The following is a 71,217-nucleotide window of genomic DNA, read 5'->3' on the forward strand; positions in this document are numbered from 1 at the left end:
TCCTCCAGGGCCTTTGCTTCAGCTCCTGCCTTGATTCCCTTGGAGAATGGACTGTGCCTTGGAACTGTAAGTGGAAATAACCCTCCTCCCTCCCTAAGTTGCTTTTTGCTTTTTATCACAGCAAGCGGAAACCTAACTAAGACATTTAAATACAATACTGGGGGCTGAGTAAATGCCCCCTAAAAGACAAAGATTAAAACTCCAGCACATGCAACATAGTTTAAACTCTGTGGGGACTAAGCAGAGGGTTCTGTGGAAAGCAGACCGGTAGATGCTGACCCTGGGCTGGGGTCGCCCTAGGCAGGGAGGACAGGCGTTGTCACCTACCTCCCATTCGCTTGCTTCCCTTTGCATTGTCAGAGGTCATGATGGGCCACGACAGCTGGCTGTGACTCCAGGCCAGTTGCTCAACAGACAGCAGCAGGACACTGCTCACTATCAGATCTGCCGGGGAACTGCAGTCATCCCCGGCCTCAGGCTGCGCTTGGCCCAGCTGCCCTGACTGCACTTCCCTGTGCCTTCCGGGTGAGCCCGACAGAAACCCAAGCTTCCCACTCTCTTTTATCCTGAGCACCAGTTCTGAAGCTACAATGGGCTTTTTTTGCCCAGTTAGAAGATTATCCACAGTCCAAAGGCGCTCAGTGAGGAGGTGTAACACGTCAAGCCTGCTGTGGCCCTTGGAGCTGACTTCAGAAATCCTTTGGGTTCAGGATCTCCTGTGAGATCAGCAGAGGCACAGGGAAAGAGTTCTGCATTTTCCCTCTCCATCCAGCCTCCACTCAAGAGTATGTGTGTACACACACACACACACACACACACACACAAGAGGAAGCACTTCCCTTAAGACTGACCTCACCACCCAGCCTCAGAACATGCCTGATACCTTGCCTGACACTATGAGTGACGGCCTGCTCCTCCTCAGATGTTCTAGTCCCTGGGTTGGGTGCACAGCTACCTGCCACCCTGACCTAGGCAGTATCACAGGAAAGTACGGCTTCTATGTGGCCAGCCTGAAAACAGCCTCTGTACTCTGTATCCTTGACGTGAAAGACCCTGCGGATTGTTTAGTGGCTCTTAATGGAAACCTGACTTTTAAAACCTAACACTTGGACCCCAGAATGAAAGTCCTGCAAAAAAGGCTTTGAGGCAGGAGGCTGGTGATGGGCCGATTGGGAACTACTTCCTGGTGACTCAGGACCACAGCAAAGGGTCAGATCCTTGCCTTAAGCACCCTTAAGGCTGCTTGGACCAGTCACAAAATGGAAATGTCCTTCTAACCAGAAAGACCTGGGTTTTCTCCAGGCCACACTAGGGACAGGGGGAGGACTTAGAGGCATGTGAGAAGGATGATTTGACATGAAGGGACTCAAGTGGGAGAGCTGGGGAGCACCTTGCTTCCTGTAGTTCTGTCTTAGCAGGTGGCAGCTCGGAGAGCCCCAGGCCGCAAACAGGCATGTCACACCATCCAGAAATAGAAGTGACTCCCTACCTAGGCTGGGTCACTCCTTCCAGCCTCGGGGCTTTGGTACAGGAGGAATGAATGTGAGTCCAGGAGGCTTTCAACAAGAAAGTAAAAGTCTCCTAAGCGAAAATGCTTACCTGAATGAGGTACAACCTTACAAGAGACACAGTGGCTTCTGGGTAGAACACCACAGCCATATATTTAAAAAAAAAAAAAAATCTAAGTTCCTTGGGGCTGGGGAAACAACTTAGTCTAAAAATTATTTGCCAGGCAAGTGTAAGGAGCAGAGTTAAACCTGGCAACAAAGGCTGAGTGAGCATGGTGGCACACGTTTGTAACCCCAGAACTAGGAAGGCACAGGCAGGCAGAGCTTTCGGGCTCGTTTCCTGTCATCTTAGCCTACTTAATGAGTTTTGCCTCAAAAAACGAGTTGAATGGTGACCTGAGGAACAATATCCAAGCTGACCTCTGGCCTCTCCATATGTACATCCACAGACATGCATATGGACCTTCTCTTTCTCTCCCTCTCTCTTTTGCTCACTTGCCTGTGTGTGCATGCACACACACACACACACACACACACACACACACACACTTCCATTTGGTTCAGATGCACAGCAAGAAGACAAAAATCATTTGCTCCAGCACCCACCCCAAACCCTACTCCACGAATTTAAACAGCATTGCTTTCACTCAATTTATTCATGGTTTGATTATATCCTCCAAACTCCACATAATGAACTTTCACAGACAATGAGACAAGTGAGAGACAGAGCCTCTAAGGGTGAGCAGGACATGGATGTGCCCCTTGTGCATGGATTGAGACTCTTAAAAAAGAGGTTTTGTGCCAGCATGCCCTGCCACTCCCCGTGCTGGGATGGGGTGCCCTGCCCTGTGAGGACACGGCACTCTGAGACCATCTGGAGCGGGATGGAGCCCGCACTGGACAATTGGGCCTGCTGAAGCCTTGATCTCAGCTTCCAGCCTCCAGCACGGTGGGTGGTAACTGTCTGTTCTTTATTGATTGCCCATCTCTATTTTATCATAGTGGCACAAACAGACTAAGGCAAAATAGATGCTTAATCTTAGCCCAGATGGTAGACTGCCTGACTGGCGACCACAAAGCCCTGGGTCCCATCTCTGTCACTGCACAGACCACACATGGTGGCACATGCCAGTGATCCCAGCACACAGGAGGCACGGACAGAAGGATCCAAAGTTCAAAGTCCTCCTCAGCAACAAAGCAAGTCAGCTTTGCTCCTCAAAAATCAGAGAAAACACTGAATAACTCAGGAGAGTTTTAATTAATTAAAAAAAAACTCTAATATAAAATTATGTTAAAGAACATTTAACATCTTCATAAAATGCATATAATTTCTTAAAATAGTTCTTGCTGATAAACATAACCCCCTAATCAAGTGTTCACCATAAACCTCCTTGTCAGTCAAGACAGATGGAGAGAGGCCTGAGGGGAACCAAAGACAGGCACAGGACACCACAAGGAGCTGGGGGAAAGTGCTTGACTTATGACACCCTGGCCTTCCGGAGCCTGGCTGTGTGTCTCCTCCCTCCCACCCTGGGCCTGGCTAGGAGGGGACCTAGCATCACACTGGGAGGAGCTGGAGAGAGCTGTGTCCCAGTTAAAGATGTTTCCCCAGTGATCTCAGTACAGACACTGCCAAGATTTCCACACAGATCTAGCAGATAAAATGGGGCTGATACATCTAAAACAAATACACTCAGGAGGCAGAGGCAGGTGCACCTCTGTGAGTTCAAGGCCAGCCTGGTCTACAAAGTAAGTCCAGGATAGCCAGGGCTACACAGAGAAACCCTGTCTCAAACAAACAAGCAAACAACCTCTCCGTGGGGTCTGCAAAGATGGCTCAGTGGCTCTACTCTTGCCTAGGATCCAAGCTTGGAGAGGTTGCTTGGTGTGGAGGCTGAGCTTGGCTGTCAGCGTGAGCCTGGGAAGAGGGAGGTCTCAGTTGAGGGGATGCCTCCATCAGAATGGCCTGTGGACATGTCTCTAGGGCAGTTATTAGTATTAGAATTGATAACTGGGGGGGGGGGGGAGGCCCAGCCCACCTCTGGACAGATAGTCCTAGGATGTACGAGGAAGGTGAGCAAGCCAGAGGAAGCAAGCCAGTGAGCAGCATCCCTTCACGGCTTCTTTTTCCCTTCCTGCTGCCCTGGCCTCCCTCAATGAAAAGTGGTGGTCTGTAAGCCAAAGAAGCCATCTCCTTCTCCAGGTTACTACAGTTGGTGTTTGTCGCCTCAGCAGAAAGCCAACACGGACACCGAGGGACTTTAAAATAGTTGGAACTCCCTTGAGTGCTTCCTAACAACGCAGCGCAGGTTTTCCTGGAAATCTAGTTTAGTCTTACATGGACATTGCGGTGCACGTCCCTCAGTGTCTTTCTGGTTTGTCCAGCACCATGCTTTTAAAGTTCATCTGTTTCAATACAGATCACAATGCTAATGGGATCCGTCTGGGTACGACCCAGGAGCGCCTGCAGGCTTCTGTGTTTGAAAGAGCCACAGCTTTGGAAAGAAAAGTAGGTGATTGCTTTCCAGGGTGATGAGTAGTTTTTATTAGGTTTTTAGTTCTGTCTCTCTTCTTCTCCCTCTCTCCCTCTCTCCCTGCCCGTGTGTGTGTGTGTGTGTGTGTGTGTGTGTGTGTGTGTGTGTGTGTGAAGGGCTGTTTTATAAAAATGTTCCACAAGCGTCTGGCAAGGATGAGCATTTTCCAGAATTATTAGATTATCAAGTACATGTTTCAAGTATATGCACTTGAGCAAACTTCACCTTTTGTGTTTGTGGGGGGGGAGTGCTTAGCTGTACTCTGAGTGTCTTTCTTGATTTTCTGTAACTGTGGCATCAATGGGAGGGGCCCTTCCACAATGAATGATGGGTGAACTGCGTTTCCATGAATTCTCACTGTTAGCTGAGGCACTCTGAGCATCTCGCCTGGTTGGTGTGTGTCACACCCTCAGGCCTTGTGTGGCATTAGTCACTCTAGTCTTCAGCGCCAGACACGTGGTTCTGGTCATTTTTAATTGCGTTGTGCCTCTGCATGGCCATTCTGTCCCCTGGCTCCTAGAACAAATGGGAGTCAGTTGGTTTTTAAGCCCATATCCATCAATTCTACCATGAGGGTCATTTATTTACTTATATTTTTAAAATTTTGTGTCACACACATGCTGTGTGCATGAGAGTGTGCGGATGCCCAAAAACAACAGAAGGGCCCCTGCTCCTCTGGCACCAGGGTTGCACATGGCTGTGAACCTCCTGAGAGGGGTGCTGGGATCAGAACTCGGGTCCTCCGGAGAAGCAGTGCGTGCTCTTCTGCACGGAGCCGTCTCTCCAGCCAGGATTTGTTTACAGATCCTTTCCCACCCGTGGTTTTTCTTCTTTCTCAGGCTTACACTTTCCTGCTTCTTCCGCCTCGTAGCTGTGTTTGGATGTCCGGCATCCAGTGCCGGCTATTCTTGAACAGCCGTGATCACGTGTGTCCTGTGTTTGGCCTCACAGCTGCAACTGCTTTGGTTCTGTTGGATTTTACTTTGGTCACACACACACTTGTTCTGCCGGTGTTACCCTCCACCGCTCAGACCAAACCCATGATGCTTCCAAACCTCCACTCTGACAGGGCAGAAGCCTAGTCACTGTGGGCGTGAGCACACTCATGGCTGCTCTCTCCAGCCCTGGGGTGGGGAGCATTTCCTCCCAAGCTCACGGGGCCACTGTCCAGCTGAAGACCTGGGTCTCTCTGTGCTGCGCACGCCAGCATCCTCCCAGGACTCACAGTCCATCAGGACCTGCTGCCCAGGCTTCAGAGACTCCACTTTAGGATGTGTTTGTGTTTCCACAACTAATGTCTCTTCTTGCCTTTCGATTTTGAAAGACAAATTTTCCCAGTACTAAGAGCTGGGCGTGCAGGATTTCTGTTTATGTCTTCCAGTTCCAGATGCAAGGTCAGCCACGCTGCGTTCATTCCTCTGTGTGTACTGCGCTCCTTCGCTGCCTCTTCCCCTTGGGGTTGAAGCTGCTGCACACAGGCCGCACTTCTGATCCAGGCAGCCACTGCTCCCTGTACTCTTCAGCTCCCTGCTTCTCCAGCTCCCATTCCTACTGAGCATTCTTGGGCATGAACTCTCAAATATTTCCCATGCCCTACTTCCTTTCCTTCTGGAATTCCAATTCCACAAATGCTAACTTTGGTATTTTCCCATAGCTCTTGCATACTCTGGGCTGGCTGGCTGGCTGGGTCTAAGGCCCCATCTCTTCCATGCCCTGTTCGTATTTGCACTGATCCTTCCCTGTCTCCTCAGATGAGCCTTCTACGGCATACCCCCTCCCTGCCACCTATTGTGGCAGCTTCAACAAGTCAGGGTTTATTTCATCTTCCACCTAACAGCCCTTCACAGCGGGAAGCCAAAGCAGGACCTCAAGACAGGCCCCTGAAGCAGACATCACAGAGGGAGGCTGCTTATGGGCTTGCTCCCTGCCTTGGGGGTCGCTAGCCTTTTTATGCAGCCCAAGCGCCCCTGCCTAGGGCATGGTGCCACCCACAGGGGGCCTTGGCCCTCCTGCATGGATTGGCAATCAAGATAGTCCTTCCAGCCAGCCCAGCTGAGGCAATCCCCCAGCTGAGGTTCCCTCTTCCCAGGCCTGTCAAGTCGACGACCACTATTAGCCACCACAGCTGGCTTTCTCCTTTTCCATTTTTATTCTGTCCAGGACCCCAGAGCAGAGGACGATTCCATCTGTACTCGCACAGGTCTTCATCTCTCAGCTAATCCTTCCTAGAATAAACCACACAGACCCACTCAAAGGTTTGGTTTTTGTTGCTACGTTTTAAGAGAGGGTTTCTCTGTGTAGCCCTGGCTGTCCTGGAACTCACTATGTAGACCAGGCTGGCCTCAACTCTCAGATATCTACTGCCACCACACCTGACTAGGTATGATTTTAAGTTTTATTTTATATTTAATTGTGTGTATGTGTGTGTGTGTGTGTGTGTGCGCGCACACACACACATAAGATGTGTCCTTGTAGAGGCCAGAAGTATTCCTTGGCACTGGAGTTATAGGGAGTTGTGAGCCACCCAACATGGGTTCTGGGAATCAAACTCAGGTCCTCTGGTAGGGCAGTATATACTGATAATGGCTAATCTTTAGTTGTTTTTTTTTTTTTTTTATCAGTTTGTAAACTTGGGATTTGTAATCACTGAACCAAGCTTCTTACTAGTGCACAATGTTGGTCTCCCTCGGTCAAGTGCACGGCTAAGTCAATGACGCTCGCTTTGGCACACCTTTGCTTATGACCTCTTTACCCTGGCAGTGATATTCAGCAGGAAAAGTGGAGTATGGATGGAAATCACCATCTGCTAAGTGATGCGGAGCTGCAGTGGCCTCATCGTTGTTTTGGGACATTTAAAGTGTCTCGTTCTTAGTAAACTGAATTCCTCCAGCATCCACACAGGCCCAGGGCAGGAGGGAAGCCACACTCTATGGTGGACATCATGATTCTGGCCAGCTGCTTCTGTGAGTGTCCACATTCCCGGCAAAGTGACAATCCCAGAGAGCCCAGAATGTTTTCAGCAACTGGTTGCTTGATGGGTCCAGGATGTCTGTGGAAGGAATATGGATGCTCCCATTCCGCATTATGCTGTCCAGGGGTCAAGCTCCCCCCAGCATTGAGATTCTGAGTTTTTCTGCTTTGGTAAGCATCCCAGACGTGTGGAGGACTGGGAACGAAGTCTCTGCAGCCCGTCCCACAAGGGCACAGTGGGTAATTCTGCTGATGGCAGGAGAGGAGAGGAGGGGAGGGGAGGAGAGGGGAGGGAAGGGGAGGGGAGGAAAGGAGAGGAGAGGAGAAAAAAGCTGTCCAGCTGGCTCAGTGTGAAACACTTGTCAGTGAGCCTGATGGCCTCTACGGTAGGAGAAAGTCAGCCTGTGCAAGTTGTCCCACAGACTGTAAATCTAATATTTAAGAATTTAAAGAAAATAGTGGAGCAATGCAGCAGCTACTCAATAGATTTTCACAAGTAGGAGATGGCAAGTTCTGTGTCCAGAGAGGTGGGGGTTGGGTGGTGCTCAAGCTGGGGCCTGTCTCCTCAGTGCCCCAGGAATGTGGGAGGCGATGGCACCCAGAGCTGCACGGTGGCAAGCCGCCTCCCCTCTCAGGAGCTCCTCAGAATCAGTCCCAGCTGTGGATACGGCTGCTGGGTCAGGCGATCAGCCCGCCGCAGAGTTCACAGCAGTGAGCAGGAGAGCCTTGGCTCCCATGTAGACCAGCCAGGCTTGACGCAGAGACTCAGAGCCTCCCTGCTCTGGCTGTCACTCCCAATGGGTAGGGTCTCCTGGCAACAGAGGGCAGGGTGATCTTTCTCTCTGTACTTCCCAGCCTGAACAGGGCCTCCTGCTGGGCCCTTCAGCTCAGTGTCTGGCTCTCCTGTTCTCCACTATGTCTCTCTAGGCCTTTCGACACCCTAGGCCTGGGGCCGCTCCCCGGGCCCCCTCCCTGGATAGCTCAGTTTCTAAGAATAGATTCTCTCTCAGGATGGCACCCAGTCACTGCCCTTCAAGTCGCAAAGAGTAATAAATGGGATTCCTGTCCACCACTAACCACCTGCTGGAAGAAGCACTGTCACCGAAACCAGCGCCTGGATTTGAGGTGTGTGAGGGCTACGGACTTTTCCCACAGGTAAGACTGCCCACTCCTCCCACAGGCCCACCAACATTGGATCTGAGTTTGAAAGAAAGGTGATGGTTACCAGAGGGGAGGGGAGAAGGACACTCTTGGAAGCATGGCAAACTGAAAACACACGGGCTGGAGGGCGGCACACATGGTAAATCACTTCATCTCGCTGAACCTCTGTGTCCCTCGGAGGGTGACTCGGGTGAGTGGGATAAACACTCGTTGCGTGGCACGAATGAGCTGTGTGAGCAGCAGGGCTCGCTGACCACATAAAGGAGGACAATACATTCCTTCCTTTGCGCTCATTTCTACACCCTACCATCGCACTGCACAGCTGACCTGTGACCCAGAAAAGGCAGAAGCTGCAGAGGACAAGGCTGGGCTCCGAGTAGGGCTCCCGTGCCACTTGGCTCACTGAGGCGCTGTGGAAGGTCAGGCGGTACAAGTAAGAAGGCTTCTGTGGGGATGCTGCAGGCGGAGGCTCCAGTCTTCTAAGAAGAGACTTCACAGGATGTTGAGTACTCTAGGTAGAGCGCCGGGGTGCGGGGAGCTGGGGCTGCAGTCCTGGTCTGTAACGAGTTGGGTTCCTGCAGTGTAGCCTGCCACTATGTTCTCAGCCAGGGCATAAGTCTCTCTGAAGATGATCCGCCCCAGTCCCACCCCTTGAGCTACACATTCAGCACCCAGAAACCAGCTTCTTGTATCTCTACTTGGTCATTCTAACACCAGAAAATGCAAGGCATCTTTTCAGAGGAATTTAAGGCAATGGGACCCTTAGGCAAGCAGATGGTGACAAGGCGTTTGCCCTCAACAGGGATGCTAGACACATGATACCACGGGCTGCTGCTCACGGCCAGCCTGGGAGGATTCACACTAGAGGGCAGCCCTGCAGTCTGGCTGCAGAGGAGAGGGGAACACTGGGCAGCTTCTCCCCTTAGCCATGGGGCCCTAATTAGTCTCCACCAACCCCATGAGTGCACTTACACCAGGTCCACGGGACGACGCCATTCCTAGAAGGGCCTTCCGGGGCTAGCTCAGAAGACAAGGTTGAAATCAGGACAGCTCCTCAGTGGGTGGCGACAGTGAGCCAAGGCTGCTACCCTTGGCTCCCCAGCCTCTCTGCTTCCTGGCTTCCAGCCAGCACTCCACGGCACCCCGGGACTGCTCCCTGGGCGGCCACCAAGCCCCAGCACACACAGCAGAACCACAGATGTAGGCCCCCACATCCCGAGCTCAGGCATTCCCAGAGAATGTGAACATGACCGGCAGGCCCGCGCATTCCTGTGAAGCGCTTCCAAGGCTCCAGCTTTCTGACGAGGCTTTCCATAAATAACGGGCGCCCTTGCCCGTGTTCCTGGAATATGCAGACACTCAAGGGCCTGCTGACTGACTGACTGACTGAAGCAGTCGCCACCTCTCTTTGCAGTCTCTAAGGGCAAAGGGCCTGGAGACAGCATGACCATTCCAAAAATAACGTGTCCCAAAAGGCCAGGAGCATGACTCCCCGAGTCACTCCCTTGAGTACTTGACTTAATGTGTCCCTACCAAAAGCGCTTCTGACACCACAGAAGTGTATTTTCTTTATTTGTTTGGTTGGTCGGTCGGTTGTTTGGTTGGTTTTTCAATACAGGGTCTCACAATATAGCTTTGGCTCTGCTGGAATTCACTTTGGAGACCAGACTGGCCTCAAGTCACAGAGAGAACTGGCTGCCTCTGCTTCCCAAGTGTACATTTTTAAAGTTCTGCTTTTTTATTTTTAACAGACACATTCCTTCCCTCCCCTCCTCCCCCAACTCTGCCTCAGGGGACCAACAGCATTGCACACAGACATTCTCATACAAAAATAGTGTGGAGGGGCTGGCTCAGCGGTTAAGAGCACTGTCTGCTCTTCTAGAGGTCCTGAGTTCAATTTCTGGCAACCAAGTGGTGGCTCACAACCATCTCTAATGAGATTTTGTGCCCTCTTCTGGAATGCAGGTGTACATGCAGATAGAGCACTCATATACATAAAATAAATAAATAAATCTTGTCTATAGTGTGGCCCATTCCAGGTCAGGCATGCAGTGGGCTGCTCTGTTCTTTTCTCAGTTCCCTTATTATCCAAGTAAGTTTCAATATAAAAAAGTAGAGAGAATTAAAAGGAGAAAAGTATACTTGGTGTACTTATTTTCATTTTTCTTTAACAATGTCTTTTTTTTTTTTTTTTTGAGAGGATCTCATGTCACATGTAGCCCAGGCTGGCAGAACCCTTGCTAGGTAGTTGAGCATGACCTTGAATTCCTGGTTTTTCTGTCTCCACCTCCCAATTGCTGGGATTACAGCTGAGTGCCGGCCTCACCAGCTTACTTACACTCTTTCACGCCAGGCCAGATAACACGCCAGGTAACACGCCAGATCATGCAATGTACACGCCAGGCCATGTTTCCTTCCCTTCCTCTCTCCACAAGCCTGGGTGCCGGAACAGCAAGCACGCTTTTATCTTTACATCTTGTGACACCAATACAGCATGTCTGTCTATAGAGAACCGGGAGCCAAGAAGTTCCGGCTCTGTGGGCAGATGGTCTTTGCTGCTGTGTGTGAACAAAGGCACAGACAACACATAAGTGAGAGGATGGCACGGTGTGTTCTAATAAAGCTTTATTAACAAGAAGAGGCAACAGGTTGAAATGGTCTTCAGGCAGTGCTTTGACAACCATTTTGTAAATTAAACGAATGATGTCACAATGTTGCCATCACTCTACAAAAGCTAGTCTACTGAAAGCGGTGTTCTGGGGACTTCCATAGCCACATGTGCCACTCTCCCTATTTCAACTGCCCTGGGGACAGAATGGTAAAAGAATGTTCCCAGCTTATTGCTCTCCTCTGTTCTTGAGGGAACCTGGATTGTTTTCACCAGGAACCATGGCAATGCACTTTCATTCCAAGATGGATTTCTGATGTTGGTGGGTTTTTTTTTTTTTTTTTTTTTTTTTTTTTTTTTTTTTTGAGGCAAATGGGTTTCTCTGTGTAGCCTTGGCTGCCTGAACTCGCTTTGTAGATGAGGCTAGCTTCAAACTCTGCCTGCCAGAGATCTGCCTGCCTCTACCTCCCGGAGTGCTGAGATTAAAGGCGTGTGAAATCATGCCTGGCTGCCCCAGCTGTTTTCCATCCTATTACTTTTGATGCTTTTACTCTTTTCATTTGTAGCTTGAAGTAGCCCTGCTCACCTTCCCCTCCTGACCCAGGAGATATTAGTGGTGACTTGAACCCTTTCTATGATGGTTCATCTCCATTGTCAACTTACCATGATTTAGAGTATTCTGTGAGGCAAACTTCTGGATGTGTCTGCATGTGTTTCTAGAGAGGTTTAGAGTGTGAGGGTGTGGCAGGCACCATCCCGCAGGCATCCTTGGTTGAGGCAGGAAGGGGCTGGCTTTCCTCTCTGGTTCTGTGTGGTGCCACTCTCCATGCCCTTGCCGCCATGTGCCCTCACCACCATGGGACTAACCTTAGAGGAATGTTAGTTCAGAACATGGCTGCTCTGGCAAGCGATCACATCCGAAGACCTTCTAGATGTGTGCAATCCAGCTTTAATCCGGGAGACAGAGGCACGCAGTTCTGAGTTCAAGGTCACCCTGGTATAGAGCAAGTTTTAGGTAAAGAAAAGCTTAGGTCAAGGCATGGTGTTACACACTTTTATCCCAAACAATTAAGGTAAAGTTAGTTTGTAGAAGGAAGCCCCCATGTTTGAAAGTGATGTCTAATTGAGTGGCAGAAATAGAGATGAATCAGAGAAAGAGTTGACAGAATAGAATATGCCTAACTCTCACGAGAAGAGAGAGGAAAGGGAAGCTACTTAAGGGGCAATGAGAGAGAGGGGGGAAAGGAGGAGAGGGAGAGAGAGGGAAAGGGAGAGAGAGCAAGCAGTTTTTTGTTTTTTGTTTTTTGTTTTTTTTTTTTTACTGGGACAGTAATAGACTGCAGACAGAGAACTCAGGTGAAGACAGAACAAGCCAGAGAATGAGAAGGAGCCAGAAGATAAGAAAAGATTGCTGGAGTTAGCTGGAGGCCAAGCAGAGCAATTCAGAGGCCGAGAAAAGCTCCAAGTGGACCCAGACATAAGGGGCCAAAACCAAACTACTCCACAAGCAAACCATTTGTGACAGATGTCAACTTGACAGGCTTGCACTAGAGTCACCTAGGAGGCAAACCTTTGGGCTTGTCCGTTCCCAGACTGGGCGGGTGTGGGAAGACGCGCCGTAATATGGAGGGCACCACACCATCGGCTTGGGGGCCCTTGGCTAGCACCCCATTCTTTGCTCTCTGCTTCCAGTTGCCATGCAGGACTAGATCCTAAGTGCGAGGCAGAATGAAACAGCCTCCTCTAAACTGCTTCTTGTCACGTATTCTGCCACAGAAACGAGGAACACAAGACAATGTTGCTGTAGTCTCATCCAGGCTGTGGTAAAGCAGCCTTCCCCAAACACGGCATGGCTTCACCTTCGCTCTCCTTATCTTCCTTGGGAGTAGTGGCTTAGAAGATAGACATATGGTCCTGCCTTTGCCTCTAAGATACACCTTGGGGGAAACTGAGGCCTGTGTGTGAGTTTGCATGTGTGTGAGTTTGCATGTGTGTGAGTTTGCATGTGTGTGTGTGTGTGTGTGTGTGTGTGTTTGCGCGCGTGCGCGTGCGCACTGGGGAGAGCCTGATCATTCCTCTCCCCTCAAAACACAGCCCTTTGGAGAAGCCTGCTTTAGACCAGCCTGGCCTTGACCACTCAAAATGTCTCTGCCTCAGGGCCACAGTTCCCTTAACAGTAGTTATACAAATATAACCCAGTGTGTTATGGGATGATACTGAACTGGATATACACATGGCTCCCAAGTTCTGCTGTCTGTTGATGTAGAAATCATCTTTCTCACTAACATCTAACTCCCTCCAAACCCCGGCTTTCTCAGTTGAGCGAATTTCCTAAATCTGGGGCTAGGGGTGCAGAATGGAAGGTCCGCCAGCAGAGGGCGCCTGAGGCACAGCGGCTCCCCGGGTCGGTCCTCCCGTGACAGCAGGTGTCCTAGAATACACAATGAAAGGCAACCCAGTGTGTCTACTCTGCCTGTCTCTGGACAGGCCTGCCTCCAAGTGTCCCTTCACCCTCTCCACAGCCAAGCATCACCAATCCACATGGGCACACACAGCAGGAACACACTTGTGTGCACAGCCACATGCTACTGTAATCCTGTCTTCCGCCTCAGTGTGGGGTCTGTGCACAGAACCGGCCCAGCTTCTCTCCAGGCTCTGACGCCATCAGTGGTCACTCTTAGCGGGGTCCAGCAGGCAGCCTGGCCTCTCTGCATCGCTCTCTGTATCTTGAGGCTACGAGGATTATCGGGGGACACAGGCTCTGGCCTCCGCAGACACAGCTGCGCCGATTAGAGTCTGTGTGTCCTGCAGAGCTCTTCAGGTTGCCAGGTGAATCAGGGCTGCTGACAGCCCTACTGTCTGAGGCGTGTTGTGTGATTCTGGCCCCAACTCACAGCCACCCTCTGCCCACACATAACGGGCTCCCAGACCTTAGCATAACTGATGCCATGTTAGAGAGACCGCTCTGGCTTTAAAGCCCATAGGCTCCCAACATCTGCCAAAATTGGAACAAAGACCTGATCCACCAAAGACCTAGTCCATGATCACAGGCGACGCCCTAAATGTACTAACCTTGCTTTTGGGCTTCTGTAGTCTGCTTCTTGCTAGTGAGTGTGACAAGTAGGATGTGGGTTTTGTGCATAAGAGACGAAGGGCTGTAACGCTCAAGGCTGCTTGGTTTGGGCACATTCTCTGTGCAGCCACAGCCAGCAACAGACTTTCTTTCTGGCTTTCAGAGTGTCCGTGTGGCCGTCTCTTGTGGGTGGGCCTACCTCCAAGAGCATGCCCAGAATCCAGCTGCGCCTGCTGGAAGCCTTGCACCCTAAAAGGCCTTGCTGATGTTTCAGGAACTCATGACCCAGCCATATCTGTGCCATAGGCCAGCGTTAACGCTGGCCGGACCCCAGGTCCTATTCCTTCCCCGCCACACTTGTTCCCAGACTTCTGCCTCAACCAGGAGAAGGCCTTCCACCCTGGCAGGAGACCATCCTTTGAGTCTGCTGGGCTAGCATTAACTAAGCCGCGTGTTGGCGCATGAGTCAAGTTCCACAGGTGTGCACAGCCAGCTAGCCTCAGCTAGGATCACCCACACACGATTTACACCACAATGAGTGTGTGGTGTGCAATGGTGTCCTTGCACACTCATTTGTTCCTTGCACACTCATTTGTTCTAGCTTTTCTGCCAGGATGTTCAAAAAAGTAAACAAAATTGGGACTGTTTTTCAAAGGCATTGCGCCGTTCAGTCAACTCTTGCCCAGGCCCTCTCCTTGTGGAAGCTGCCCTCAGCTGTGACACGTTTTACTGATGGAGTCCTCCATCCACAGGGGCCAAGAGGTGACAGTGTAGAAGAGGGGTGAGCCTACCTCACTTTAATGTTAGTGGTGAAGGCAGATAAGAAAGATGCTAAGCTTCGAGGGGTGTGTTGCTTAGGGTTTCTTTAGAAGCAGGTTACAGGCAATCCTGACCAAGAACTTTAAAAATCATTTTAAATTAAAAAAAAAAAATTAAATCCCAAGATCTGGAAGGCAAAGGTGAAGCTATGTGAGTTTGCTGTCTACATAGTGAGTTCCAAGACAGCCAGGCCTACATGGTGAGACTGCATTCCAAACACACACACACACACACACACACACACACACACACGCACACATGGAGAAAACTTGCAGCCCTTAAAATGCTGGCTATTAGGAGTATCCAACCCACAGCCCATGGGCTACAGGCGTCCAAGAACAGCCATGAATGTGACCCAACCAAATCATCATGGTATTTTTGTTGCAATTTTCTCTTTAGTAACTTAATTGTACAGTTTGGGAGTGAACTTTGTATATGACAATATTGTGGAATCTCAGTGTCAAAAGGTTGGTCACACATGTAAATCAGAATATCTAGGAGACAAGTACGGGTTCATTGTAAGACTGCAGCCAAACCAGGCTGGCTCTAACAGAGTGAAACACGCTCCTGAGACCAGCACTGCAGAAGACATGGGCCAAACTGTTCTTCCAAAAGCTCACGCCGGTGTCCACAGTCGCTGGTGGATGAGCCTCCCTTTCCTCGTGGATATGTGCCTGTGAAGATGTACCCGCGAGAAGGGGAGAGGGTATGGCATGTTAACATTGTCACTGTGATCATCTGAGAATGCACTTCCCCGTGGCAGACTGGACCCGGCTCCTCTACCATTCTTCTGTTATCTACTTGCGCCTGCTGGCTGCTGCGCCTCCCTCACTGCTCTCTGAACTTCTGTGCCTATAAGTATTTTGTTCTTTGTCATTATCCTCCCAACTCTGACCTGAAATATAACTTCAGGTGGCACAATTTCCCTTCAGTTCAGGTGCCCTTCAGCACCTCTCTTTACATTTATCCTGGCAATAGATACTTTTCTTTTGTAGACTTGGGGGCGGAGTGGCAGCAGGGTCTCACTATGTCACCCTGGTCTGGAACTCTGTAGGCCAGGCTGGCCTCAACCTCAGAGTCCTGCCTGCTTCTGCCTCTTGAATGCTGAGATTAAAGGTGTGTGTGCTGCCACACCTGGCCCAGACTGGCCTCAAAGTTCTTCTGCACCTGAGAAAACCAAGCCCCGATCCTTCTGCCCCTAACTCCCAAGTACTGTGATGATGGACACAGGCCCTCTGTCCATGTATGCAGTGATGAAAACGAAACTCCGGGCCAGGCAAGGACTCTACCAACTCAGCTACAGCCCAAGGGCCCCTTCACACTTTTTGTCATAATCTTTTCGTGTTTCCCAACTGATTTTCCCTATCTCATCACACTACACTGATTCTTTACAATGTCGAGTTGTACAAAAAAGAGTGGGGAATAAACATTAGCACAATCCGGGGTCTCTGTGACAATGACAAGCTGAAAGCCATCGTCCGGGTACGGGTACTGAGAAGGGCAAACACGCTTAGTACAGTTGCTTCTCTGTTCTGCCTGGCACTGCACTAGGAGGGGCAGAAGGCTGTGTAGGCCACGTGGACCCTGCTGTCTGCAGAGAAAGCACAGTGCAAGCCCAGGAGCCTCTTTCTCCTCTGGAGGAATGGAGGCAGGAGCAGAGCTCACACAGAAACCCTTTTCCATCAGATGGAAACACCCAGCATCCCCATGCTTCAGTCCCACGCAGGGCCTCTGCCAAGGCCAAGTTGTTTCAAATTTCTAGACCTATTCCTGGACATGGCACTGGTGCGGCGCCAATCACTTTGGTGTCCTCCCCCAGGCACCTGCTGTGACCAGAGTGCCTGTCCTTCACTCTGGCCGGCATCCCTCCTTCTTGAGCCTGGGCAGGGGCTGGGAGGGGGCAGGCACCAGAGAAGTTTCCAGAAAACAAGTAGTTCCAAGTTTTTCTCTTCTCACCTGCGTGACTCGCCTCTCAGGTGCCTGTGATGTGTCAGAGCTGGACTCACATTAGAACGGCAGGCTCACCCTGAGGGCGCGTTTACAGACTTCCAGGTATTCTGAAGTCAACCACAACTCTAAAGTTTTGCCTTCAACAATTGTGACTGCAGTTCTGTGACTCACTTCTCTAAGGACAGACTACCTAAAGCCATTCAGGATGGCGGGGCCCCGTGCCATGTGGAGGGGATAGCATGTGGGGATCCCCCAGCTCTCAGCCTCCCTCGACAGCCTCCTCTGAGGCCTTTGGGTGCCCCTCACTGGAATTCCTGGGTGAAGTTGAAGCTCATTCAGTCAGGAGAGGCTTTGGGAAGGCACAAACTCTGCCCCAGATCTACCTCCCAGAGACGATTATACGTCCTTTGTAAGTGTGTGGGTGTGCTGAACATGAGCTATGCAAGTTGAGCCCAATAACAAGGCCAGGTCTTTAAGGCCCATGGGGAACAACTCCAACTAACACGTTCTCTCTCCCTTCTTCCTCCTCCTGATCTTTCACACACACACACACACATTAGGGATGGAACTCGAAGCAAGTGTTCTATCATGAAGCTACAAAGCCCCAGCCCTGAACGTCCTGGTAATTTTTATTTTGAGACAGGGTCTCACCATGTAGCTCTGGCTGTCCTGGAACTCATTATGTAGACCAGGCTGGCCTTGAACTCACAGAGATCTACCTGCCTCCCTTCCACCCCAAGTCCTGGGATTAAAGACATATACCACAATGCCTGGCTATTCAGTGTTTTGTTTTGTTTGTTTTTGTTTTTGTTTTGTTTTGTTTTGTTTTTTTGAGGTGCTGGGAACAGCACCTTGCAAAAATCTGAACCCAAGGCGTTAGCCGGGTCACACTCCCTTTAAGGGACCTGGTAGGATTCACCTGCCACCCTGGATGTTGGGGACCCCAAGTGTCCCTGGGCTATGTGGCAGGGTAGCTCCAGCTCCTGCCTCCCTGTTTCTACAGCGCATTCCAGCTTCCACGTTTGCGATTATCTAACAAAGACACCTGACACTGGGTCAGAACCTCTGAAACAACGTGTCTCCAACCTGTGAGCTGATCAAATGAAGGCAATCTAAGAATCCCAGCAGATGGACATTTCAGCGGGACTCTGTGGTGGTTTCAGTGAGCATGCGCCCGAAGCCTCATGTTTGAACACTTGGTCCCCAGTTCACAGAAATGTTCAGGCAGGATTAGGAGTGGTGATGAAGGAGCCGTGTCACCAGGGTGGGCAGTGGCGTTTCAAAAGTCCACACCAGGTCCAGTCTCCCTTCCTCTTTGTCTGTGGCCTACAGACTGGAATGTAGAGCTCTCAGCTCCTGCTCCAGCACCAGGCTTGTCTGCTGTCCACCTTGGTATATACTAACCCTCTAAGGCTAAACCAGCCCTGGTTCAGTGCTTCCCTTTTTAAAAGTTGCTTTGGCCACAGAGTCTCCTCAGAGCAATCAAACAGTAACCAAGACAGATGCCTTTCACCTCAGCTTGCAACACAGAAGTGCTGTTCTCCTCAAGGCCCTGTGAGGCTTCCGGTCTCTCCAGCTGCTGCCACTGGCCACAGCTCCTTTAAGAGAACGTTCTAGAAAGGCTAGAAACACATTGCTACTCTGACCATCAAGATCCTCCTGGTTGAGGGACCTGCAGGTACATTCACTGTTGTGAGCAAGAGATGTCAAAAACAGATGATTGCATTTCTGTCCACAGTGTCAGTTGACCAAGCAACAATGACGTCCCAACCTACGCCAATTTCATTGGTTTTAATTTACCATGTCCCACCGACTGCACTTGACAGCCCACATCAATCCCAGGTTGTTTTCACTATTCTTAATGACTGCTGGTAATGCTCACGCGGTACAAACTCTACGTTACAGATTGCCAACAAAAGGAGGGAGAGGGTGCAGGCCTCAAAGGGTCCTTCCTGGAGGCAGGAGCAGGGAGAACAGGGAGGCAGGAGCAGGGAGCACAAGGAGGCAGGAGGGGTCTAGATGTCAAGGAACCTGTTGATGAGCTTGATTGGGTTGAACTGGTTCAAGGACTCACTGGGGCTGGGTGAACTGTAGTTTAGGTGGGCAGGGCATGGCAAGAAGGCAGGACCACACGCTTAGGAGTTCCCACATATGGATTCTCTGTTGGATGCCCACAATGGCCTGATGGCAAGTACTGTCCCTCACTCGTGTGACCCTGGAAAGGGCATTTCATTGCTTCTGGCATGGTGCACTCGGGGCCTCGTCTCCTGACGGGTTGTGGTATTTTCGTGTTCACACATATTCCTGGCTTTAACTGGGAAAGTCTCTGGGTGGTTCAGCGTTGTGTATGTATAAATAACCTATGTCTCATCTGTGCCTCATGGTCTGTGCAGGACAGGTGATGGCTGCTTGCTTGTGCAAACAAGGTGCAAAGTCCTGCCTCAGCATCTATTCTCCAAGCAGAACAAGCTACTGCTTTATAAAGTAAAGTCCCACAGGCCAGGTGCAGCCTGACACACTGTCCCATATACAGCATGGTGCAGCCTGAAGCAAGTTACAGCCTGAGGTGTAGCCTCAGGTGTACAGCCTGAGGTGAGCTGAGCAATCACCTCTTCTTCATCAGGGACTCCACAAGTAGAGGCCACAACTGTCTTGCTATGACTGGGATGAGGGGATTTCATTCATGGGTAGGGGCTGGAGGAAGCTTTGGGGAACTCAGGTTGAGGGTGTTATAAATAAAATCTGATGGTTCCTTTTCATAGGTGTCTCCAGCCAGATTAAGTCCAGCTCCGGAGGGACAAAGAACGCTGGATTCTGCGGGTCTGGCCATCACCCTACACAAACACACACACCACACACACACTAAGCTCTGCTTGGTTACCCACTCCCCACACAAAAATTTACAGTAGAAAACCATTCACAGCCAAGCATGCCTACAAGGCCCATCATGTGATAAGCTTTCAGTAGCTGGGGTGTAAAATAGAGGGATGAACCCACACAGTTCCTTAAGAAAGATAAGACCTATATGCCAAGGAAGGTTTCCCCCGACATCTCAGAGGAGGGAGACAGAGCCATGTGTTAGGGTTACAAACTGTTCGCTTAGTCAGTATGCCTGCCGTGTTAGGCTGAGGCCCGGCTTTACAAAGTGGTCTTAAGTGAGAATCGTTTACCACAAGTTCTGTTCTCAAGCTTAACTCACCAAAGATGATACCTCCCCACCTTTATCAGACTCCTGTGTGCATGTAAGGCTGGACCCAGAGGGAGGCAAGAGAGAGGGGCCCTCAGCAGCTGTCCTGTAAGTTGAAGGAGAGAATACAAATGGATATGAGGCAAGGGGAAGCTGGGCATGGTCCAAGACTACAGAGTCCATGCTACTCAAAAGGCTCACTCTGAGGGAAGGCCTAGAAACCAGATGAGGGTTCAAAGCGAGGGTTTCAGGGAGGTTAAGCGTGCCTTGGGGTAGGGGGAGTTCGAGCTGGGAGCATGGGCCCTCAGAAATCACTAGAAGAGGAGCAGAGAAAAACCTACCCAGAAATCCCAGTGCGTCCCTGGTTACATATGGATTGTCCTCAGTGAAGCAGGACAGGGATGACGTGCGTAACTGGGAAGAACTTGGGGTGCCTCCCATTCTCTGCAGCACCAATGCCTATGAGGTGCCCCAGCCCCAGTACGGCAGTGGGGGGGAGGGGTCACTATTTTCCATAAGGTAAAGAACTGCCACAAGGGGGGGGGGGGGATAAGAGCAAAGCATGGTGTGTGTGCATGGAAGTGTCATGCACACACAGTGGAGCCCAGTACCATGTATATTAACTTTAAAAATAACAATTTCTAAAGAGAAATGAAGGAAACAGACAGGACAGGCCTTTGGACTACCCAGTGTCCTCCCCTGATGGCAGTGCCAGGTGCTGCCTTGCCTCCGGGCACAGCCAAGGCTTTAAAATAAAACAACAGGTGGCAGGAAGTCTCTCTGGGTTCAGGTCAGGACTGACAGCTGAGCCCATGCTGCCTGCCAGGGGACGTGGGTTCACACCCAGAGCCAGGTCAGGGTGCCTGCCAGCCTCCCACGGACAGGTGTCTCCGTCACCACAGTCCCTCCAGAAAGGCCAGAACACAGGCCGCACATGGTGTGTCACCTGTAATCCCCAAATTTGGGAGGTAGAAGCGAAGGATCAGAAATTCAAGAGCAGCCTCAGCTATACAACAAGTCTGGGACCAGTCTGGGCCACATGAGAGCCTGTCTTGAAAAAAAAAGAAAGAAAGAAAAGAAAAGGGAAGAAAAGAAGGAAGAGAGAGAGCGTGGCAGAGGGAACAAGGGAGGAAAAGAGGAAGGGGGAAGGGACAGAGGGAGGGTGCGCGGGATGGGAGAAAGGGAGGGAGGGTAGCCAGAGCTGTGCTGGGACCAGAGCAGCAATCTGTCAGCCTAACAAGGCCCACACAGGCTTCACTTTGCACAAAGCTGCATGGATGCAGGGTTAGTCACTCAGTGAATGGCCAGGAGGATGGAACAGCAGCTGGTGTGGTACACAGCTAGTCTAAGTGAGCAGGAGTGAGTCAGAGATCACAAATCCCATTGGAGCTTCAGTAAACAATATTGGTTGAAATTAGTTAAAATTTGGCCAATAAAGAAATTAGTTACCTTTCCCTCTGGGCTGGAGAGATGGCTCAGCAATTAAACACTTGCCTTCTCGTCTAGACAACTAAGTTGGATTCCAGCACCCACTTGGTGGCTCACACCCATATGTCACTCCAGTTCCAGAGGCCCCAACACTCTCCTCTGCCTCTGAGGTCCTTGCAGACACACGGTGTACAGACACGTGCGCAGACAAACACCCATAAAATGGCGAGGGGGCTAATTTACCTTCTAAGATGGCTGACTCAAGCTCACCTGCTTTAGTCAATGATTTGTTCTAGTTTCTGACATCTGCAGATCTCAGACGTCAAAACCAATTATTTTATTCCAGTTAGCTGTGCTTTCAGCAAAATCAGAGCTGTGGCATTTGTGCATGGGGAGAAAGGGAGCTGGACTCCATGGGCAAGGAGCCCTGTCTACACAAGGGCCCCGTTCCATAGAAGCCGCATGAGTGGTGCTTTAGAAGCTTCAGCGTCTGAGCTAAGATGTACTAGAGTCCGGCTGCATGTGGAATCCCCTCGCTCTGCCTGTGGCCAGGACAAGAGAAACAGTTAAAACGCCCTTGGAAACTCTCCAGAAACATCTATCCCAAATCCCCAGTTTCATCAGAAGACCCCTCCAAACACTCATCCAAGACTGTTTCTCAGCAACAAGGAAGTGGAAATGGGGCCCTTCAAGGCGGGCAGGAAGGTGAGACCCAAAGCCAACATTAGATGAGAGAGGGGTTCAGGAGGGTGCCACGGAAGTGTGAAGATGACCCAGGAGCCCAGGGAACCTGTTTCTCCACACTAAAGTGTCTTAAAGATGTATTGGTTGGTTTGTTTGTTTATTTTATTATTATTATTTATGTGTGTGTGTTCACAAGCCCAGAGTGTCAGAATTCTTGGAACTAGACATATAAGCCTAGAGTCAGCATCAAATAAAATTACCATGCCTTGGCCTCAGAAGAACTGAAGGACTTTTCAATGAACAATCTACAAAGAGTAAAAAAAAAAACAAAACACAAAGCTGAACACTTTCCCAAGTCTGTGACCCTGGATTTAAAAACGGGTCATGAGCTAAGTGCCTGAGCGCTAATCCTGGCCAGCCTTCCCTCCCCCACCTGCTCAAAGCCACCAGTCAGGAGGGCAGCAGCACAATGGACCCAACCCAGTCTTCCGGGCAGCTGCATGAGGGGAAATCTTTAAATAGAGACAGCTGCTGCTTTCTCAAGGCCATTTCTGGGAATATGTCTATTCTGTTCAGGTAAAACACTACGAAATATCAACCATACGTCCCGTGAATCAGCTCAGCCACAGGGCTGTGTGCCTTAATCCATGTGGAGAAACAGCACAGTGGCCAGACCGAACATTCAAACAGACATCTACATCAATCTGTAGCCGTGTGCGTAGGAGACCTGTGTCCTAGCTATAGCAACCAACCCGGAAGCCACACTCCCAAGAACAACCTCTGCAACAATGTGCCCAAAGCTGCCAGGACTTAACACCCCACTGCTCCCACCCCCAGACCAGCCAAAGCCAAATGGGCTCCCTGCCAACTGCACCCGTTTGCACGGAGCCACCTCCAGTGTCTGCAGCCAGCAGCTCATCCATCGGCTGTCCCTTCCCATCCTGCCCTCCCCCGCTCTTATGCCTGCTTGGGTCTCTGCCAACCTCAAGGCAAGATGTCTGCCACTGCAGTCACTGCAAGCTCTGAGGAAATCTCTACCTTGTGACAGCAGGAGGCCGTCTGTGTTCCCAAAGGCACAAACCTTCAACGGCTTGCAGAGGCTGCCGTGGAGGAGTAAGTTCTCTGGGGACTCTTGTCGAACGCGGTGAGCCAGGGAGGGGCTCTTCACCGAAGCTCACCACCATCACAGGGTCTCTCGGGGGTTGGGGGGAAGACTGAACAAAAATGGGCACACAGGCGTTCAGAACCAAAGGGAAGGCCGCGTTCAGAGGACAGAGAGGGAAGCCTCAGGGAGAAAGGAGGACTGCAGAAGGATGGACCTAACAGGAGTCTTGCTGCAGGCAGGGTGTAGTCAGACACTACCTGGGAGGGAGGTGGCTAAGGCCTGAGGTAAGATTCTAAGGCAGGGTTCCTGAAGAGAGAATGTGCAGGCACACACAGGTCCTAATTGGGGTCTAAGGTGAGGGGTGTGCAACCCTCTGTCTTCTCTGGACCACATATTAAATCTGGAGTTGTCCAATAATCTAGGGTTATTTTTGCGACATTGTGACATGAACCGCTGTCTACAAATTTCATGTTTGAGAACATGAAGTTATAAAAAGAGAGGAATCATCAAGAAATCTTATAATGTTTTAAGTGTACATGCCTTTGTGCTGGGCTGAGTTCATAGCTATCCTGACCCTATTTGGCTCACAGGCTTGGACCAGACACTCCTGGTCCATCCTGGGTTACATATTACTGTGGTCTTGTCCACCCCTCCTGGTCCATCCTGGGTTACACATCCCTATCTTTCGGGTGACTCTTAAGCACAGAGAAAATAATCTTCAAAGTGTGCAGAGCCAGGCTGAGGTTTTCGCACAGCTCATAGCACACCCTTATGACTCAAACAACACAAACCAAGTAAAATTCACTCCACAGAATTTGTCCTTCATACTTGGACCTCAGCAAGTCATGAGGTCAAGTGACTTTCCCAATAACCCACGATCTGTTAATGGCAATACTTGCCATTGCTACACCCCGTGAAATAAACGCCTATTCTCACGGTGTTCCAATTTCAGTCTCAGTGTAAAACGTGAATATTTATAATCAAAAGTTTATGCATTTAACAAAGTCTAAATCTTAAGAGCTGTGGGGCTTTTTAAAATTTTTTGTTTTGCTTTGTGTTTGAGATAGAGTCTCACTATGTAGACCAGGCTGGCCTCCAACTCACAGAATCTGCCTGTCTCTGCCTCCCAAGTGTTTGTAGTTTTGAAAGGGTCCAGAGACCAAAACCCCCCTGAAGCCACTGTCTGGGGTCAGGATCATGTGCTGCCTGTCACTGTACTTCGTGCTGCAAGTGCTGTCTCCACAGCTGATGGAGAGTTAGGGCCACGATGGTTAGCGCTACGTGCAGACTTGACCTGCCACAGGCCACCCAGGCCTCCTGCTGCACATCGCTCCATGTCAAAGGGTGCTCCCCTGGGGCACGCACGCTGGAGGAGAAAGAAAAGGAGGAGGAGCAAGAAAAGGAAAGCAAAACCAAAAAAATACTGCAGTCTGCTCTGCAGATCTAGCTTGGTGGGCAGAGAGCTTGCAGAGCACACAGAAAGCCGTGGGTTCAACCCCAACACTGCCACATAGTCCACACGCGGCCAGCATGCCTGCAATCTCAGCAGTTGGGAGGGCGAGACAAAAGGTGAGTTTAAGATTGTCCTCAGCTACACAGTGAGTTCAAGGCCACTGTGATGAGGGACTTGATGAGGGAAGGAGGCAGGGAGAAAAAGAGCATAACCCGGAGCATAAACAGACACTTCCTTGCTGTTTGGAGCCATCCATATCTATAGGCCTGGAGTTCAGCTCTCGAGGAGGGCCTCCTCCTGGCTTTCAGGCAGCTGCGTGTATTCTCCTGGGCCCTTGTTAGTGTGGATGCAGAACAGGTGAGGGAAATGGTTTCCCCCGCCTCTAAGAGCTCCAGTCCTGTGCATTAGGAGCCCCTCACCTTTAACTGCCTCCTGAAAGCCCTATTTCCAAGAACTGCTAGATGGGGCGTGCTAGGGGGATGAGGAGTCAGCATAGGAGTTTGATGGCTGGGCCCACGTTAAGTCCACAGAAGGAGGAATTCCTCCCATTTTATAGGCAGGAACGCGAGGTCCAGTCAGAAGTTAAGCTATAGAGCTCAGAGAAGAGCCACATCTGGCTAAGCTGCACCTCTGGCAGGGCTGTCTCCTCTCTCCAGCTCTGATCACCTTCCCCATGTTGGCCTCTGAATCCTGATGGGTCTCACCACAGGAATGACAGGTCAGGAGCAGGACCCTGTCAGTCCCACTGGACAGCATGCTGGCCGGACAGAAGCTTCTTCATGAGCTCAGCAATCTGGCTTGCTTAGTGTTACTGTCACTGTAAAGAACCAAGAAAGATGGGGAAGAAAGGGGATTATTCCAGTTTACACTTGCAGTAACACTCACTGAGGGATGCAAGGGCGGGCGCTCAACAGGGCAGGCACCTGGAGGCAGGAGCTGCCTGAAAGAATGATGCTTCCTGGCTTACTCAGCTGCTTTCTTAGAGTCCAGGACCACCAGCCCAGGGACTGCAGCACCCACCGTGGGCTGAGCCCTCCCCCAGCACAGTCACTAGTTAAGAAAATGCCTTACAGTTGGATCTCATGGGAGCATTTTCTCAATTGAGGCTCCCTCCTTTCAGATAACCCAGCTTTGTCAAGTTGACATAAAACCAGACAGAACTGACCCCTTGTCAGCCTGACAAAGAAAAAAAGACAAAAACAACAACAAAAAACACTGTTCAGCCACAACCTTTATTTTCTTCCTTTCTTGTTTATCCCCAAGACAACACGTTAACATCAATGCCACAACATACAAGATTCTTACAATTTAAAAAAGGTCTCACATTCTTTACAAATTCAAATGCTTTAAAATTCAGTCTTTTTAAAAATACAAAGTCTCTTTTAAAGCCTAAAAAAAAAAATCCCTTTTAAAATTCAGTCTCCCATATGTGGGCTCCTGTAAAATAAAAAACAAATTACTTTGTTCAAAAGGAGAGAACCAGGGCACTGTCACAGTGTGCGGAAAGCAAAACTACACTCCAAACGAGTAAACAACCCAATATTCAACATCTGGGACCCACTCACAATCTTCTGGGCACACTCATGCCACCGGCCCGCCCTCGGCAGCACACGCAGCTTGTCTTCTGGGCCCAGGCCGGCTCCCCTCCTCCACCGCTGCTGTTCTAGGTGATCCTCCCATAATACTGGAATCTCCTCAAATGCTGGGGTCTGCTGCTGCAACTGGGATGCACTTGACAACCAGCCTCTCCTGGGCTCTTCAGGAACCCAACCCTGCCACACAGTGCCAAGCCTCGGCTGCTCTCCAGACCCCTTCACTTCCCAAACCAGCACCACCCAAGTGACTACACTACCACGTTCAGCTGCTAGGGCAAGGAACAGCCTTGGCTGATCTGGAACACAGCTTCTGTGTGCTCACTCTCAGGAAACTGCTCCCCGAAGATTTCCTCTCAGGGATGCTGGTCCCTTCTTAACCATGGCTGATTCTTCAGCCTCAAGCCAACCAGCATCCATTGTCCCAGCAAAGCAAAGGTTTTACTTCATTAGTTCTGGTCTCCTACTAGTCACAGCTGGTTCTTCAGCCCCAGTTGACCAGAGACCACAGATTCTTCACACAAATAGCCCCGTAGAGTCTCTGCTTCCCTCTGACACTTCACCAGGCCTCCACTGTCTGTCCTGCTCTCAGCATTCTCATTCTCCAGGCTGCTATAGAACAGCCCCCTGGGCTCTCAACATTCAGGGCCTTTTCTAGCCCAAAGTCCTTCCAGAATCCTCCACAAAACATGGTCGGTCAGGTCTGTCGCAGCTATACCCCACTATCCTGGTACCAACTTGTCATAGTTACGGTTTCCTCTGCTCACATGACTGTTGCTTGTGTCAAGCTGACATAGACTAATCAGGACAGCACCCACAGCTGAGAGGACAGAGAGCAGCAAAGGAAGACATGTGGAATAGAAGCTCGTAGGGCGAAACCTTCCCAGCCATGTGAGTCAGTGGACAGCAGAGGATGAAAGAGTGAGGGCAGAGAAAGGCCCCTGCTACAGACGCACTCACACAGGGGTGCTAGTTCAGAGAACACTCCCTAGGAGGGTCTCCATGGAGGCTGCATGGCTCAGCAGCTGCAGGCAAAGGTGCTTGCAACCAAGATTGGCCTGAGTCCGATCCTCAGGTTTGTAAACGGGCAGAACTGATCCCTGTAAGTTGTTTTCTGACCTCCATGCCAGTGCCATGAAAACACATGCACTCAAATAATTTGAAAAAGCAGAAAGAAAAAAAAAGTTTTTAAATTAAACTTGTATTGAGTTTCTTCTTTAACAACAACAAAAAGATGAATAAAAATCAGAGCCTGGCAAAGTCAAACTGACTTCCTTAAATACCAGCACAGGCTTCTGTGGGTAAGCCTTAGCTTTTTTGTTTGTTTGCTTGGTTTTTATTTGTATTTGTTGTTTTGATCTTTTGTTTGTTTGTTTGTTTGTTTTTGTTTTGATCTTTTGAGACAGGGCTTCTCTGTGTATCAGCCTTGTCTATCCTGGAACTTGCTTTGTAGATCAAGCTGGCCTCAGACTCAGAGAGATCCCCCTGCCACTGCCTCCCAAGTGCTGGGATTAAAAGTGTGCGACACCACGGCTGGCAAGCTTTAGCTTTCTTAAGCTGGTGCAATTTTACACAGCCAAGACTAACACTGAGCTCCCCCACTTACTGTTAGAGTGAAGGGAGATGTGAATTGCCACGGACTGACCCAGTTGGGTCCCACAACCACGGGAGAATCAGGGTTTTGGATATTCAGGAAGGCACAGTTTCAGCGATCAACAGACAGACACGACATCAAGGAGGCTTTCAATCTGCTGCAATTTTACTGAAGTCAAGCTAATAATTTTATAGTAATTGCATAAGGAAACACCTTAAAGTTGGCATACTTCCCGGAACATTTAGACTTTTACCAAGAATACAAAGTTTACATTTTAACATAGGGCAGTGCCCACAAGAAATCTTGGCCTGAGAACTTTTGATCAAAGCAGACAAAGGACAAAAAAACCCTTAAACTGCAGTTTCATTATTGCTAACTAGTGAAGAGGAAAGTCAGGAGCTGTAATAGTCCTCCGAACCACGTCGGATACCTGACAAAATCTTTCTCTGCATCCAAGTCTAAATACACCTTTGTTAACCATCCTCCCATATGTCTTGCTAAAGATTTATGATCCTCCTTAGAGATAAGACACCAAGGGGCACACACTCAAGCCAGCTGTACTTTCCCATGCTATCTTTCCCTAAAGAGGAGCCCACTAATTTTTTTGCTATTTTTGTAATGCTTTCTGATACTGAATCTGATTCATTACTTCTCTTAAGATTTTATTTTTCTTCCACTCTATTCTTGCTAAAGCTTTTAATAATCTATCAGGAATGCGTTTTCTTGAATAGTTAATTGTGCTGTTCCAAGAATCATAGAGAAATAACAAAAAGCTCATTAATCCAATCCTGCAACGGAGGAAGCGTAGGAATCTCTGAGTACGTCTTTTTGGCTGAGGTGGCCAGGGGGGACTTTTGCCTGGGACCTCCAGGGAGCTTATTCCCGAGGGAAGCGTATCTCCTGTCTAGCAGCACGACCGTTTGTTATGCTCACACAGACGACACTGGAGTTGGTGTGGCAGTGAATGCCTTGGATTTTATTACATAGAGATTTATAGCCAGCATGGAGCTCAGCCCCTCTTAGGAAACTCCATCCGAAGGCAACACAGACCTATGAATGAGCGCATGTGTGCGTGCAGAAGGACATCTGAGTTCCATACTCAGCAGACATCTCGATGTTGATTCCCCAGAAAAAGTGAGCTCCCTTGTGTTTCTTTGTCACCAACCCTTAGCCCCTCCCACTGATTCAAACACCCCATTTTTCCTTCCAGGTCTCCTGAGTGCCAATATCTGTCCTCAGGATTAAGAAGCCTGAGGCTGCTGCTGTTCTACCTTCTTCATCAACTCAATTTTCCTTACAGAAAAAGGTGAGAGTTCCACAAGCCAGTCCTCAAGTCTTTCTCCAAACAGTGTGTGGGAAACTGAGAGGACTCGAGGAAAAATTAAAGAACACCAGAGGTGCACCGTGTGGTCACTTACGCTCTGAGAAGCCTCCCAAAGTGCTGAGGAGATGAAAAGAAATATAAGGAATTGCAGAAACATCCTGATATAGTGTGCTAGTTAGCTTTAATCATCTCATTGAGGGGCTGTTTACATAAGATTGGCCTGTGGACATATCTATGCAGTTGTCTGGGGTTAACTGATGTTGGAAGGCCCAGTCCACTGTGGGTGGCACCATTCCCTAGGCAGGGAATCCTGAACCACATAAGAGAGTGGGGAAATCTAACTGCAAACAAACATGTATGCACTCACTTCTCTCTGCTTTAGACTGTGCCTGAAGTGACTAGCTGTACAGAAACACAAAAAGCTTCTGGAACTACAGCATAGTCTGACTTTTTGGGTCATACATATGTAGGAAAACTTATGAGGAAAAATACCAAGTTAAAACCTAATTAAACTGTTGCACTTCAAAATAAAGAGAACCCTTCAGACAGTGAGAGCAATGCTGGACAGCAGCCACCATGTATGTGGCTTCAGCATTCTTCAGCAACATTCTGTGTTTTCCTAAAGATCACAAACAGATAACAGAAGCTGCTGGATTTTGGTGGTGATGGTGGTGGTGGTGATTTTTAGGGAGGGTTATTTTGTTTTTTAAATTAACTTAGAGCACCTCTACAAACAAAACATTGGTAATTTAAAAGAAGAGAAAGCCTGGTCCAAGTGTATCTTTCCCAATCACCAGCCTGACAGACTATGGGGCAACACATTCATGTGAAGAATTCCTGGATGACAACATCCAAGAGGTGGAACTACAGCGAACTGACACTGAATTAAAAAGACATTTGGGAGAAGAAGAATACTGAAATGGTAAGGTGCTTTCGGGATCCCATATGAGCAATAAGGAGCAAAAGGCCCAAGAACCCTGGTGGGCACATCACAATGGGTGCTCTGAGTCACAGGGGTACTGCTGGCCTTGATCCAGGATTACTGGGTATGAAGCTATGCTTAAGGTCCATCCACTGGCTCTCTGAACTGATGCAAAACTGATGCAAGTTTTATGCCCATTCTGGGTGCTGGATCTGTCCAGGGATAGTATGGAGCACAGGTAGGTCAACCAAAAAACCATTTGGAGGATTTTACTGATATCGAAAAACCCAAAAGTCTTTTAAGAGGAAGAGCTGGAAGAAGACAACAGAGAATGTGGGGCCTTTTGGGGACAGAAACTGAAGCTAATGCAGACGGCAGAGAGGAAGGAAGGGGCTTGAGCTCCTGGAGCCTTTAGTCTTTAAGCTCCATCCATGCTTCAGGATCCCAGAACTTGAAGAACTGAGACATGTTCTTCTAGGACCATCTGAAGCTAATTGTCTTGACATACAGCTCCAGCATCTTACCAGCACTTCTGTTCATAGAAGGAGATATTCTGTGTTTTGAACTTCACATTGAGAATTCTGACTGATGCCTTACCTCTCTGGTCCTTGATAGTCTTGGGACTGAGGCAGACACAGTATAGGCAGTGTGAAAAGTAGAGAGACTCAGTTGAGAAAAGTAGAGTTGACTCCCATCAGTCTCTTCTAGAGAGCAGATAACAAGCACAGACCTATTCACCAGGAAAAAGAACCCAGATCACTTCCTGGCGGTGATGTCACAGGTCTCGGACATTCTATGTATCCAGGAGATCAAGGCTGGGGAAGCTGAAGACCTTCCAGGGAAGGGCCTCCTCCTTCTTCTGGGGGAAACATGGCAACGAATAGAGGAGTGGGGACCTTCTTATCTGTCTTCCTGCTGTTCTGCTGGCAAGATGTGCATCCCTGGCCGACTAGAGAGTTCTCAGGTAGAGTTCCCCGGGAGGCTGGCAGATAGAAAACCATAGCATGAATCAGGCAGGTAATGTGCTTCTTGGCTACTGTTTGAAAGGGTCCCTTCTAGGTGGGAATAATGACAGCAGTAAGAGCTGGGATCTTTATGGTAACTGAGCCAGGAGGGCTCTCTCTAGTGCCTTGGATTAGGCCTTTATGAAAAAGGTCTGGGGCTGGAGAGATGGCTCAGAGGTTAAGAGCACTGGCTGCTCTTCCAGAGGTGCAGAGTTCAGTTCCCAGCAATCACATGGTGGCTCACAACCATCTATAATGAGATCTGGTGCCTTCTTCTGGCCTGCAGGTGTACATGTGGACATTGTATTCATAATAAATGAATAAATATTAAAAATAAAAAAAGGAAAAAGGTCTGTAGCACTTGGCTGGTTTGCCTGGCTACTTCCTGCCATGAACATGCAACAGTGGAGCACTGTTCTGGAGCAAGGAAGCAGGCCTCGCTAGACACCATACTTGGCTAACTGTGAGGAATAAATTTATGCTCTTTGTAGTGACACAGCTTCAGATCTTTTATTACAACAGCACAAACAGACTAGGGTGTTCTTCCTGCCTATGCACAAGTACCACTGGACCAGTTCCCTGAGGAATGAAAGACATCCAAAGTTTCTGTCCATAAAGTCCTTTGAAATATCCTGCAAGTCTATGGGAGGGTCGGTATACTGTCTTTCAACTCTCACTAACTTGCAGAAATATTCTAACTTATCAAAAGTAAAGGAACCTCAGGATGGGTAGATGTTCTTGAATTTAAATGACTGCATTTTTTTTTGTTTTTGTTTTTCAAGACAGGGTTTCTCTGTATGACTTTGGCTGTCTTGGACTCCCGGTGTAGACCAGGCTGGCCTGGTCATTGGCATTCTTTTTAACGTGGTACATGCGTTCCCGTAGCCATACGTACACACATATGTGTGCACATACAGAAGGAGAACAGACAATGACACCGAGTGTCTTCTATCGATCCCCACTACACTTTTTGAGACAGGGTCTCAAACCTGAACTCAGAACTCAATGATTGGCTAAGCCACCTGGGCAGCTAGCTCGGGGGAGCCATCTGTCCTCCCAGTGCTGGGGTTACAGGTGTGCACCACCACGCTCCTATTTTACCTGGGTGCTAGGGACACAAACTCGGCTTCTCATGATTGCACGCAAGTGCCTTGCTGACAGTCATTTCCTCAGCTTTTTGGTACTTTTTAAGCAGTAACTTTAAAGTTATTTCTTGCTGAAGTTTTCATTGTGTACATTCATTGTGCACAGTCCTATAAACATAGAAACATTTTCATAGATGTGTGTAACATAAGCCAAACACATTCCTTCCCATTTCTTTCTATCCCTCTGTCTTAGTTACTTTTCTACAGCCCTGACAAAATACCATGATGGAAGCAACTTATAAAAGAAAGCATTTAATTTGGGGCTCACAGTCCCAAAGGGTCAGAGACCATAATCACCATGGTTGGGGCGCATGGTTGGTGCTGGAGAAGTAGCTAAGAGCTTATATCCTTACATTCAAGTAGGAGACAGACAGCTAACTGGGGGGGTGGGGGGAGGTGGCCTGGGCTTTTGAAACCTTGAAGCTTACCCCAGTGACACACCTCCTCCAACAAGGCCATGCCTCCTAATCTTTCCCAAACAGTTCCACCAACTTGGGACGAAGTATCCATGAGGCTATGGGGGCTATTTTCACTCAAATCACACCTGCCTTCCCTTGAGTCTCCTTCATTCTCCAAGAAAGTTTTGCTGTACCTTCATGTCATGATACATGATATTTCCTTTCAGAAATTGGATTAATTTCCTTACTGTGGTCATCTCCCATTGCATCTATTTCCTGCAAATGACACAACTTCGTTGTTCCCTATGCCTGAAGATTCAATCATGTATAGACAGCACACTTTCATTATCCATTCCTCTGTTAGGAATCTAACAACAGAGTGAGTTCCATAACTTGGTAGGTTCCATAAGTTGGTTCCATAACTTGGCTATTGTGAGTTGTGCTGCAGTAAACATCAGAGTTTAAACAGCTCCATGGTGTGTTGCTCTGTGGTCCTCTGGGAGAGTGTGCAGCAACAGGCTCACAACGACTCTTGCTGCAGTTTCTGAGGAGCCTAAATCTGACGGTGGGGAGACTAGCTTACAGTCCCACCAGCAGCTTGTTTCCCACTCACTGGTTTCCACAGAAAGCCACCACCAGGTTTTCCTTTTGTCTCACTGGCACTTACTGTTTTCTTAACAGCTGCCATTCAGAGTGGGATCTCAATGTTTTAATTTGCATTTCTCTGATGGTCAGTGAGTAAGAAACATTTTTTTCATGTTTAATGATCATTTATACCTCTTATTTGGAGAGCTTTTTGTTTATTTCATTGTCAATTTTTATTGGGATATTCAATTTCTTGATTCAGCTTTTAGTTCTGTGCACACCCTAGCTATCAGCCCTTTGACAGGTATAATGGAAATATTGGTTTCTTAAAAAAAAAAAATCCACAGAAATAGGAATGTGCTTTTATTTTAATCCCAGGTGTGGGGAGGTGGGGCTGATTAAGATCATCCATAGTAGATGACTATGATTTGCCTCTTGCTCTAGAAAGGATGTGATTTTCCCACCTGCAGATTGTTTCTGCAATTATGTGATGTTTGGAAATCTGGAGACTTTTCAGCTTATATAAATGTTAGGGCCCCCAGAGCCCCAGAGCGGGGTTGCTGCTGGCTGGTTGCTGTTGGTCATGATTTGTTAAATAGTTGTGTGCAAAGAAGAAAGAAAAAAAAATTAAGATACCCTGATGGCAAAGATCAAACTTGCCCCCAGGAAGTCGACACCCCTAATCAGCAGAATGTAGGCTAGCTCTAACATTGCCCCTGTCCCTTCTCTCCTTTGTTCCTCTCCTATCTAGTGTTAGGGGGCTGAAAGAGTGGGAAAGGGTGGAGAAGGGTGGAAAAGAGATCAAGTCTTTATGCTGGCCAATTGAAGACATGAGCGTATAGGGCTGAAATAAAGATCTAAGTTACATATGGATATGTCGTCTGCCTTGCGCCATTTGGTGAAGATATTGTCTTTTCTACAACTAATCTTTTCAGTATCTTTGACAAAAACTGAGGCAGCTGTAGTTCCATCAGTTGGTCCGGATCCTGTGTTCTGTAGAAGTCTATTATGCCTGTTTTGTGACAATACCATGATTTTTTTTTCACTTGTTTTTGTATGGGTCTATAATATACCTTGAATTCAGGTGTGGGAACACCTCAGATTTCTTCTTTCATTCTTGTTTTATTTCTTTGTCTTAGATTAGTTAGCTGAGGTATTTTCTGCTTCCAAATGATCTTAAGTTGTCTTTTTATTTTCAATTTCTGTAAAAAAAAAAATGGCATTGGAATTTTGATGGGATTGCGGTGAGTCTGTATGTTTATTTTGGTGGTTTTATTAGTTGCCGACATGTGATAAAAGCAGCTTATGAAAATTTATTGTTATAGAACAAAAGCATAGCCCACTGTGGCAGGAACGTCATGGGGGCAGGAACACACATGGGGCAGCCTGTCACACTACATCACGTTAGAAAGCACAGAGCTTTGGACACTAGTGCTCATCTCGGGTTCTCCTTTTCATTCAGTCCAGGACCAAATCCTAGTGCCACCCATATTCAGGGTAGGTCTTCCCACACCAACTCCTCAAATTGTTTCCAGAGGCTACCCGAACTGAACAACGTGTCACAGGCTTGCCCAGTGGCTGCCACTGACATGACCCTAGATGTCAAACAGACAGTATTGTTCATCACAACTCCACCTTCTCTCATCGTTACACCAAAACACAGTCCTTTTTAAGGCACAGCCACCCACTTCGTATCTCTGAAGGCTCCCGGCCACCTCAAAATAAAAAGACATTTAGTCCCCAACAGTTCCAACACTGTTTCAAAGTCCAAGCATCATTTTTTTATCTATAAAATTAAAACATGACACGCATCCAACACATAACAGCACAGAAGCAGCATTCTCATTGCAAAAAGGAGGACTAAGGCCTAGCAAGGAATGCTCACACCTAAGCTCACACCAAAACCCAGCAGAGCCAACAAACTCTGCGGCTCCATGTCTGGCATCTGACTCTTGACTGGAATCATCTGGATTCCACAGTTTGTTGAGGCCTGCCTCTCCAGCTCTGCTGCCTGCAGAACACATGGCCTCTCTCTGGGGCTGGCCTTCAGCTTACACTGGCAGACATCTCATGGTCCTGGCATTTCCAAAATCCTCAGGTCTCCGCTGAAACTTAGGTTTAATGAAGTGACCTCTCAGAGATGCCTTGCAGGGATTTTAACCTTGCCACCCACTGCAGTCTCTGGAGTTTTCTGGAACCACAGTCATGACCCCATGACCCGTATTGCACGGGGAGTGCCAGGTGGGTGCTGCTGCCAGGCTCTGTCGCCAGCTTACGATGGAAGCTAGCCATCTTGGCCCACAGTTGTCCGACTATGTGTGCCTTCCAGGCTGACTGTGGAGAAACATGTCACTAGGTGGTATTTTTTGGAATAACAGCTAGTTATCAGCTCGGCCTCTCTCCTCTCAAATGAATTTGCGTTCCATAGTGTGGAGCCTTTAATTGGCAAATCTTGCCCTTGGGGCATCTTTTCTAGTGTTCCAGTGCAGAGCTGGAGTTTTCTCTTTAAGAATCATAGCCTCTCTCCTCAGAGAGGGAGACCTTCGATGGATCAACCTGCCCTGACATATCAGATTGTAGTAGGCCTGGCAGCATCATCTTCTATTTAGGGGCATGGGAAGGGGAGTGAAAAGGAAGGGACTGGGAGGAGAGGAGGGAGGGAAGCTCTGCTCAGGATAAAGATAAATTAATTAATGAAAAAAAAAAAAAGAATCACAGCCTGGCTGCTGCTGCTGCTGGTTGTAGCACACACCTTTAATAGCAGCACTCAGGAAGTAGGTGCAGGTGGATGTCTGAGTTGGAAGACAGCCTCTACAGAGGGAGTTCCAGAACAGTCACGGTTACAGAGAGAAACCCTAACTCAAATAAAAAAACACACAAACAAGGAATCATGACACACTCCTCTTGTTGCCAAATTTCACATATTTTTTATCTTCCTGCCCAGCTTTTTTGGTTATTTTCATGAAGATCTGGATAAGTGCAGCAAGCAATAGCCACAGCCTTTTACACTCTATCTTAAGATTTCCTCTGCCAAACCTGTTTGTTAACTTTAAACTGAGGCTCACTGGAGTTCTCAAAACTGCAGCAGACCCTGTCAGAATGGTCCCTCGCTGGCAGAATCTGAGGTTCCCTCTGAAACCTCATCAATCAGGACTCACTGTCCATGTTTCTCTAAGCATCCTTACATTCCAAGCTTCCACTAGCACAGTCCATTAAGCTCTGCTTAAGACAGTCCTGGGTTCTTCTAGCTCAAAGTTCCAAGTTCTTGCACATTCTTTCCATCAACTGTTATGCCAGGTTCACGGGACCCTCAGAGACCACCAGGAGACGACTCGATGCAATTGCAAGAGAGCTTTATTACGAGAGCGATCGAACTCGGGACCCAAGTCTCACTGGTGCAGCAGTAGAGAAGTGGGACCCCGAGCTCTGAGTGAACAGGATTTTTAAAGGGAAAGTCTGTGAGCTGGGGGTTTCCATGGCAGCAAGCAAGGGGGCACAAGCCTTGGCGTTACAAAATTGGGTGAAGTTTAGCAGGGCGGGGTGACCTTTTCTGAGGCACATAATCACAATGGCTAAGGCATATAATCACAATGGCTATTTTTCTAAACCATATCTGAAACATTGGGGAGAATTTTCCCACCTGATTCTCAACCGATTCCCATTGATTATTGCCAGGGAGTTTGTCTCTATTTTCTATGAAGCATTTATTCTGTTATATTTCCTGGAGGCTGTTGCTAGGAGAGTTAACTTTGTTTTCTGCCAGGTGTACATTCTGTGATACTTCCTGGTACCTGAATTCAGTTCCCAGTCAAGATCTTTATTTCAAAATGGAGTTATATTCAGGCTATCTTAAGCTCTTCACAACCACTTGCAAAGAACCCCACAGAGGTTTACCACAGCAAGGGCCAGCTAATAGGTACAAATATTGTATGTTAGCTACCTGCTGTGATACCACACCTGTGAAAAACTAAGGGTTTATTTTGGCTCACAACTCAAGGACACATCAAGACAGCAGGGGACTGGAGCTTAGTGTCACCATGTGTTTAAGGCTGGGATGATGAATAGAGCGCTCAGTCTGTGCTCTCCTCACTCACCTAGAACCACGGTCTGGGCAATGGTGCCACCAACGTTCAGGGCTGGTCCTCACCCCTCGATTAATCTGATCTAGATCTCTCATCCGAATGTCCAGATTACTGTCTCCTGGGTGATCCTGGATCCCACCCCAGCTGACAGTCAGTATCAACCATCACACAAGTATTGACATTTCCACAGTATTAATTCTTCCAGTCCATGGGCTTGGGGCTCTCTCCCCATGCCAGTGCATTCTAAGTCCTTCTCTTTGGCTTAAAACTTTTTGTTGCATAACCCTTTCACTTTATTCCAAAGTATATTTCTGAGGCAAGTGTGGGTGGGATTACTTTCCTACTTTCGTTCTCAGCGTGGTGGTTATTGTTCTATAGGAAGGAAACTGATGTCTGCCCATTGCACATCCAGCCACTTTGCAGAAAGTGGTTCTTAGACCTAGGATTTTTCTCATGGGCCCTACATGAAACATGAGGGTCTCAAATATTCAACTGTACAATTTGCAAATACGGGTCCTTTAACTTCTTCAAGACTTCCTTGTTTGTATCCCTTTTCCTCCCTTGTTTCATTGCTCTACCTAAACCTTTAAACACTATATTGAATAAGAATGGAGAGAGTATATGTTTGTCTTGTTTATTCTAGTAAAAATGCTTTTAGTTTTTCCACATTTAGGTAATATTGTTCACTGTAGACTTTTTTATATATCCTTTATTATGTTGTGACATAGTTCGTCATTTTTATCACAAAGCCATGCTGAATTTTGTAAAAAGCCTTTTCTGCATCTATTGAGATATTCATATGGGTTTTTTGTTTAAGTCTACGAGATATTGGATTAATTTATTAATTTTTATATGTATATTTTTATACACCCAATCTTGCAGCTCTAGAATGAAGCCAACTCGATCATGGTAAATGACCTTTATGTTCTATTCTTAAAATCAGTTTTTAGGTGTTTCATTTAGAATTTTTACATCTATGTACATCAAGGGAATCAGTCTATAATTTTTTATTGTCTTTATCTTTTTGTGTGTAAAGATAATAGCTTCATAAAAAATTTAGCAGTGTTCCTTTCTTTTGTGTTTTATGTAACACTTTCAAAGGAGGTATTGGTGCTCTTTTAAAGTCTGAGGCCAGAAGATAGCTCAGCAAATAGAGGTTCTTACACACAGGCTTGGCAACCGAAGTTCCATCCCTGGATCCCACAAGGTATCAGGACAGAACAGACTCCCAAGATTTCCTCTAACCTCCACAAGTGTACAATGGGACACACATACCTGTACACACACACATTCATCCTCTCTATATATACACACACCACCACCACCACCCTAAATAAATACATTTAAGGTAGAATTCAGCAGCAAATCAGTCTGAGCTGGGGGTTTCCTTAGTTGGGAGTTTTTACTATTCTATTATTATTAATAATACTTCTTCAATCCCATTGCTTTTCCCTCTCTATTTAAGTTCTTTCTCTGATTTTCTGAACTTCATTGTTCTGTTATGATGCCTCCTTTTTAATCTCTAATTTTATGTATTTAGGTCTTTATTTCCTTGGTAAATGTGCTAAGGGTTTGCTAATCTTCAAAGAAACAATTCTTTTATTAATCATTTATATTGTTTCATTTCTAGTTCATCAATTTCTTCTACCTTGATCGTATTATTTATTTTTACCTACTGATTTTGGATTTGGCTTGTTCTTGTTTTTCCAAGGCCTACAGTTAGTCACTGAATTATTTATCTCAGCTCTGATTTTTCAATGCAAATGCTTATATAAAGCTCCTCTTTTTAAATAAAGTAGCATTTAGTTATTATTAGTGTAGGGATGTGCATGTGCTACAGTGTGGCACTGAGGACAGCCTGCTAGGAGTAAAACCTTTACTGAATAGGTTTTCAAGTCATTTCTCCTGTACCTCTTTTTTTCCCCATCTGTTTTGATTATATGTTCATTTGATCTTTTAATGGTTGATTTTGTTTTGGGGCTTGCTTTTTCTTTTTTGTAGTGGTCTGAATACGAATGGCTCGCATAGGCTCATATATTTGAATGCTTAATCATCAGGGAATGGCACTATTTGTGAAGAATTAAGTGTGGCCTTGTTGGAGGCAGTGTGTCACTGGGATGATATTTGAGGTTTCAGAAGCCCAAGCCAGGCCCAGTGTTATTTTTCTCTGCCTGCAGATCAGGATGTGGTTCTCAACTACTTCTCCTGCACCATCTCTGCCAAGCCTGCCACCATGCTCCCCACCATGATGATAATGGACTAGGCCTCTGAAACTGAAAGCCAGCACCCAGTAAATGCTTCCTTTTCTAAGTGTTGCCTTAGTAGGTGTTTCTTCACTCAACAGTGACTAAGACATTTTTGTTTGTTTTGTGTTTTTGAAACAAGGTCTTCCTATGTAGCCCTGGCTGGCCCAAAGCTTGCTAGATAAAGCAGGATGGCCACTAGCACACAGAGACCAGCCTACCTCTGCTTCCCAAGTGCTGGGATTAATGGTGAGTGCTGCCACACCCAGCTTAATTGTTGCTTTTGTATGTTGTTTCTTCTTTTTGTTTTTTATTAGATTTCTGAATGTAGTTACATATCAGCCTTGGCTTCAAGTCCCTGGCAGTCTCTTTTTTGCTTGATCTAGTGTATCTTCTGATGTTTTCTGCCACATTCTTGGATGACTTACTGGTGTTTCCTTTCCAAGTGTCCAGTTTGTCTCTTTCAGAATCTCCACCTCCTTACTGAAATACTCTTATGTCCAACATTGTCATCTGCAATTTATTCAGCTATGTATTTCAGTCTCTTTGACTTTACAGACCATTTTAGAAATTGTTCTTTGTCATTTCATCATCTAGATATCTTTAGAGCTGGTCACTGGAGAATCATGAGTGTTGGAAGAGTCCTGTTACCCAGTGTTCTCATGTATCTCCTGTTTCTGTGTCAACATTTGTTCATCTGTTGGAATGGATATTTGTTCCACTATTCTACATGGGCCTTCTAAGTGAGCAGCCTATTCTTTATTTTAACAATAGTTTGTATTCTTTCAAAGTTCCACACATATTTTCCAGTATATACTGACCATATTCACCATCACTCCTTATGTCCAGCTCCACATGTGCCCCACACATAACCCCATCTGTACTCCTCTACAGGCATGAACAAACCCCGAGGCCCTGCCTACAGAGAGTGACTCTCCCTCCCTCCTTTTCCTGTGGGACCCGGCACTCCCCCATCCATGCTTAACCTTGTGCAGGCCACCACAATGAGCAGTATGCTCTTGACAGAGTTTGGAATCTTGGTTTGTTGCACATCTTTTGCTTGAACCCCTATCGAACTTGAGTTTCATATTCCTTGGCTCTTGGGCTATGATGAACACAGTATATATTCCCTTCTTGGTCAGTCTCACAAGAGCACTGTCATTCTGGTAGTCTAAAAAGCACGATGCCAGAGGCAGAAAATATGCCATGTGGACTCCTCTGGACTTGCCTACAGTGAATGAACTAACAAGATACGAGCTTTGACAGGTTCAGGCTCAGAGTCTTCGTCCTGCTAATCCCTGCTACGATATAAATGTGTTGGGGTGGACTTTTAGCCTTCCTCTACCTACACATCCTTGGGTTATGTTGACTGGGGCTTTTATCTTCCCTATTCTTTAAAAGTTAAAGAATCCACCTATGTATGAGTATGGCTAGTCTTCTGTTTTCCTCAGGGAACACAGTCTGGTCATTTATACGGCATATATAGCACTGGCCGTCAGAAGGGTCCAGGACAGGCACAGGACGCTTGCCCCCATGAGTACCTCTGCCAGCTGCCCTTGGTACCCCCCACCCCCGGGCACAGCTCTCTGCCAGCTGCACTGGTCCCCCCTGGGCACAGCTCTATGCCTGAGACTCTCTCAGCTGGCCTTGTTACGGAATTTGCTCTCAATGCTGTCCAGCCATTTTCCCTGAGACCTGGTCAAAATGAGCACCATCCCATCCATCTTTTCTAGCTTGAAACCTCACCTAACCCCTGCGTGACCCTCACGATCTTCATCAGTTTCAGAATGGTCACCACAAGGTCTAGGCTGGGCTTAGTAGCACAAACCCATAATCCCAGCACTCCAAAGGCAGAGGCAGGCCTAACTCTGTGAATTCAAGGCCAGCCTGGTCTACAAACCGAGTTCCAGAATACCTAGAGTTTTGTAGAGAGACCCTGTCTCATAAGAGAAAGAGAGAAAGAGAGAGAAAGAAAGAAGAGGAAAAGGAAGAAGAAGAGGAAGCGGAAGGGAGGGAGGGAGGGAGGGAAGGAGGAAGGAAGGAAGGAAGGAAGGAAGGAAGGAAAGGAGGGAGGGAGGGAGGAAGACAAACCCTACAAGAGATCTGGCCATAACCATGTGTGAGTCTCTCAAGGTCTCCCTAGCTCGAGATTTGGCTATACTGCTGCATGAGCCCAAGGTCTTTCTCTGCTCGAGAACTGGCCATAGCCCTGAGTGACCCCCCTCCAAGGTGTTTCTCCATTGCCCTGAGAGTGGTAACACAGGGATCCTCACCCCATTCTGGGCGCTCCCACTGCTTCCCAGGAGAAAAGCTGTGACTGCGTGTAGGGTCTCCTCACGGGGAGGTGCAGTCTACTTAGAAGGACCGCAGTTGATGGGAGCCTTGTGATGGAGAAGGGCTCTGTCTCGTGTTCACTAAATTAACCGGCGTGAATCAGAACTCAACAGTGAACTTCATGAGGCCAGAATGTGCTCATGTGGACAGTGATAAGACATCCGAGTGCCTCCGACCTTGTAGGTGTGTGCTGTCTGAAGCTGCCACTCTTAGAAGGAGGTGGCAACAGGAAGAGCGCGGTAGAGCAGCTACATTTGACAATGCGAGTTAACAGGCAGGACAACATGAGAATACACACCACGCATGTGCACACGGCTGATTTGCACAAAGCTTCCATTGTTTATGGGACACGAGATGAAAAGAATATTTTAACAAAGTGCTGGCGCTGCGCAGCTGTACCCATTCGTAATGCTCCATTAATGTCTCATGCAAAGAGAAACTGTACTGTTTGTTTGGTTTACCAAGGTCAGCACACTGAGAAGCAATTGTCATCACCACCACAGACCTCCTTACATATCCCACTGTTCTGAGCCATGCAGATGAGCCATTGGGATGCAGGTTGTCCGTCATTAAAGCCTTTGAGAACAGCTTTGTCACTGGTTTAGCTGCAACTTTAGTTCTCCCAGACAGAGCTCTGTACCCCAGAAAGGGAAGGTACGGTGGCTCTGCTTGCCATCTTCGGGGACCCCAGGACCTGGGAGCTGGAAGAAGCCAACCTTGAGTTCAAACTAAGGGATGTGCCAGGTCAAGAGCCAGCACAGCCCCTGATAGAAAGGGCATGTCAGAAGGAGGAAGTGTGTGGTGGATGGAAGGAGAGAGTGGAGGAAAAACTGGTCCTCAGAATTCCCAGCAGACATCACAGATAAGACAGCTCTGGGCTCTGGAGACAAGCGCCACAGAATTCTTCATCTCTCTCATCAGACTCCACTCCTTACCTGCAGCCAGCCCACCCTGGAGGGCTCTGCTCCTGCAGGAGGAATGAGGGGACCAGTCTCTGGTCCTCCCCCTCATAGAACCCCAGGTAGCACAAGTGAATGTGCAGGGCCACCCAGGGTCTCAGAGAAACTTGCATGAGGTGTCTTCACGCAGGACAAGCGAGTCCTTGGCTGGCGACATGGGGAGCCTTAGTCAGAGGCTGGCAAGTGCTTCTCTTCACTGTGTGCTGAGCTGCGCTCTGGGGTGCTCCGGTGGGATGCGAGGCTGGAGCTTCCCAGCCTGGGCCACTCAGATGGTGTCACCAGCCACGCTGGAGACAAAGCGCTGCTTCCTACAAACGAAGCATGTGATCCTCTTCCTTCTTTTGCCCCCATGGAGCTGAGTTGTTCCTGAGCATGGACACTGTCTTACCCTCCACAAGGGTGACTCCAATGACAGGGAGGGCAGGGTGCCTGGGGTGCCTGGGGAAATTGTGGGCTCCACCCACACAGCTGCCCCATGGGTAACACCTTTCCCACTTTCCATATGAGAAACTCAAGGCCCAGAGGGCTTCCTTCAGCACACACTGGAAAGACCAGCACTCCACACTGGGCCCTATCTCTAGAGTAGACTGGGGCCATCCCTCACAAATGTCTCTTCACAGAGAGGTGGGTGAAAAATCAAGTAATGCTGTAAAACTATTGGATTTTTTCCCCCTATCAGTTTCAGATTCTAGACAACTGCCAAGTTATAAAGCTCTGGATGATGATATAGCTACAGTGTTCGGTAAGGACTTCCCAGGCGGAACCCCTGGTCCTTGGTGAGGGATGGGGAGGGCACTCACCAAGGTCTTTCCCAGAAAATAAGGTGTCAGACACAGGCACTGGAGAAACTGATTTGGTCTGAGGTCAGAACCACGTTCATCTGGCTCACAGCTTTAGTGTGGACTAAATTACGGAAGTCATAGAATAATTGTCAGAATCAAAATACACTTGGAGCTTTGTCTCTCAAAGTGTGTCCAGAGACCAATAATAAGTTTGTTACCTGGGGATTTGTTTCAAATACCCCATATTAACCCCTGCTCAGGCCTTCCACATCAGAAGCCACATTTAGCTGAATACATTGACGTAATGTGTGTGCAAGTGAGAGGCCTGAGGAGAGCTCCTCAGCCTCGGAAGCAGGCAGGACAGTCCAGAGGGAGGTAGGGAGGACATGGCCTCTCCCCAGGGTTTCAGCCTCTGGGGCCTTGTCTGGACCTGGTACCTCAGGGTTTCCTACAACTCTCCAGCAAGGGCTTGGGGCTAAGCAGGGTGAGGACCATTGGTCTGTCCATCAAAGGCAGAGTACAAACTGTAGCTGTGGGGCTAAGTTCTTTGGTAGCCATATTCCAAACCATCATGGTCCACCTGGTAGAAAAGCCCAGCATGTCAGCAACGTAAAGTGGCGGATGCAGCAGCCAGTCTTCCTCACAGTCTGCAAAGTCTGTTGTGTACTTCCCACCCAGAGGCTAACTGTCTTGACCAGCTGTCTTTCCTTCTGCGTCCATGTGCCCCGGTCTGTCCTGGGAACTATGCTCACTGCCCAGTAGCACCCCTCATCTCACACTTGGTAGAGCGAGTCCTGGAGAAGACATCTAAGCAGAGTCTGACTTGCATCTTAAGAGTTTGGAACACTGTGGGAAAGGTGTAACCTCCTGGGCATCTCTCTGCCCACAGTCACCGGTCAAATCGGGTCAGGAGTAGACTTAAGGGCACACAGGATGTGACTATGAAGCTGCTCTCAGAGCTGAGTCTCTGAGGAAGGTTCTGATGGTCCCAGGAAGGACCTCTTCCAGGGAAGTTAGCTCTGCAAGTTTCAGAGTCTGTGCTGGGGTTATCATCACCAACTGTCTGATCACAGGAAGGAGTGAATGAATGGTCCCAGTTTACCTATGCTGCCCTGACTAGCCTCTTTTTTTTTATTTTCTTTTTTCTTATCAGTTACCTTTTATTAGCTCTGTATCCCAGCTGTGTCCCGATCCCTCATTCCCTCCCAGTCCCTCCCTCCCTCTGACCAGCCTCTTAAACCACTCCTGTGTCACATACAGGAGACCTAGTTCCCACCCCACAGGTGGCCTCATTGGACACAAATAGAGCTTGTGTGTGGACCACACACAAGCTCTATTAGCTTCCCAGTGGTGTCCCAGGTCAGGATGGCCATCATGCTGCAGAGACAGAGGCAATGGCCAGCTGGGGCTTACTGAGCTCCCCTCATGATCACCACACAATGCTGGGTGCTGTAGGCTCAGATGCAAGCACTCTATTTTACTCTGAGGGTCAGAGACATGAGGAAATTCATCCCTGTTCTAGCCAAGTGAGAAAAGAACCAGAATGAGAGCTGGAATTGGCTGGCTACAAAGTCCAGGACTCAGGTGACTTCCTTGGAGGGGACGTAAAAGAAGAAAGGCTGGCTGGGTGCGGCAGCCTTTATCCCAGCTCTCAGTGGCAGAGGCAGGCAGACCTCTTGGATCAAGGCAGGACTGGTCTACATAGTGAGTTCCAGGCCATCCCAAGTTATACTACACATTAAGACCCTGTCACAAAAGAAAAGCTGAACATGTTTAGAAAACAGGAAAGTTGTTCTGTCAATATTTGATGGCAGAGTCAGGACAGAATGACAGTAGGGCAGGAAAGTGAGTTGGGATCAGGGCTGGGGCTAGGTTTCGGCATCGTGCCCTTGAAGGGTGTACTAGCTTCCCCTCACTATGACAAAATGCCAGAACTCACCACTTAAAAGACCGAGGACTTATCTGGTTTGGTTCTGGAGTTTCCAACCCTTGCTTGGTTGGCTCTGCTGCTTGGAGCAACTGGGCCACCCATCATGCTGTGAGTGTGGTGGGATAAAACATTTACTTCATGGCCCAGGAGCTAAGAGACAAAGGGAGACCAGGATCTCACAGCCTCTCGAGACCTCCACTGGGCCCCATCTCTTAAAGATGGTCCATCACCTCCCAGTAGGGCCACTGAGTAATCAGGCCTTTGGACACATGAGCATCAAGGGATTTCAGGGGTGCTCAGGAGAAACTCAGATAACCTCCATCTTTCTGAACTCAGGGATGCAGCAGAATGGGCAGCCTCCCCAGATAAAGTATCCAGTTACGGCCACTGTCCACAAGTTCCTTGAGTTTCCTAGTCACAGTACTGACAGGCCGCCTTAAGTTCAGATTCTTCACAGAACACCTGCCCTGCATCATGCCTCTAACATTCTCTTGTGTGTTTTTTCCAAGATGAAATTCTAGTCCGGGAGATTTTGGATCCAGAAAAAACAACATATTTTGAATATGAAAACCCATCAACAACCTTACAACCCCAAACAATAACGAATAAAAGCAAGTATATCCCTTCACCCTTACAACTGCAAATATCTTTAGACCTGTGGCACTAGGTAAAGGACCCTACTCACGAGCAATTGCTAGACCAGCCATAGGTTGGCAGGAACAAGTAGACACGAGAGAGAAACCATGTAGGCCACTGTTACAGTCTTCCTGATGTGGAGGGCATCACCTCCAAGGTAGAGGAGGCTTTCTTCATTCTGGGGCAATCTCTGGGTCACATTCATCCATGTTCTTAGACCTGGGATACGAATGGGGTTCAGCCACTGCAGGAACACAGGCTTCAGGATGAAACAGATCACTGGCACATGCCATCTCCTGTGCTCACCCACAGCTTTGAAGGGAAGGCCGCCTGTCATACCATGTGGCTGAGGCACAGCGTATGAGGTGCCCAAGGTGAAGGAGAGCGGGAGACAGATGAAGCACATACTTTTCACAGCCCAGCTACACACTTCGAGACTGTACAAGCAGATGGGCCAGCACAGGGCACGAAGGAGGATGTGGCCAGATGGTGACAGAGAGAGGCTCTGGGGGAAAAGAGGCTCTGGGGGAAAAGCACTCAGAGGCAACAGGGCTCAACGCTTCAGATGTGACTAGATTTCAGGGTTTGTTTATCCTATAGCTGCCTAGTCCCAAACCACCAGGCTCTAGGTGGCTAGAGAGGCAGCTCAGCAGCTAAGAGCACCTGCTGCCCTTCCAGGGGTCCTGAGTTCAATTCCTAGCAACCACACGGTGGCTCATAACCATCTATAATGCGATCTGATGCCCTCTTCTGGCACGCAGCTGTACCTGCAGATAAAGTACTCATATCCATAAGTAAGTAAATAAATAAAACTTTAAAAATGAACTTTCCAACACCCAGCTTCAACTAGAACTTGAACACTGTGCCATCCTTCTAGCCCAGTGTTGTAAAACAGGACTTGAGCCAAAAATGTTGACAAGCATGTAAGAGGAAAATGCTTTCCTGTTTCTTTTATGTTCATCAAAGATGCCGACAAGAATGAATCCAGTGCTGCTAACAACTATGAGATGATGGAATCATCTTCTGGGACCATAAAAACCCTTACCTTTGATGGTAAATATAACAATCCCTACCCAGGCTCTGAACCTAACTGGGGCTCCCCAGCTAGGCAGGCGCAGCTGGACGCTTCTACTTAGGGGAGGGCAGTGCTTCTGCTAGAGCTGGTTCAGCTGGTCAGGATGTTTCAGGGGGCTAGTCCTCACCGAAGCTAAGTATCCTACAACTGCCTCTAGCTACCCCTGTACAACCCAGGGTGGCCCTGAAGAAGTCTACAAGAAGTTAGTAGGGAGGAACACAGCTGAGTCCTCTTCCAGACTCCCACGTGAGTCACTGCTCCCGGAATAGAAAGGCTAGCTGAGCAGACAGATAAGTGTGGACACATGAGAGAAGCATGTCCCCGGGGTGGGGCAGAAATCGGGGGGAAAAAAAAAGCCTCCCTCCATCAGATGAGTTAGCCTCCACTGACATCCACGAGACACACAGCTCTCTGCTCAAAAGACCCGATACAATGAAGGGCATGTGGAGCACAGGACACACAGACACAATAACTGCAGAGTAACTCGTGTGGGACCAGGCTGTGTCTTCGGGGACAGGAGTGGGGATGTATTAATACATTGGTATAAAAGCGCTATGTGAGACTGGGGACATTCATTTCAATCCTGCACGGCTTCCCCAGCTGCTGAAGCTTGCAGTGAGTAAAAATAATGGCACTGTGCTTCATGGCATAGAGAGCACAGTTCTATTTAACCCGACTGTCCTAAGCCAAGGTTGTCCCACTCATCAGTTCACGGGTTCTAGAGAAATGGGTGAGGATCCTTTTCCTACCTGCCTACAGTCAGGGAGCGTACAGGGAAATCCAAACTGAAGGGGCCGTCCTTTGCATAGTTGCAGGCAAGAGTAGACTGAGTCAGAGAGTAGTCTCATAGGTGAGAGGTCCTGAAGTGCTATCGGGGGTGGAGGGGATCCTGAGCTGCTCAAATAAACACAGGGCTGGAGAAATGACTCAGCCATCGAAAGCAATTGCTGCTCTTGGAGAGTCCCCAAGTTAAAGTCCCAGCACCCATGTCAAGCAACTCACAAGTAATGCCGCCTTCTGGCCTGCACGGGCACCTGCATACAGATCACACACACACACACACACATACACACACACGAAAAAAATTTCAAAACAAAAAGCACACACTCAGGAGTGACAGCTGGCACTTCACAGGCTTTCTGGTAGATCTGGAGGATGTGACGCAGGGTCTCACGTTGCTTTGACCTGGAGAGCTGACAAGAACTGCTTTGGTGCTCTGTCATGTCAGGGTGCATTCTTTCAGCACAAGGCTCATTCTGATGACTGTGAAGTCCTCACTTTTGCTCTTGATCTCTGGCCAGTCCCTATTTCAGCTCCTTAGTGCACAGAGATGAGTTGTGGCCAGGATGCTTCTCTCCATGATCACATCATGGACTATCCACAAAGTCCAAGCCTAGAGCAGAAGTGGGAGTCAGTGTATCGAGGCACAGTGTAGCAGGCCATTTTAGCCTCAGCACACAGGAGCCCCTTCCAGGGAAAGGAAGTTCCGGGGGAAAACATTTAACCAGGTGGGTGAGCAAGGCTGTGAGCACTACTGGACGTGGAGGCTTACCGTGTGTGGAACAGGCAAGGGAGTCGGGCTGACCTACTAGCCAGGCACCTTTGCTTGGACAGAGAGCTCATGGCCCCTTGGTGTCTGGCAGATATCAGAGCTGCAGCCCCTTCCCAGAGCTGTCTTGGATACAACAGGTGTGTGCTGTGCTGAATAAAAGCACCCACCCTTCTTCCACACATGCTCATGACTGCCAGAAGACAGCTACACTTGTCGGTCTCTGGCACATAACAGGCGCCCCACTCATGGCCCTCTCTGGGTGTGCACCAGGCAGCCAGGAGTGTTGGTGACAGTGCAGTGTGTGGGGTGTGTGCCAGCCAGCTGCAGAACGCTTGTTTTCAAGCACGGTCCGGTGGAAGTGCTGACGGCTGCATGCAGGTGGAGCAGGTGGGGAGCCAGCAACTCTGGCTGCTGCAGGGGTACATGGAACAGGCTCACTGCTCTCCTGGCGGCCATGGGGCAGCGGGCTATAAAGAAATCCACACAACATGCTCGCCCTATACTTTGAGACCCAGATGGCCTGGTCCAAATCACCTGCAGTTAAACAATATTTGTGGAATCTATTCATTGTCCTTAACTTTTCCATAGATAAGGAGAAAGAAAGACTTTATCAGCTAAAAAGCCTTGAAGCTCTGGAGAGAGTGATTGACACTATTCGAAGAGCTATAGGTAAGCAAAAGCTACGGCATCCTCCCATGGGCTGGGTTCCTGGCCCAGATAAGCAGAGAGCACCAGTGAGACTCAGCAGGGAACGGAGCCTGCTGACAAGCCTGCCTTCCATCCCTGTTACACACGCAGGCATGCATGCACTCACACGCACACACGCAGAGATGGACGGCAATTGTTTAAAAGGAGAAAGTGAGCTGGGCACAAGCACTGGTGTTTCTCTGCTTCCGGGCTGTGCATGCAGTCCTACCAGCTGTGTCCCATTCCTGCCGCCATGATTGTCCACCTGTGTGCCTATAGGGCACCTGATGTCACCAGAAGCCATCAGATGCCTCCAGAATCCCAAACAGGACAGAGAGGAGTCAGTGCCACTGATATGAGACTACAAGAATCTGACCCAGGCTGTGGCGACAGCCTGACTAAGCGCTGTACTAAGAGCATCTCTTTCCTAACAGGAATTCATTTCAAGAAAAAACAGAAGTATCAGAAAAGCAGGAGAACCAGACAACTCCTGGGGAGACTAATCTAGCTCTAAGTACCAGGCCTGGCTAGGGGCAAGCCGCTGCCCGCACCTGGGGACAGAGCAGAGTGGGTGCACCACCACCCTGTGTGAAGGAGGACTGTACTCAGTGAGCACAAAATAAAATTAGCTATTTAAATATTAAGTTATGAGAAGTGGCTTTTTTAATTATTTTTATTTTATGTACATTGGTGTTTTAACTGCATGTCTGAATACGTGAGAGTATTGGATTCCCTGGAACAGGATTTACAGACAGTTGTGAGCTGCCATGTGGGTGCTGGGAATTGAACCACTAGAAGATCAGTGCTCTTAACTGCTGAGCCATCTCTCCAGCCCCCTTATTTATATTTTAATTATATTTTATTATTCAAAATGGGGATGGGGGACCACCTGGGACTGAGAAACAACAGTGATTCTTTGAATTGAAGCCAGGTGCAGAGAGCTCTTGAAGGGTGGGGTGAACTGTTGTGAGAAACAACCAACTGTAAACTATAGAGCAAAAGGTATAAAAATCCTGTGCTTTGCATGTTCGGGGTCATCTCCTGTCTTTGGAGGGGCGACCCTATCACGATAGCAATAAAACCTCTTGCTTTTGCATCGAGCTGTGGTCTGTGAGAGTTCCTGGGAAGGGCGTGATCCTGAGCAGTGAGACTCCAGGTCTTACAGGGACAGGACTGCAATTGGACGGCATGGAGAGGGTGGAACCCTAGGACAGTGAGAGCTTCCTGAAATCTACCAGGGTGACCATATTGAGGGCCCTCAGGAACAGAAGATACAGAGCCTGAACCACCCTCTCTGTAACCAGGTAGGCTGGCTAGTCTTAGGTCAATTTGACACACAAACTAGAGTCATCTGAAAGGAGATAACCTCAGTTGAGAAAATTCCTTTATAAGAGCCAGCTGTAAAGCATTTTCTTAATTAGTGACTGATGGGGGAGGGTCCAGCCTATTTTGAGTTGCCACCCCTGGACTAATGTCCTGGGTTCTATAAGAAAGCAGGCTGATCAAGCCTTGGGGAGCAAGCCAGTAAGCAGCACCCTCCATGGCCTCTGCATCAGCTCCTGCCTCCAAGTTCCTGCCCTGTTTTTGAGTTCCTGTCCTGATTTCCTTCAGTGATGAACAGTGCTGTGAAAGTGTAAGCACAAATAAACCCTTTCCACCCCAACTTGCTTTTTGGTCATGGTGTTTCACCATAGAAACAGAAACCCTGACTAAGATACCACGCAAGGTTTCCAATGATGGGACTGGAACACCAACCCAGCCATGAAACCTCAATCTATAATCTGTTCTGCCTATAAGATGTGCTGGGGGCAACAGTGGCCCAGAACTTGTGGGAGTGGACAACCAGTGACTGATCGAATGTGAGGCTCATGCTCGTGCTTGTCAGTGTCTGAATGACCAGGAGGATAGGCCAAAATAGGGAGGGAGGGAGGGAGGAAGGAGGGAGGGAGGGAAGGAGGGAGGGAAGGAAGAAGGGAAGGAAGGAAGGAAGAAGGGAAGGAAGGAAGAAGGGAAGGAAGGAAGGAAAAGGGAAGGAACGAAAAAAGGAAGGAAGGAAAAAGGAAAGGGAAGGAAGAAGAAGGGGAAGGAAGAGGAAGGAGGGAAGGAAGGGGAAGGAGGGAAGGAAGGGGAGGGAGGGAGGAAGGAGGGAAGGAAGGGGAGGGAGGAAGGAAGGAAGGAAGGGGAGGGAGGGAAGGAGGGAAGGAAGAGGAGGGAGGGAGGGAGGAAGGAAGGAAGGAAGGAAGGAAGGAAGGAAGGAAGGAAGGAAGGAAGGAAGGAACTTAATAAAATGATTTTTAATGATATTCTGCTATACTCATAGATTGGTGACTAGTCCAGTCATCTTCAGAGAGGCTGTAGAGACCCACAGACAAATACTAGGCAGAGAGGGAGCCCAGACGGAAGGTCTACATTCAGTCCCTCTCCTTGGGGCTCAGTGAACTCCGAAGAAGATAGGAAGGAGGAACCGTGGGAGGCAGAGGGTTTGAGGACAACAGGACAGCATGGACTCAACTAAGCAGTGTGCATGAGGGCCCAGAGAGACTAAAGAGGCAATTGCAGAGCATGCACGGGTCTGTGTGCTAGGCCCTCTGCATGTTATAGTTGTGAGCTTGGTGTTTTGGGGGGCACTCCTAACTGAGAGTGGGGATGTCTCTATATAGGGTAGGGGGAGCTGGGGAGGAACTGGGAGGAGTAGAGGGAATGGAAGCTATAGGCAGGATGTATTATATGAGGGAAGAACAAATTTTTAAAAATTTAAATATATTGTAATCATATTCTTCCCCTGCCACATCCTTCCATATCCTCTCCTCCACCGTATCCCCTACCTTTAAATTATTTCTCAAAAATCCAAAAACCCAACACAACAGCCCCCAAACGCAGAAAACAAAAATACCAAAAAAACAAAACAAGCCACCAAACTGTAACCAAATAAAAGCATTTGCACACGTGCACACACGCACGCACGCGCACACACACACAAACCCACCTGGGAAGTCTATCATTTGTTGGTCGTGAAGGACCTAGTGCTGACCGATGCTGCTACTTCAGTCTCTGAGAGTTCAAATGAGCTTTGCTCACGTTGATTTAGTTTCCTTGGTGTACTCCACCCTCTCTGGCTCTTACATTCTTTTCCCATCCTTTCTGTAGCTCTGAGGGCAAGGATTTGACGGAGACTTGCTAATCAGGGTTGAGTGTTCTAAGGTTTCTCACTTGGTGTAGCTGTCTGACCATGGGTCTCCAAATTTGTTACGATTTGCTGCAGGAGGAAGTTTCACTGATGACAGAACAAGGTACTGATCCTTTCCTACGGCAGAATACCATTAGGAGTCATTTTATCACTACATTTTTGTTATTGTTGATGATGGTTTTTAGAGACAGTTTTGCTGTGTAGCTCTGGCTGTCCCAGATTTTGTAGACCCAGGCTGGCCTCGAACTCACAGAGATCCGCCTGCCTTTGCCTTCCTGAGTGCTGGGGTTAAACATGTGCGACACCATGCCCAGCTGATCACTACACTTTTTAAAGATGAGTATTATTTGATTTGTCCTAGGACCATGGGTTATCTAGTCCCAGGTTCTTGTCACCCAAGCAGTGCTGGGCACAGGTTCCATCCAGTGGCGTGGTCTGGTGTCAGATAAGTCACTGGATGTTCACACCCACAAGCTTTGTGCCATCACTACCCTAGCGGGTGGTACACCTTATAGATAAAGATTTTGTGGCTGGCTTGGTGTTTACATTTCTCTTTTGAAAGCATGCATAGTACCTTCCTGTACCAAAGACGCTGGAACATTGGCGTGTAGGCTCTATGTAGGCTGCAGCTGAACGTCTCCACCTTCTTCAGCAATGGGGTCTTGCTGATTATGGAGAGCAAATTACTGTCTTTGCAATAGCCTGGGTGGTTTGGGGAATCTTGTGGGGCCCCTTTGGCTGTCAACGCAAAACCCAATCCCAGTACTGGAAGCTTCATTTGGTGATCAGAGATGAACAACTGGGGCCATCTCTCCCATTGTTTGGCAATTTCATTTAGATCACCTTCATAGATGTATGTACTTTAAGAGGGTTCTACTACATTGGGTTTCCATACGAACCCATGAATGCCCCTTAATTTTGGCTCTCCCCATATTTCCTCCCACTTCCCCTTCTCCTCTCCCCATATTTCCTCCCACTTCCCCATCTCCCCTCCCCACTTGCCACATACCTCCTAATCCACCCATAAATATCTATTCTGTTGCCCTAATGAGATGTGTCTGTTCCCTCTAGTCCCTTACTCCGTATGTACCTTCTGTGGTGCTATGGGTTGTAGCACATATAAGTGAATACATATTTGTATTTCTGGGTCTGGGCTATCTCAGTTGGGATGATCTTTCCTAGTTCCACCCATTTGTATGCAAGTTCATGATGACTTTTTTAAACAGCTGAGTAAATTGTGTAAATTTACCACATTTCTTTTATCCAGTCTTCTGCTGAAGAGCAACTAGACTGTTTCCAATTTCTGGAGACTATGAATGGAGCCACAATGAACATGGCTGAGAAAATGCTTCTGTAGGATGAAATATCCTCTGAGTGTGCCCAGGAGTGGTACAGCTGATCCTGAGGCTGATCCATGCTCAGCCTCTTGAGAACCCGTCACACTGCTTTCCACAGAGGGTGGACAAGTCTGCCCTTCTACCAGGGATGTCTGAGTGTTCTCATCAGCACAGGCTGTCACTTCTTTTATTGATTGTAGCATTCTAACAGGTGTAAGATGAAATCTCAAAGTAGTTTTAATCTGCATGTGCTGGTAGCTAAGGATGTTGAACATTTCCTGAGGTGTCTTTCAGCCATTTAGGTTTTCTCTCTTGAGAATTCTGTTTAGATATGTGCCCAATTTTTCAATTGGGTTATTGGTTTTCTTGATATTTAGTTTCTTTAGTTCTTTATATATTATGAGCACTAGCCCTCTATTAGATGTATAGTTAGTAAAAAAATATTTTACCATTGATTTGCCTAAATGATGGTGCCCTCGATTGTGCAGAAGCTTCTCGGTTTCCTGGGGTCTCATTTACTAAGAGTTGATCTTAGTGCCTGTACCAATAATAGCATTCTGTTCAGAAAGTCTTTTCCTGTGCCAACAAGTTCAAGGTCATTCCCCACTTTCTCTTCTATCAGGGTCAATGTATTTTGTTTACTGTCAAGGTTTTTGATCCACTGGAGTTGAGTTTTGTGCAGAGTGATAAGTATGGACCTATTTGGACTTCTATATGTGGACATTCAGCTTGACCAGCACCATTTGTTGAAGATACTACCCTTTTTCCCGTGTGTATTTCTAGTCTCTTTATCAAAACAAGTTTCCATTGGTGTGTGGATTTATATCTGGATCTTCAACTCAATTCCACTGATAAACATGTCTGGTTTTGTGCAGATACCAGTTGGCCCCCAGACACAACTGACACCATGCTGGCAGTGCCATTAAGGCTATAAAAGTCAGCATGTAGACAGCACTATCAGCCAAAATGAAAACAATGGGCTTAATCTATCAAAGTCTACATAGTTCTGGGAAAGTCTCAAAATGTACTTAACCTTGTAGTTCCGCTTCGGGCTAACTGTTCTTGTTAACTGAGGTATGTCAACCCAGAACATGGTTTTTGTGCTTAAAAGCTCACTCTGAGAAAGGCTCAGTGCTACACCGGGATCTCAAATACTCAGTGCAGTCACTGGCCAGCTAATAAAGACATTCTGTTGGTTTAAACCCATGTCCGAGTAGTCTTCTCTGGTGAATATCCCACACCATGCTGGTTTTATTAACCATACTTTTGAAGTAAAACTTGGAATCTGAAAGTCTGGCAGAATTCTGTGTTAAAACCATCTGATCCTGGGCTTTATTTGGTTGAGAAACTTTTAATGAGTGCTTCTATTTTACCAGGGGTTGTAATTCTCTCTAAATCCTATCTGATCTTGATTTAACTTTAGTCAGTGTTAAGTATCAAGAAAATTAATCCTTGCTTTTAGATTTTTCCATTTGGTAGAGCACAGGTTTTTAAAGTCTGCCCTTATGATTCTCTGGACTGCCTTGGTATCTGTTGTTATGATCTCCTTTTCATTTATAATTTTGTTATGAATTTCAGTCTTCTCTCTCTCCCTTTTAGCTAATTTGGATAAGGTTTGTCAATCTTACTAATTTTGAAAAGAATGAAGACTTTCTTTAATTGATTCCTTATATTATTATTGTTGTTTCTATTTTATTGCTTTCAGTCCTCGAGTTTGATTATTTTTGCCATCTACTCCTCTTAGGTGTGATTTTTTTCTTTTTAGTTTAGAGCGTCCAGGTATACTGCTAAGTTGATAGTATAAGATCTTCCAATTTTTAAAAGTCACTTGGTGCTATGAACTTGCTTCTTAGAACAGCCTTCATTGTGTCCCATAGGCTTGGGCATGGTGTGTATTTGGTTTCACTCAATTCTACAAAGTCTTTGATTTCTTGACCCATCTTTCATTCAGTACACAGTTTTTTCAGTTTCCATGAGTTTTTAAGCTTTCTGTTGTTTCTGTTGGTGTTTAATGCACAGTGATCAAATAGAATGCAGGGTATTATTTTGATTTCTATTGCAACTTACTTTGTATATCAGTATGAGGGCAATTTTGGAGTAAGTTCCAATTTTGGAGTTGCTGAGATGAAGGCAGATTCTTTTGTGTTTGCGTGAAATGTTCTGTAAGTATCTGTTGGGTCCATTTGGTTTATAACTTCAATTAGTTTCCACATTTCTCAGTTTCATTGTTGTCTGGATGACCTATCTATTGGCACCAGTGGGGTATTGAAGTCTCCCACAATCAGTGTGTGAGGCTCATTATGTGATTTAAGCTATAGTTGTGTTTCTTTTACAGACTTGGCTGCCCTTGTATTTCTGATGTGGATGTTAAGAATTGAAATGTCCTCTTGGTGATTTTTTTTTTCTGTGGTGAGTATGTAGTGTTCTTTACTATCTCTTCTGATTAGTTTTGAAGTCTATTTTGTCAAATATAACAATACATCCATTTGTTTGAAATCTTTTTCCAACCCTTTACTACGAGGTGATGTCTATCCTTGATGTTAAGGTGTCTTTCTTGGATTTAGCAGGATAGATCCTGTTTTTACCTCCATTTTGTCAGTCTGAATGGTTTTATTGGGTAAATGAGACCTTTGATTTTGAGGGATATCCATGACCAATGATTGCTGACCCCTGTTTGTTGGACATTCCTTCATTAGATTTTGCTCATCTGGTATTACTCATTCCCTATGTCTTCTTGGATACAGTTAACCCACATAGGTTGAAGTTTACTTTTCAGAACCTTCTGCAGAGCTTAATTTGTAGATATATATTGCTTAAATTTGTTTTTACCATGGAATATCTTATTTTCCCATCTCTGGTGATTGAAAGTTTTGCTGGGCATATTAGTCTTGGCTGGCATCTCTGGTCTCTTAGAGTCTGCAGCACATCTATCTAGGCCTCTCTGGCTTTTAGAGTTTTCATTGAGAAGTTAGGTATAACTCTAACAGGCCTGCCTTTATAAGTTATGTGGTCTTTTTCCCTTTCAGCTTTTAATATTCTTTAATTCTCCTTCTTTAGGTAGGAAAATTTACTTCTATAATTTTGTTGAAAGCAATTTCTGTGGGCTGGAGAGATGGCTCAGAGGTTAAGAGAACTGGCGGTTCTTCCAAAGGTCCTGCGTTCAATTCCCAGCAATCACATGGTGGCTCACAACCATCTATAATGAGATCTCATACCCTCTTCTGGTGTGTAGGCATACATGCAGGCAGAATACTATATATACAATTTAAAAAAAAAAAATCTTTTTTTTTTTTTTTAAGAAAGTAATTTCTGTGCCTTTCACTGTGTTTCTTCTCCTTCCTTTATTCCTATTAGTCTTAGATTTGGTCTTTTCATACTGTCCCAGATTTCCTGGATGTTTTGTATCAGAATTATTTTAGCATTAACCTTTTCTTTGGGTGATGTATCCATTTTTTTCTGTCATGTCTTCAGTGCCTGATCTGTTTTCTTTCATCTCTTGTGTTCTGTTGGTGAAACTTGCCTCTGTGGTTCCTGTTCAAGTTTCTAAATTTTTCATTTCCAGATTTTCCTCAGTTTGGATTTTCTTTTTTGTTTTTCTTTTTCCTTCTTTGAGACAGGGTTTTGTTTGTGACTCCAGCTAAGCAATCTTTGATAGTTTAATGCACGAGGGTGGTCTCATGTTCTCTTGTTTTGTTTGTGGTTCTTGTTACTGCTGCAAACTCTGGCCTTTTTTTTTTTTTTTAATACTAGATCTTGCTTTGTAGCTCAGACTGGCCTTAACCTTTGAAGCCTCCTACCTCAGGCTCTAGAGTCATGGTGTTTCAGGTATATGCCATCAGGCCTGGGCTGCTGTTTTTCTCAGTCCTTTTCAAAGTCACTTTACCCTGAGATTGGGTCTCTAAGTTACACAACAGTATCAAAACTGTGGTTTTTCAGGCCATGAACTTGCCCTGAGACTCTATTTTACAAGCAGCTTTTGCCTCTATTCTGAGGATGGAGGATGACTGTCAATCGGATAGACAACACCACCTTTGTCTAGCACCATCCATGCAGTACTTAATGACCTATTCCTAAACCAGGCACAGTGGCACACACCTTTAATCCCAGCACTTGGGAAGCAGAGGCAGGAGGCTCTCTGTGAGCCTGAGACCAGGTTGGTCTATGACTGAGTTCCATAACAGCTAGGGCTACACAGAGAGACCCTGACTCAAACAAAACAATAAATGACTTATTCCTGGAAGTAGAAACGGTGTTACCCTGTAAGTTATTAATGTGGATTGTGACTGTAGGAGCACATGGTTATATTAAAATCCTAACAGGAAAAACCAAGCCCAAGAATGTACTAGATACACCAGGTCAAGGAAAGGCTAGAACTCCCTTACTTGTTCTCCAGAAGGAAGATGCCCAACAGTGGTTGGGTTGGGCACATCACCCCGACCCGTCATCTGATAGCAGGTGCTTGTGTGTGAAAGACAGGCAAAGAACCCATAATTGTCCCTGGGGCCTAACTCAGATCAGACAGCCTCCTGCTGTCCGTGGTTTGTATATCTGGACCTATCTGCCTTACCATCCACTCCAGCTCTGGACCTGTCGTCCCCCCACTTCACCTCTATAGGCAGGTCTCAAGCTTGTAGTCCACAGTGGTCTGACCCACACAGCAGCTTCTTCCCTGAAGTTGTCAGAATTTACTGAATGTCAAGATTCTCAAGCTACAAAAAAAAAAAACCCCATTTATTGTGTATGTGCACATGCTTGAGCAGCCTGCTTCCACCATGTGGGGATCAAACCTGGGACCTCAGGCTCATGACATGCACCTTTATCTTCTGAGCCATCCTACAGGCTTCGCCATTCCAGTCTTAACCAGCAGTATCTAGAACATTCAAGCTACTCACAATACTTAACACAATTGCATTTCGAGAGAGCTGAAATGAGGGAAAGGACAATGCATCGTGTCCATGCTACTGGCTAGCTATTAGCTTAACAAGCCAATTACAGAGATGTCAGAACGGCTGCCAAGTGACAACACAGAGGATCTCAACTGAGCTGTGCCCAGGGTCAATTAGGAGTTTGTTTCCTGGTGATCCTCTGGGCAGAAAGAGTGATGAGTCCCCCAAAGTGGTCTCTGACAAAATAACATGTACTGTGCCTCTCTTTATATGTGTCTGTGTGTCTCTGTTCTGGTCTAATATTCAGTGTGATGTCAATACAGAAACAGAATTCTGACCTCAAAGGATATAAAAGATCAACTATTCCGGAGCCAATTATTTGTAACCTCACCAGGAACGTGGATTCATGGTGCACCAAACACTATGTTTCGATGTGGTAGTGGGTTCATTAAGTTTTATAGTAACAGAATAATGCCATAAACAGAGTCAGTTTTCAAATACATTGGTGGAAAAATGTCAGGTAAGAAGGCAAATCCGTCAAGTCTCCATTAGATGCCTTAGGTGCTATCTAATGCCAGTCTCAGCCTGTGGGTTGGTGGTAGCTGGGGATCCACTGGCACACTTCACAAAAGACTTTACCTGATAGTTACAAGGACGCTGAGCCAGTCGCCGTGCAGCGCTGCAGCTTGCCGCAGCCACGGCAGCCCTGATTCCTCAGCCAGCCTGCTGTAGCGGCAGCACAGGTACTGCCTTTTCTGCAAGCCTCACACCCTCCTACATCCGGCACAGCCTCAGCGGAGCCCCGCTCAGTCCTTTGAGTCCAGGGGTCCAGTCACTCCCAGCAGCGGAAGGTGGGTTACCTGCACAGGCAAAGCGCTGCGCCATTCCACCCTGACAACTGCTCCCCCAGATGGAGTCAGTGTGGACCAGGTTACTCCATTCACACACGTCGGTCCATGCCTCAGTTTGCTGACATTTATGCAGTGGAACCTTCCTTTCACCTGTGTTCCAGGGATGCATGCTGGGAGAAGAGTCTGAGGAGTAAAAGATGGCCAACCAAAACCCACCAAGGACAGTCTTGGGTATCTGGGTCAAACAAAACACAGGTTTCTAGTTACTCTCTGTAGAGTTGCATGTCCTGGCTAGTAAACTCAAACCCTGTCTGTGTAAGGCACTGAGGAAGGTTACGAATTACTCTTGGCAGCCAATGCAGCGGCGCATACCTTTGATCCCAGCAGAGGCAGAGGCAGGTGGATCTCTGTTCAAGGCCAGCCTGGTCTACAAAGGAGTCCAGGACAGCCAGGGCTACACACACACCCTGTCTCGAAAAAACCAAAACACGACAAAAACGGGCTTGTCTTAGTTAGGGTCTGTTGCTGTGATAAAACACCGTGACAAAAGAGACTTGGGGAGGAAAGGGTTATTTCAGCTTACAGCCCAAGGGAAGTCACAAGGCAGAGACTAGCCCAGAGGCCATGGGAGAATGTTGCGTGAGGGCTTGCTCCCCATGACTGCTTAGCCTGCTTTCTGACAACTCAGGACACCTACTCAAGGGTGGTGCTGCCTCCCCCCAGGCTGGGCCCACCTCAGATCAACCAATAATCAAGAAAATGAATACCCAACAGTCACGAGCGCTTAATTATGCTGGAGGACTTTAACCAAGACGCCACAAAGGGTGGCAAGGTATTGATAAAAGCCAACACCAGAATGATTTTTGAATGCTGCTTTAATCACACAGATATCTAAGAGTTGCATAGCACATTATACATCTTATGGGTAATACAACCTGGCCACAGGTATGGGCCCGAGCCTCCAGCTTCAGGTGTCTTCTAGGTCCCGGAACTTCGCAGTTCCAGCTGGACCTCAAACACGTCTTCTGATGACTTGACAGGCCTCAGAGCTTCTCTGCTCAGGCCAGGCCTCAGATGCGAAGGAAGCTGTGGTTGCTTGGGAGCCGCCTTCCAGGGCCGGTCTGATAAGGTGGTCCTCTCAGAACCGGTTTGTTAAGGTGGTCTGGGCTTTTCAAATAGCCATTCGGGAATTGGCTGGGTAGTGGCGGTCTCTCGGCGTACTCACCAAAGAGTCTGGCCTGACGCACCTGAGTGGGCTCTGGCTCCAGTTTTTATACATTTTTCAGGGCATAGCTTTAACTTACCATTCTTTCACAAGCATGCACACACGTCAGCTGCCTTGAGAGCGTTCTTAGTTACTATTACTACGAATATCTTATCTATCCTTGACAGCTCTGCTGTCTTACAAGCTCTCAGTGTCTTAGGGGCGTTGCCCAGTCACTGTCACCAAAAATGTCTCTTAACTTTGCTCCTGACAGCTCTGCTGTCTTACAGGCTCATTACACCAACAGGCTGACCACAAACAATTTCTTGGAGGCATTTTCCCAACTGACAGTCCCCTTCCCTAAAACCTCTAGCTTGTATCAACTTTACAAAAGAAACAGTGAAACCTACAAGAAGAAAAAACCAAGCAGGCAGGACTCTTACATCTTGGACTATGAGCTACAGGTGCAGGGTATGACATCCACAGCAGAGGTGATCAGGAACAGAGAAGAGGTACTGAGAGGCACCAGGGACATATCAGGAGCTGAATGTTCCCAAAGTGAGCAGACTCTGAAAGCAGAAGGCCCCAGAGACCTCTACTTTTACATTTAGCCTTCATGGAAAGAAGCAACAAGCAAGAGTAAGACACAGCATCAAAAAACACTGGTGACTGAGATGTTTATGAACTGCAGCCAACTACCAATCAGCAAGGGCACTATATAAAAACCCTTCTCAGAGCCCGTCTCACTTGACCCTGACAAGGACCCTTGCACTTGGACAGGTTACTTAAAATTGTCTTAGTGAGTAAGGAGATTAAACCAGAGACGCTGAGAAACTCTCCGGAGCACACTCTTTTCAAACACACAGGCCTCCACAGAGGGAAAGGCTGACACACAAATTAACTGCCCCAGTGGGAAGCCCCGGGGACAGCTGCCACCCCAGCTGTTTTCTTTTGCCTCTGTTCCACTTAAGGTGCCTCCCTAGAGGCCCAATGGTTGCTTAAAGAGGGTGCTTTCAAGTTTAAAATAACCAGCAAGGCTAGTGAAAGGTTTACATTGTCTTCATAGAGACCATAATGTGGCACAAGCATTCACTGGCTTGGTGTCCACATTCAGAGTTAAGAGTCAGGCTGACTCTTACCTTATTTAGGTGGCTAAGGTCTTCTCTGTAAGGAAGAGACATAGTAAGTTAAATGCTGTTTGTGCACATTTTTCTTTTTAAATACAGGGTCTCATGTAGCCCAGGGTAGCCTTGAACTACCAACCAGAGGGAGGCCTTGTAGTCTGTCCTAAATACTGAATTACACCAGCTTCTCTTGGTGTTCTTTCGGAGTAAATGTGATTGTGGTACTTTCAGTTAAGGTGATAAAGTGACAAATCAGTAATATCAGGTACTAGGGGCTGGTCATCTAGTGGCCAGGCAACAGCCTCTGCCTGTGCTGGCACATCCTGGGTGGTGAGGAGACTTGCTTGAGGCCCCTCCCCTAATACTGAAGCACCCTTGAATAATAATAGCAGTGAGTGCCTTGGGGCTTTTCTCTGTGGTGATGACACAAGCAAATGAGCTGCCTGGCATCTTACCCCAAGAGCTGGCTCCCAGAAGAGCTGGCTCTTCCTAGGTAGCAGCACCTGCTGTACTTACAACTATCTACCTCTCCACCCACCCCACCCCCCAGTGCCTTCTATAGTGTTCAGTGTCTCTGTGTTAGAGGCTTGATCACCAAAGTGGAACTGCTACAGGGAAAAGGGGCCCTGGTAGAAAGGACCCTAGGTAACAGGGTGGAGGTGTGGGGTTCTCCTGCAAAGAGAACTATGGACCTGCCTGTCGGTTCCTGCCTCATAGAACAGCAAACCCTGCCACACGTGCCTGCATGTGAGAGGTCCAAAAACTTAGAGTTAATTCCTGGGACTGGGGCAAAATCACCAGATCACAGTCCTTTCAGAGCAGAGGTCCAGCAGCAGTCCCCCGCCCAGATAAACCTTAGGCTGGGACTGGAGTCACATAGCGCCTAAGAAAGCCCACTACCCCCCGCTACAGCCTAACCTGCACCTAACAGGGCAGTACTAGAGGTCAGATGCCCCCTAGGTAGCCAGGCCTGACCATTTGCAGTCTTGGCACCTAAAAACAGAAGAATCATTTTAAAGGTCAGCTCCCCTAGAGACTCTCTTACCCAAACCTCTAATGCCAAGACTTGCACTTCCCCGCTTGCATTTTGTCCCTTTAAAAACCTTGTTCTCATGGAGTTGGGGGTCGCTTGCCACTTTGTCTTTGTAAAGGGCAGCCACCCAGCTCAAGCTTGGAATAAAAGACCTTCATGTGTTTTCCATCGGACTCAAATCCTGTTAGACATTTGGGGACTCGCCATCTGGGTATTACACATGAATTGCTGCCTGACCTGGGATCCAGAGCCACAGGGCCTGGACTCCACAGAACCACAAGCTGGAATAACCCTTTCATGTAGGAGGATGGTCCAGCTCCAGGCCAGCCTGGACTACACAGACTCCCAAGAAAACAAAACAAATAATAATAATAACAACAACAACAATAAAGTAAAGTATGGATTACTTACCAGTTGGAACACTGACCCGTGATATACCCAATCCACAACTCCCATGAGCAGACACTGGGGTTCTATCTCTTAGTGGACATGTCAGTCTATTTATGCACAGCTACAGCAGTATGCATACTGTGTGAGAAACTGTGCAAACTAGAAGGAATGTGCTCTTGAAGAAAAATGTGCTCTAAGAATCCTAACATTTTCTTTTGCTAGACTTGATACTGTATGCAAAATAAAATCCAGAGTGAAAACAGCAAAACTCGGGCCCCTGAGAGTCTCAGCAGTTAAAGGAGAGCCTGCTGCTAAGGCTGATGACCTGAGCTCAATCCCAGAAACCCAAGTGGCAGAAGGAGAAAAAGAGTCCCAAAAGTTGTCCTCAGATATCCACAGGAGCCACACGTGGCACACACCTTTAATCCCAGCATTCGGGAGGCAGAGCAGTCAGTCGGATTTCTCAGAGTTCAAGGCCAGCCTGGTCTACAAAGTGAGTCCAGGACAGCTCTGTTACACAGAGAAACCCTGGCTGGAAAAACAAAAAATTACACATACATACATACATACACGCATACACACACACACACACACACACACACACACACACACAAATCTGCCTCAGTCTCAGCCCCCAGGAGACAAGTGAAAGTGCAACAATCTCCTTTGTTGGCAAAGTTGACAAGGTGCACTTGCCATTTTGCAAAATGCCACTCTTAAGGGTTCTCAGTGAACAAAGCTTGACACAGAACAGGCTATCATTTGGTCCAAGCAGCTAAGTAAAACCACAACTACCAAAAGATTTTCTTGCCTCACCGATTATGAACTTGAGAGATAATGAGTCCATCTCATATTTCCCATTCATTAGTCATTGCTCAGTGAATTCAAACTTCCTCTCTAGACTGGATGTTTCTCAACATCCTTCACCGTTCACAAGGAGTGTCTGTTATTCCAACAGACGGCTGTGCAGAGTGTTCACGTGGGTGAACAATCTCCCATTGTCAATTCTCTGCTTTCTAATTACTTGCTTTATACTCCTTAATGTGGCAATGTTAAGTATGTGGCCTGATGACATGTTTATAATCCCAGCAGCTGAGGCAGGAGGATGAGAAGTTCCAGGACAGTTTCAGCGATACAGTAATTCTAATCTCTACTATGTAGCCTCCTCAAAGAAAAGCATATACATGGAAAAAAAAATATATATGTATATATAATAGAAGGCTTCGGTAGGTATCCAGGAACAGTGTTCACTCCTTAATGGCTCATTATGATTTTTAAATTTTTTAAAAGCCTTATTTTTACGACCACAGCATTGTACCACTTGAAAGAGAATTCTGTAGTGTATTTTTCTTGGTAATGAAACCTTTCACCGTGCGTTCAGCCTGCTCGCGTGACTCATAGTTTATAGTTACAGACGCCAGGGCCCCTCAACCCTCTCGTGCTCGGTCTCCCCGGTATCCATCCCAATTAAGGGCCAGCGCTGTAACGAGCTGCACCCTTGTTTTCGGGTTTTTAATGAGGAGCTGTGCTCCGCAGGCGCCCAATAAACTCTAATTGGAGGAACTCAGGCAACCGCGGAAGCAGGCCAGGACGGGCTGCCAGCCAGCACTTGCGCCGGGAGTCCTGGATCCCCACTCGCCAGCGCGTCTGGCAGAGCAGGAGCTTTATTAAGTAGCTGCGCCTCAGGCGTCCGCTTCGGTCCGAACCCGCTCCAGGCCACACCCACCCCCCCGAGGCCACGCCCAGCCCCCAGGCGACGACCGTGGCTCGGCCCCTCTCTAGCCCCCAGGCTCCACCCCCTTAGTTCCAGGCGTGGACTTCAGCTGCCAATCACAGGCAGGCCCGCCCTTGGCCTTGGCCTTCCCAGGCAAGGTTTTCAGTTGCGGTTTGCCTCCATTGTCAACAGGGCTCCAGGCGAGGTCTCGGGCGCGGCCTCCTTAGGCGTCAATCACAGCCAAGCTTCGCTCCTCCGGCCCAAGCCACGCCCTCAAATCGCAATCACCTCCTAGCCCCGCCCCATTCCTGGCCGTCTCCTGAACCAACCTCAGCACCAGCCGCCTAAGGCGGTGTTGAGGCTCAGACACAGCGCAGGCCCCGCCCAGGAACTCAGGCTCCGCCCACTCCTGGCTTGGTTTTGAGGGAGCAGCCTATCAGACCCGTCCTTATCCCGGCCCAGGCCCCGCCCCGAGGCGTAGGTCCCGCCCACTCCTGACTGGCTCTCCGAGGCAGCGGCCTGTCAGGCCCCGCCTTGTCCCGGCGCAGGCCCCGCCCCAGCGCCCAGGCTCCGCCCTCAGTGCTTGCCGCGCTCGGCAGCGGGTGGGACGCGGCAGAAGCAGCTCGCCTGTCCTTTGTGCTCGGGTGGCGGCGAGCTCACAGGCCTCCGCCGGCAGTCCCTCCCGCCGGTCAGTCACGCGCTTTCCAGTGACCCACCATGTCGGCGGGAGCGGGCGTGGAGGCAGGCTTCTCGAGCGAGGAGCTGCTGTCACTCCGCTTCCCGCTGCACCGCGCCTGCCGCGACGGGGACCTGGTCGCACTCTGCTCGCTGCTGCCGCACACGCCGCGCGCTCACCTGGCCGCCGAGGACTCCTTCTACGGCTGGACGCCCGTGCACTGGGCCGCGCACTTCGGCAAGGTGGGCGCGGGCGCTTTAAGGCGCCATTTTCCGCGTGCTGTTGTGGGAGGGTCAGAGCGCACCCCGCCGTGCCAGGAGAGCGTGGCCGAAGCGCGGGCGCCGCCGCCGGCGCCCCCCGAGGGTCCCAGGGCGCATGTGCGGCGCGCCGCGGTCTGCGACCCAGGGGATGGGGGCGCGGAGGCCGCGCGGGCGCCGCCGGCTCCTCGAGGGGCCCACGGCGCATGTGCGGCGGCGCCCGCGACCCAGGACACCGGGGGGCGCGGGGAGTGCCGGGAGGCGGGGCGGAAACGGGGTCGGCCTCGCCGGCGCCCCGAAGGACTCAGGGCGCATGTGCAGCGTCTGTGGCTGTTTGTGCCCGCCCGGCTTCGGGGAGTCTTGTAGGAGGTTCCTGCTTTTGGCGAGGAGAGACCCGGGAGCCACGCGTTCCTGGCTGATGGAAACCGGGTGCAGAGCGCCTTTAAGGCACGAGGGATGGGTGCTGCCCACCCTTCCTGGGATGTCAAGTCTGCACCCCCCGTGGCCGAAGGCGGGGTCGCATCCGGGCCTGCACCGGGGCCGCCCCGTGCAAGCTGTGCTAATTGGCCCCTTCGCCTGGTGCTGGACGGATGGCACACAGGCGGGTGCGGGCCACCTGGCAGGTGGTCGCGGGCAATGTCGTTGCCTTCGCCATCCGCGGACAGAAGTGCCTCCGCGCCCTGAAGCGGCAGACCTCACGTGCAGTTCCACCACAATCTAAGCTAAAACTTAAAGAGCTTTTTCACTTGTACAGAGGGCGAGTTGCAGACTTGGCTTTGGAGAGCCGTGTTGTGGCAGAGGCGAGGAGTTTGTGGTTTTGAGCTATCCTATTGGAGACCTAGACGGTATTAAGATGTGGAACCATCTTGGAAACCCCAAGTGTTAGGGAGAGCTCTTAGAGCCGAAAAGGCCGCGCCTCTTTTCCCCAGCCGAGCCATCTGTTGTCGCTCTCCCGTTCTCTAGGTTTCCAGCTTGTTTTACCCTCAGAATGTACCAGTGGCTCTCAAGTTACCCAGTCGTTATGAGGCTTATTTATTCCAGGAAGACTGGCCGTTATTAAGGCTATTCCTTGCTTTTACAAGATGCCCAATTTAAAAGTACCTTCCAGAATTCCAAACCCAGTTTCCTAGGTTGAACATGGCACAGCTAACAGGTTCAAATCCTAGAAACTGCGTGTTAACTGATTGCTTTTCACTTGACACCTGTTTATCTTGTCAGTTTGTACTTTTCTTTTTTCCCTTGGAAAATTAAAGGAACTTCACCCGACATTACTTCCACCTGTCTAAGCAATGTTTTAAAGTCTGTTCCCTGCCTACTGTGCAAGTTTTGTAGCCTGCCAGTCAATAAGAACGCACAGAAGTAGTCCTTTTTATAAGGACAAGCTAAAATTGCTCAAAGACAGAGAGGAGACTGTTTATTCTTGAGAATTGCTTGTAGTCAAGCACAGCTTCTTTGCTGCCTTGTTGTCAGTTGAGGAGAAACAGCCTAAAATTGGAGAACAAGTAAGTACCAAAAACATTCCTGGCCATGTGGTAGGTGCTTGCTGCACATGTTGGATGTGATGGACTCAGCCAGAGCCAGCACAGCGGGACCTGGCTGTTTTGTCCCCACTTGCCAGTCCTTCAGTTAGTCACCTGCTGGGTGAGCTTGACTGTGGTGTGATTTTTTTGTTTTTTTTTCCCCATGGTTTCTTTCGCTTCTATTTTAAAGACTGCTTAAGTGATGGGGAATGAACTTTGGGGCCATTCAGTGTGGAACAATAGTAAATGGTATATAAAAGTCTTCGATTATAAAGAGGTTGCGTAGACAATTTTTTATAGCCTGCCAATCACTTTTTTGTTTTGTTTTGGTTTTTTTTTTTGGGCTTTTGAGACAGGGTTTCTCTGTAGATCAGGCTGGCCTCGAACTCACAGAGTTCTGGGTGTGCCTCCAGAGTGCTAGGATCACAGGCGTGCACCATTGCACCCAGCATTGATGGGAGTTGGGTTTGTTTTTTGTTTTTTGTTTTTTTCTTTAGAATAATGCACTCTAAACATTTAAAGGAGGAAATTAGCCTATTGTCAGAAGAAAACAATGGTAAAAAAAACTGGTGGGGAATTTAGATTGTGTGTGCTATTATGTGGTATACTGACATGTCCTGTTTTTGTCCTCCCACCTGTGTTTGAAGTTGGAGTGCTTAATCCAGTTGGTAAGAGCAGGAGCCTCACTGAATGTATCAACCACCCGCTATGCCCAGACCCCAGCCCACATTGCTGCTTTTGGAGGCCATCCTCAGTGCCTGGTCTGGCTGATTCAAGCTGGGGCCAACATTAACAAACCGGTAAGAAGGCCTGATTAGCCTTTGTTTGCTTTCCCAGTCACAGTTATTCACATGATCCTGTTGCAGGTGGAGGCCCTAATTAGAGTCTGATGTCTTTACCTGAGGTGAACTGGAATTTGTTCCTTCAGTTACTTGCGGATAATAAGCCTTTTCCACTGGAGGCATGCATTCAGTTTATAGAATGCCTTTACCTGTTATGTGACTCACCCAGATCTGATTCAATGATTTGCCCAAGGTCACAGCTGATAATTGAAGGCTCTTGGCCCACAGCCCGGATTTCCTGGCTCCCGCTCACTGGTGTCTTACCTAACTTTGCAGATACTGTAGAAACAAATCCAGACTAGCAAAAGGGTGGCTTGGATCAGCTTCGAGGTGGGTTTACTTCAACACACAAGTTGGGGGTTGTGACTAGGTATAGAAATGTCACTTTAAGTATCATCTACTTAGTGGGGAGAGTGAATGACTTAAGAAATTTGTATATAAGTGTACAAACTAGAGCCACATTTTTTATGTGTTTATAGAATCTGTTACCTAAGTGTGCTCCAAATGTATGTTAGTGGAAAATAATCTAGTGGATGCTGAGATAGAACAGACAGAACTTGCTGCCCAGCTCAAAGGCTGGGTTACTTGCTGACAGCTCTGGTGGCTGTGATATGTTCCCTTTTCTTCCTCTATTTACTTTTCATTTTTTAAAAAAAATTGTCTAAGTGTGGACATGTGCACATGCCTGCTGAGACCAGGCGTGTTGGTTCTCTTAGAGACGGGCTGTCAACCACTTGGTACAGTGCTGGAGATGGCGCTTGGGTCCTCTGGGCACGGGGTAGTACATGCTCTTAACTGATGAGCCATCTTTCCAGCCCCTTATTTATTTTCCGATTGTCATCAACATCTTGTGTGCAAAGGATCTTCATTTCTTCCCCCCTACTGGTTTTTCTTCCTTGGTTATAATAATTGTGAAGCACTTGTGGCCCCTTTCCTTGGGTTGACTTAGCTTCCATATAAAACAGCAAGCGTTTTTTGGCCATGGGTTAAAACAAGGACAGCAGGAAAGGGGCATGAGGTGTATCGTGGAGTTTCTGTCTCCTTGACACAGGGAGAGAGTGTGAAGGAAGAGGGAAGGACCATTTTTGTCACTGAGACTTGAGTAGGGACAGCTAATATGCCAAAGGTTAACAGAAGAAATTTAAGTGGATACAAACAAGGTGAGGAACCAACAGCACACAAAGCATGGCCAGGTCTACAGCGACCTCCAGAGCCTGCAAATGTCCCTCATGAGAGGCCTCAGTCCACTCACAATTATAGAGCAAGCTAGTGTCTGTGACTGAGATCTAAGCTAGACAGTCACGGAATAACAAAAAGTCCCTTTCGGTAGGAATTCTAGGGTGCTTACTTGCTAAGGGGACCCAAGATGTTCGGGGTCCAGGTGAGCATCTGAAGTTGGGGATCTGCAGGCAAGGCTTAGGAAGACTTGCTCTGGGATATTAGCTGCCAACAGTTTCTTGGTCAAGTTTGTGCAGACTTTCTTTACCATCTGTCAGGTGAGTTGAGATGACAGAATGCTGTCTACAGACTGATACTGCGAGTTTTTCAATGAGGAAATGGAGCTAGTTTTTGTGCTGGTGTGTTTTATTGCCCTAACTGACAGCCTTGTTAAAGACCTGCTTGGTAGTTACTAGGCTTTATTGGACAGGAGCAAGGAGCTTAAGGCACAGGGTTAATATTTTTTACCATACTGAAGCCTGGTAGGGTGGTAAATTCTCAGATTCACAACTCTGATAGAGAAAGAGGTTCTTTTGTATTTGTTAAGAAAAGTCATCGGGGGGCTCGAGAGGTGGCCCAGTGTTTAAGAGCACAGGCTGCTCTTCTAGAGGACCAGGGTTTGAGTCCTACCACCCACATGGCAGGTCACAACTATCTGCAATCCAGCTTCAAGTGTTGGCACCCTCACACAGACATATATGCAGGGAAAACACCAATAAAATAAAGATGAAACATGAATAACTAAAATAAAAATAAATGAATCTTTGGGGTTAGGTGTAATTGAAAGAATTTTTTTTAATTATCTGGCCTTGCCTCCTGGGCCATTTGAGTGGGGTGATTGGGGCCCTTTTGGGGCAAGAGACTAGCTCACATTTTGGGATTGTAAATTTTAAAGTATCAGTTGTCTTCTCTGCAACTGACCAATTGGAATGAGGTGGCAGGGACCATTAGGAGTTAGACTTCAGTTGTATAGGACATCATGCGTCATTGGATCAGGCTCTCTAGTTAGGATCTGTCTGCTGAAAAGTGGTGAAATTTGTATATGTATGTGTATATTTGGGGGAGGGAGCTTTTATTTTTGCCTTTTTGTTTTTACAGATTGGGAATCTGTTTGTTTTTAAAACCAGGATAGGATAAGAGTACATGCTCTGGGATTTCTGGTGGCCCTTCCCTCTTCTTTCTTCCTCCCAGAGTTTGTGATGATTCTAGAGTCTTACTGCACACAATTGGGTACTTTAGAAATGTAAGTGGAGACTGGAGCACCGTTGGAGGAGTTTCTGAATTTTCTTGATTGAAGATGGCTTTAGTGTGCACCTCCTTCAGAGGTGCAGACCACAAAGCAAGGGCTGTGCCATCCTGTTTTCTGACCACTGCTAGCATCCCTCCATCTTCTTGAGAAATTTTTTCTCTTGTAAAATGTAACTTAAGATTTTTTTTTCTTTTGAACATATTTTGAAAATCTCATTTAAGTCTGTAAGCTTTGCTGCAGAATATGGGTCTGTGGTATTTGAATGTGCTTACGTGGGTATGTGCACGTGAGCATGCATGTGTGTGGGGGCCAGAGGTCAATGCTGGGTGTTTTCCCTAGTTGTTCTGTCTTGTTCTCTAAGGTTCTTTGTCACTAAACCTGACGTGTTGGAGGATGCTTTTGTAA

General features: G+C 47.9%; 2 protein-coding genes across 2 annotated transcripts in view; both read left to right on the forward strand.

Annotated features, from left to right (window-relative positions):
• Nucleotides 1-30,772: 30,772 nt before the first annotated feature.
• LOC129677822 (sperm acrosome-associated protein 7-like) lies at nt 30,773-49,832 on the forward strand. The gene is made up of 6 exons (XM_055608442.1): nt 30,773-30,876; nt 43,342-43,404; nt 45,884-45,985; nt 46,977-47,063; nt 49,226-49,306; nt 49,759-49,832. The coding sequence occupies exons 1-6, from the start codon at nt 30,783-30,785 to the stop codon at nt 49,830-49,832; spliced, it is 501 nt and encodes a 166-aa protein (XP_055464417.1). The 5' UTR covers nt 30,773-30,782.
• A 15,822-nt stretch (nt 49,833-65,654) lies between these two features.
• The window catches only part of Ankrd10 (ankyrin repeat domain 10), a 23,500-nt gene continuing 17,937 nt past the window's right edge, over nt 65,655-71,217 (forward strand). The window contains exons 1-2 of the mRNA XM_055608407.1: nt 65,655-65,968; nt 68,151-68,303. Of these exons, the coding sequence (XP_055464382.1) occupies nt 65,768-65,968; nt 68,151-68,303 (354 nt within the window). The 5' untranslated portion in view covers nt 65,655-65,767. The remainder of the gene's footprint in view (nt 65,969-68,150; nt 68,304-71,217) is intronic.

The sequence above is a fragment of the Psammomys obesus genome, unplaced genomic scaffold, assembly GCF_907164565.1.
Source record: "Psammomys obesus unplaced genomic scaffold, mPsaObe1.curated_primary_1811, whole genome shotgun sequence".
Classification (NCBI taxonomy): Eukaryota; Metazoa; Chordata; class Mammalia; order Rodentia; family Muridae; genus Psammomys; species Psammomys obesus.

Coding starts and splice junctions, on each gene's coding strand:
- LOC129677822 (XM_055608442.1), top strand. CDS start 30,783: ATGGCAACGAATAGAGGAGTGGGGACCTTCTTATCTGTCTTCCTGCTG. Junction 47,064..49,225: donor AAAAACCCTTACCTTTGATG/GTAAATATAACA, acceptor ACTTTTCCATAG/ATAAGGAGAAAGAAAGACTT. Junction 49,307..49,758: donor CACTATTCGAAGAGCTATAG/GTAAGCAAAAGC, acceptor CTTTCCTAACAG/GAATTCATTTCAAGAAAAAA.